This window comes from Panthera tigris, chromosome A2 (assembly GCF_018350195.1).
Source record: "Panthera tigris isolate Pti1 chromosome A2, P.tigris_Pti1_mat1.1, whole genome shotgun sequence".
NCBI classification, from domain to species: Eukaryota; Metazoa; Chordata; class Mammalia; order Carnivora; family Felidae; genus Panthera; species Panthera tigris.
The window spans coordinates 61,944,249-62,015,942 of NC_056661.1; the positions used below are offsets into that span (position 1 = coordinate 61,944,249).

At 50.6% G+C, this 71,694-nt stretch overlaps 1 long non-coding RNA gene across 1 annotated transcript; it reads right to left on the minus strand.

Annotated features, from left to right (window-relative positions):
• Positions 1–24,305: 24,305 nt before the first annotated feature.
• Positions 24,306–40,891, minus strand: LOC122236417. Its single transcript, XR_006214470.1, has 4 exons — positions 40,871–40,891; positions 26,209–26,329; positions 25,647–25,777; positions 24,306–24,515 (listed from the first exon to the last, which is right to left on the minus strand). It is a non-coding gene; the product is annotated as an uncharacterized LOC122236417 (long non-coding RNA).
• Between the last annotated feature and the right edge of the window lie 30,803 nt (positions 40,892–71,694).

Sequence of the window (71,694 nt, forward strand, 5' to 3'; positions counted from 1 at the left end):
AGCTCCAAATGCACACGTGCACCCATACGAAGCCAAGAGGAAGTCGAGGGTGTCTCGCCTCTCGGAGAAGCCAGCTCGTGGACAATCGCCACTCCGCACCTGCGACGTGGCAGCTGAGGCAGGTGGGAAGCATACCTGGGTGTACAATCCAGCAGAAGAATGTTGGAGGATGACTGGGAGTATCTCTTCACCGGGGACTTACTGGCCCCAGCCATAAGCATTACGGGGCCGATGCTTGGCAGGCAGCGTACTATTTGAGTGATTAATGAGCAGCCACGTCACAGAGCAAACTGATGCCAGCTGCCCCTGGTGTGGTGCTCCGAGGAGGACACAGCATCACCCCCAAGGCCTCACTGACAAAGTGCACGGGAAATCTGTGAGGAGGAAACCACAGGTGACCCAGGCTGATAGACATTCTGTGGAATAAAGGAACTGCCCTCTTCTCAAGAGAAACATCACCAGAGGTGAAGATAGGCTATAGCACATTCTAGAATAAAGGAGGCCGGGGACATAAGGACTTTGCTCTTGATTCAATCCTGGAACAGGGGAAGAGCTCTCAAGGCAATTATTGTGACAATCGTCAAAACTGTCATCAGAACCGGCAACTAACCATGGTATTCGTTGACATAAAATTTCCCGATCTCCAACTTGTGCCGTGGTTCTGTGTGTGCCAAATTCTCACCACTGTTACCACCCAGCAGCATTAATCTAGGCCACCCTCACAAAATTTGGACGAAAACAATACATACACGTACAAATGTACAAATGTGTGTGCATGGCGGGTGGGGGGGAGGGGCAGAGGGAGAGGATCCCCAGCAGGCTCCACGTTCAGTGCAGAACCCAACATGGGGCTCGATCGACGACCCTGGGATCATGACCTGGGCCGAAATTAAGAGTCAGACTCTTAACCTCTGAGCCACCCAGCCCCCCCACCCCCACCACCGCCATTCCTGTGGTTTTTGTGTAAGTTTGGAATTACATCAAAATGAAAAGTTACAAAACATTAATAGGTTGTTGTTACAGAATGAATTAGTAATTAAACAAATGTGGGAAATTATCAATGAAGACTTACCCATGTCCTTGGAACTATTTTTGTCAGTTTGCTACAAATCCGAATTATTTCAAAATGATAAAAAATATACTTCAAAAACACCCATATTCATTTATTCACAAAACAAAACAGTCTAGGCAAACTGCTCACTGTGGCAACTGTCTGTGACATCCTTCCTGGAGATGGTGTCAGAGCCGAGGCTCAGAGGTCAGGGAGAAGGCACCCAGGTGAGGAAGGGAAGGGGGGACACCAGAGGGCAACGAGATCACGAGACCCGCAGGCAGGTGTGTGTCCCTATGGCAGAGGGCAATGTGGGGCACAGTCTTCATGCTGCATGGATATCGAATCAACAGTTCTTAGAAAAAAAGTTGACTTTTGACTGCATACAAATTAGAACATGTTTTAAAATAAATTTAAGTAGAGGTCTCCTGGGTGGCTCAGTCAGTTAAGCATCTGACACTTGGTTTCTGCTCAGGTCACGATCTCATGGTCTGTGGGTTCGAGTCCTGCATCGGGCTCTGTGCTGACAGCTCAGGGCCTAGAACCTGCTTCGGATTCTGTGTCCCCCTCTCTCTCTGCCTTTCTCTCCATCCTCAAAATAAATAAATACACTTTACAACAAAAAATAAAATAAAAAATAAAATAAATTTAAGTAGCTTTGATAAAGTAAAAGTTTTGCAAAACATTTACCACAAATAGAATGTGTGATATCTTTATTACGTAAACTCGTGGAAGTTGATAAGAGAAACACCAGACCTCAATAGGTAAAAAGACTTTATGTAAAAAATAGAAGGAAAGTATATGTCATAAGGATATAAACAAAGTATGTTAAGTCTGATTACTTATTTTTGAGTAAACTTTTCTCTCTGTGAATATAAGAAGAAGGCCAAGTGTATAACTTACAAAATCTCTTTAAGCTTTCAATAATAAAGGAAGTAGGTATGTTTTCAATATATACACAGAGAAAAACAAAATAAATTGCAACGAGGCAGTTAAAAAAACAGAATCAACAAAAAAATATAAAAATCAATCACAGAGATAAATTGTTATTTTTATTATCAAGTATCTGCTTTTCTATATTTCCCTAATTTCAGTCAAGGTTGCATATTATATTTAAGTGAGAAAAAGCACTGATTAAGTTTAAGGACCTTCTCGTTCCAATCTCTTAACCAACATGGTGATTTACATGGTCGGAAATTTTGTTGCCTCCGCGAAATTTAGACTTTTAACAAAAGTCTCAGGAAAACAGTACGGCTTGAAAATAGCATTTTCGATTGAGGTATGATTGACTTACAACATGGTATTGGCTTCCCGTGTACAAGGGACGATTTGGTATTTACACGTACTGTGACAGAATCACCACGAGAGGCTAGTGAACATCGTCTCTCCACACTGTCACACGATCTTTTCTCTCGGGTTGCGGACTTTGAAGAGATACCCTCTTAGCCACTTCCGAATATGCGACACGGTGTGCTTACCTGTGGTCGCCATGCCAGACATCACATCCCTATAAAAATGGCATATTTGGGGGGCACCTGGCTGGCTCAGTCAGTTAGAGGTCAGACCCTCAATTTCGGCTCAGGTCATGATCTCACCGTTCGTGAGTTCAAGCCCTGCGTCGGGCTCTGTGCTAACAGCAAGGACCCTGCTTCGGATTCTCTCTCTCTTTCTCTCTCTTGGTCCCTCCCCTGCTCTCTCTCTCTCTCTCTCTTTCTCTCAAAATTAAAATCAAAATACAAAAATAGCCTATTTTAATAGGTGTGTTCTTGAGCACATGAGATATCAGTTAGAAGGTAGAATTTCTTTCCGGATAATGGCTACATAAAACATGTCGAGCTAACAGCCCGTGAGCTGGGTGAACCTCCAGGATCGTCCAGCCCTTACCTGGGTTTTATCCCTGAGAACAGACTCTTCCTGCAGAGGGTGTAATGACAGGGGCAGAACTCCCTGCTTCGTGCAGGTGGCCCTTGACCTCTGAGCGCGGTGGCAGTGGGGGAGGGGAGTGGCAGGGCTTGGCCCACTCCTGGCTCAGGGTTGTAAACCATGAGGAGTCAGAAAACTACTGTCGAGTTTGGGCAGTGTGTTCGCACATTGGAAGCTCTGTGCCCCCACCTGCCGCCGGCTTGGATTCAGAATCCCCACGGGGACCCGGGGGACCGGGGGTAGGACAGGCACGTCCACCCTTTACTTCCTGTCTGTGGCTATTTTGTTCGGGAGCAGAGGTGAGTCCCAGGTTGACAGTGGCCTGCAAAGCCATCGCTCCTGTACGTCTCTTTAGAGGAAACACGCATCAGCCCCGCTAGCCAGTGTCCCCAGGTGCCTCTCTTTAGCTTGATGTTTTTATACTTTGTTCTTGCTGGAAGCTTTTGTTGCTGACATCAACAACCAAAACAAGAGTGAGGCTTTTCCCGAGCTTTTGCTCTCCCAAGTTCATAACCAGCCCAGAAATTGACCTTGGCGGGAAATGGCGATTACTGATAGGGATGTCAGACTTACGGCAAATTTCAGAGAAATGGTACGTTTGGCCGTCACGGTACACAGACACGGGAGACCCTGCGAATACGCCGTGTATAGGAATCAAGCGCGTGATTGCCTGGACACCATGGTTCCTGCAAAACCAAAGCAAGTTTACGGTCCGGGGAAATGCTCTCGCTAGGAAGTCGATGTTATGAAACAGGTCGGAGATCCACGGTCACACACGATGCTGCCAGCTTGCTCTGTTTGCCTCAGTGTGTTCTTCCAGGGAGGTCAAAACAACCTAAGAATTTCAAGATTTCTAAACAACTGCAGAAAATAAAAACACCAGAGAGCCGGGGGGTGGGTCAAAGAAATTGCCAAGGAGATGGACACGGGAGGGGGGTCTCTTGACCTTGGAGAGGCCCCTGCACCCCGGCCTTCCTCGTGCTGTCCTGGCTCACGACGGGACCCCCGACTGGTTTCACCGGGACCTCTTCAGACCCGCGGCAGGTGTCGCTAACACCATGACCACTTGGTGAGGGTGGAATTCATCCTCAAGACGGAGCTCTGCTCTTTCACGTCAAATGCGGGATGCCGCATAGAGATGTGCAGACTTTCTGTCAAGCCCTGCTTTGGGGGGGATGGGGGGGTGTCTGGACTTTCAGTCCAGCCACTGGCTGTTGATTCTTTTCTCTACCACCTCCTGGCTCTGTGAGCCTGGGCAGACAAGAACCAAGCTGTGTGGGCTCAATTTTCCCATCTGCAAAATGGGAGTGACTGCACAGTGAGTGTGTCCTGTGTTTACCGAGTGTCAGTCAGACTTTGAGGACTGCCGGGTGGGCACCCAGCACACCTTGGGAATGCGTCAGGCATGGCCTGTGCGTTGCTCTGCAAGGTCTCTTGATATTTAGCATCTCGATCCTGAAAACTTTGCCTGCCTATGAGAACTCCTGGGTCTTATTGGACAAAACGGATTTTTGCCAGTTGAGCGTTCTGGTTGCAAATAGAAAACTGCGTAAGGTCACATATGTATGCCCAGCACACATCCCACTGCAAAGTAGGTCGTCCCAGAAAATTAAACGGCATCATGCCCCGGGACACAGGAAGAGGTGCCTTTCAGCTTCATAGCAGAAGGAGCACTAAAATGTGAGTCAAGGGCACACCTGTCAGCTCCGGGGAAGCTGCTTCTCCCAGTCTTATGTCTGTAATTGATACAGTGGGGACGGTCCCCTAGAAAACAGGTCACCGGAGGGAGAGGGGCTCACACAGGGGGTCACTGAGTTATCTGGGCACTGCGATGGTTAATTTTATGTGTCAACTTGTGCGCCCACACATTTGGGGGTGTGTGTCTGTGAGGGTGTTTCTGGGTGAGGTGAACATTTGAATTAGTAGACTAAGTAAAGCAGATCTCTCTCCCCAGTGTGGTGGGCCTCGACCAAGCAGGTGAAGGCCTGAATGAAACAAAACTAAGATGCTTTCCTCTTTGTGATGGGAGTTGTCCGAATCCCGCGTCCACAGGGCACAGACCCTATGCTGGATGTCGGTCTGTCAGAACGTTTCGTGTTTACAGGCGTCTCATCTCAAGGGTCGGATGGAAAGCATCTGGTCCTGAGGATGTCTGGACCATTCAGGGTTGGCCCACGTGGGCCGCAGAAACAAATGTCCCCGTGGTGAAATGCATGCCTCTTCATCAAGATGCGAGTGTGCGTAGCGCAAGGTGATTCTGTCATACAATGTGTTCACCACGGCAGGTGCCCAGTGAGTCGGAAGTAGCCGGTGAGAGGTTACAATCAGTCAGGGCACAACAGTTCCCTGAGGCCACACATGCACGGAAACCTGCTGCACGGGCCTCTGCCACGTCTGACAACAATACAAAAGTGTATATGACGGCACCAACATCAGAGCGGTCGCACACCTGAGGCCCTTCTCAACAATTCAGCAGCGAAAACATTTTGATCACACCGTTGGGATGAAAGCCTGAACGGTCCTTTCCAGGCAACCCATCACCCTGTGAATGGAGGTGGCGGGTCTACCAGAAAAACGTGGGAAGCGGGTATTCCCGAGCCTGTCCGCGGGACATGACATACCGAGACTGTTGCATCAGCTTCTGGACTCCGTGATCATTTGTGGCAAAGAACATTGTCTTTGAACAATTTCTTCATTGGTGGGGATTTTATCCTTACTCTAATGAAACGTTTACTCTTGTCCTTTATGTTCATAATTTTACGGTATTTTTCTCCACCGGAGACCTCCCTTGAGACCCCACAGAGCCTGACCAGCCCCTGTTCTCGACCTGCCCGGTGGAAGGGAAAGGAAGATGCGTTGTGTTAATTTCTAGATGCAGCAAAATGGAGTAAAACTTGATCAGACATTTCTTGGCTGATGAAATCGTGGTCGATGACAAGCGGGTGTGAATGACGGCACAGATTTCCTTACGAAGCTGTGCTCAGCGCTTGTCTGTTTTTTCTAGGATGTGCGGTCTGTGGATGCTTGCTCACTGAAACACCGCGTGAGTGGGAAACTTTATCATCTGCCCTGATGGCTCATGTGCATCTTCACAGCACATGGAGGGCCCTGGCTCCACATGAACCAAAATCGAATTTGGACGGTTAGGTTTATCAGCATCACTTTATATGCCCCCCCCCCCCACTGGAACGGGGCTGTTTGAAGACAGTGTTGGGACAGAGATTTAAGATGAGAAAACAGTCTCCCCGTGAGAGTTGCAGGATGCCACCTCCAGAGAGGACCCCACAGATGGCCTGGCACGGCGGCCTCAGGGAACAGACCACGGACTGTGGGACTGGCACTGGGTGGGCGCAGGGTGGGTGTGGGGGGGCGCAAAGCGGGGACAGGGCAGGAGAATGGGGAGGGGCTTGGGCAGGCACAGGGTGGGCACTGGGTGGGAGAGGGGCGGGTGCAGAGTGGGCTGGGGGCAGACACATCCTTTTAAGGCAACACGGTCTGGTGCCGGGGCCAGAAAGCGTGTCCCTTGCAGTAGGAAGCATGGAGAAAACGGCACAAGCTGTCTCCATCTGGCCTGCCCTAAATGAAGAGCCCGTGGAGCGCCCACCAGAAAGCCCATCGGATGGGCAATTCGAAGCAAGTTCTCAGATCCCGTTGCGAAAACAAGTCCCTTTCCCAAGGAGACCTTTGTTCCTGCTCTGCTGGTGCTCCGTGTGGGGCAGTGGCTCCGCCAAGTTTGAGAAAGCCTTGGTGACCAGCCCCTTGGCTCCTTCTAGGCTCAGAAAATCTGAGCAGCCAAATTAAACCGTGACCCTGCCCGAAATCGCTTCAGCACCACCCTGTGTTCCCAGAGTGGGCCTCCACACCAGGACCGTCCTCTCCTTAGATACGTCCTTACTGAGTGCCTTCCGGAAGCTTCCGCATGCTGGTGTCCAGTAGGGGGTTGGCGTGCCTTCAAGAGCCCACCAACGTGAAGACCATAGGCTAAGCTGTGCCGCAGCCTGGCCAGCCGGGAAGACCCCTCGACGGACTGTCCCCTTCCTTTGCGTTGGCTCCATGACCACAAGTGACACAACTGGGCTCCCCCCACCCTGCCCAGGGCCGAAACTGGCTGGAGGGTGGAGACCTTGCCTGGTGAACAGGTGGGAGGAGAACAGGGCCGCCACTCATGGTGACGTCCAAAGAGCTTTGCCTCCAGCAGTGCAGAACTGAATGGGACAGGCCATTCCCCAGGCGCCTGCAAGGTGGCCAGGGAGCTGTCAGCCTGCAGCATCAGGGGGCCAGGAGCTTCAGGGTGATTCACCTTCATCGGAGAAGTCCCCTGGGCCCGACCTCCCACAGGCATCCGTGCCCAGCAGCCTTCAGTGAAAGGCCCTCCCCCCATCTATCCCTTTGGGGGCCTCTCCCACGACTCCTACACTGCACCCCACCTGCTGTGTGGGATCCAAACACTCACATCAGGAGAAAAGAGGGACAAGGACCACTGAAACCTCCCCGTTCTTCGTCCGACCATTCTCCCCACCCACAGCCACACCACCTCAGCCCGGGAGGCCATGCATCCTTGAACTTCAAAGTTTAGCCATTTCGCAAGCGGTTGGCTCCTGCCTGGGAAAATCCCCAAGCACCCCAGAGGGGAGAGGTAAATTGGAATTTGTTTTTCCACGGCTCGTGTGGTTTCCTCCGAGGCCGCCTCTGAATTACCACATGACGCGAAAGATACCCGATGGCTGATGCGTCGTGGGGAGTCTTGATTTCAGTCCCGCCCCTTCCCCTTAAGAAACCCAGACTGCTCCCCTCCACCTAAACCACAGATTCTGATTGCAACGCGCTGTGCAAAGGTACCGTGGTTGACAGGCTGTTGACGGGCACAGCGCTGGGCCAACGTGTCCGCCACTTCTCAGGCCGACGTTGCAGACCTGAGTCCGTGCCGCTGGGAGAAGCCCTTGTCCTTTCTTCTACAGGATAGGAGGCCCCAGCTGGTCCCTGAGGAGGAGTTGGATCACAGGTGTCCTTCGGAGACGGTGGGTTTGAAATGGGGCCAAAGGGGCAGAGCGCAGGGAGCAGGCACAGGGATGTGCTGCTGCAGGCAGCAGTGGTCAGTGGAGGGGCAGGGAGCTCTGTGGCCGGGTCCTCGCTGGCACACCCTGGATCAGCACCTCGGGGAATGAGGCAGGAGGGAGGGGGTGTGCAGCAACCACTCCCGGTGACCCAGTGTGTCCACGCAGGATGCCTCTCGGGGAAAGCACTGCAGCCGTGCATCCAGAGACGCGCGAGGGCATGGCCCATGTCAGCAGAGCGGGAGCCACCCCATGTCTGTGGGTGGCGGGGACCGAAGGACATTCATGCGCACCTGTAACTGGAGAGTCTAGAATCGGAAATGCGTGAAACAGGGACAATAAACAGCTGGCACTTACGTCACTGTGGTGGGGGCTCAGACAGCCCGCAATGTGCTCCCTGGGACCGTCCCTCAGCTGGGCTCCCTGGGACCATCCCTGTGCCAGGCTCCCCGGGAGCGTCCCTGAGTCAGGCTCCCTGGGGACCGTCCCTGAGCCAGGCTCCCTGGGACCGTCCCCCCAGAAGCACCCCACCACCTGCCCTGCCAGTGACTTGGTTTGGGCTCAGAAACACGCACGTCTGCACACGCCCAGCATGGCCAGCGGCAGGAGGTGGGCGCACAGGCCTCCGCAGCCCGGGCAGCGGAGGGCATCTTGGTGGCCGAGGAGCCTCCGTCCTCACAAGGGTCCGTGGGGAACTGGGGGCTCTGCTGGCGTCTGGGGCTTCACCCTTACCTTTCCTCATCCTGGAGCAGGAACACTTACTCCTGGGCCACGTAATGACCGGGGGCTTGTCCTCGTACGGGGAGCACGGGTGGACCGTCCCGTGGACACGGAGGCACCGAGCCTGGGCCCCTCTCCTTCCCCAGCTTATAAAACCTTCATTTATTCACAGACAGACTGTCTGATGTCCTTCCAGGTCTTAAATGGGTCCAGATTCCAGCGTCAGCCCCACACTGGCCGTGTGTGTCATCGGGATCACTTCCCCGTTCTTGTCCACTTACGGGAAGGGCCCTGCGCTACCAGGAGAGAAAGAAACTCAGGGACGCGCAGAGAACACTGGAAACACGAGGTACCAGAGGCCTGGATCTGAATGAGAACACGATCCCCACGATGACTCAGGGATTTTCCAGGCGAATGGGTGCCCGTCTTTCCTGCAAGCACGTTTCCCCGATGAGCCACCGTGCACTCACTTCCTCTTGGGCCTCGTGCGTCTGGAAGTCAGCGCTGACGGGCTCTCTGACGGTATCTGGCCCCTTCAGACGGTGCCCTGCGTGCTCTCAAATCCCGATGCCTGGATGCTCACCCCAGAGTTGCAGGGAAAGGTCAGGACCGGGCACAGGCAGGGTGGAGAGAGCCAGGACCCCACGTACAGGGCATATCTGCGCCCCAGCTGTGGCCACGCCCACGTGCAACTTGGCCCGAGTAAAGAATTCTGCAGCTCAAGGTGGTTTGGAAAACCAGCAACCTAACACACCCTCTCAGATGGAAACAGAAGGCGAGCGAGGAGAACAAATCCCCCAAGATGGACACCTAGGAACCTTATCAGGGGGACGTGGCAGGTGGCCATGGGCCCCAGGCCATGGGCTGAGGCTGTCTGACGGGGACCCCGCTGCCCCGGGCTCGCCTCTAGTCCCACAAATGCCAGGGACCACGTGTCCTTCCACAAGCGTGTCCAGGCCTGTCTCACCAGGAAGACAGGGAGGAGTCCCTTCCAACAGCGTGATCTTTGGTGACGGCATTTTCCACAACTGGAGAGCTCTGTCCCGGGGACATCTCCCTCATAGGTGCCCAGAGAAGCCAGCTCACATCTCCCTGCGCAATGACTGCTCCCGGACGCTCCTGGAACCAGCATCCAAACAGCCTGCGAGCACCGTCAGAAGATATGGAATATTCTCCCTGTGATACGGGTGCAGCCGCTTGCCCCCCCCCGCCCCCCATGACCCACGGGGCAGAGGCAAACTGTCCGGGCGCATGCAACATCACAGCTGAGGAGCCCCAAGCTTGGGGAACCCCGATCCTTCTGAGGGGCCTGACGCTAGCTGCCCTTTGCCCTGGGGGAGATGTTGTATCTGAGATGCGGGACAAGAAGCAGGCCTGCCATTGGCATCCAGGAGCCACTGTCTCTCCCCGTCAGGCTGTCCATGTGCCCCGCGCCCTTGAGAAGGCGTCTACATCAGAGCTCTGGGGCTCACGACGGGAGCAGCCCCCAACAACTGAATCAGCCTTCCTGGCGTGAGGCTAAAGCTTCAGCACGTGTCTCCTCCGCACCTAAACACGACCTGATGGTCTCAGGACGTCCAGCATCTTCGTTCAACGGTCCGCGTCCTGTGATGGGAATTGGGGCAGATGCCACTGCATGTTCCGGCCAACGCCTTGCTCAGTTCAAGTGTCGCAGACACGGCTGCTCGGCTCCCCCTCTTCTCGAAATAGTCAAGCTCAACGTGAACTCAGTCATGCCACTAACCACGCCCTCCGTGTGCAAAGATACCCTGGGATGCGCTCCCTGTGACTCCTGTGTCCCCAACACGGGTCAGCTGCCAGTCGCTGATGTTAATCAGCTGGATTTCCTGGAGAAGCCGGACTCGTCCGGCCACTCTGAGGTCCCGCAAAGGCCCTGTGGACACCACCTTCCTTCTGCTTGTCTCCGGGTCTGGGCAGAACATTCTGGGCTTTGTGCTTCCTACACCGTCCATGTCATTGGAAGGAGAGTGCTGCTGGGATGCCTTTGCGGCTGCAGTTTAAACACTGAACCAGAATGGGACCTTTGTGTTCTCTTTCACCTTCCTTCCTCCCTCCCTCCTTTTCTTCCTTCTTTCCTTCCCTCCTTCCCCTCCTTCCTCTCTCCCTCTCTCCTGCCTTCCTCCCTCCTTCCTTCCTTCCTTCCTTCTCTCCTTCTTTCCTCTTTCTCTCTTTCCCTTTCTTTCTTTCTTTCTTTCTCTCCTTCCTTCCTTCCTTCCTTCTCTCCTTCTTTCCTCTTTCTCTCTTTCCTTTTCTTTCTTTCTTTCTTCTTCTTTCTTTCTTTCTTTCTTTCTTTCTTTCTTTCTCCTTCCTTCCTTTCTTCTCTCCTTCTTTCCTCTTTCTCTTTCTTTCTTTCTTTCTTTCTCTCTTCTTCCTTCCTTCCTTCCTTCCTTCCTTCTCTCCTTCTTTCCTCTTTCTCTCTTTCCTTTTCTTTCTTTCTTTCTCTCTCCTTCCTTCCTTCTCTCCTTCTTTCCTCTTTCTCTTTCTTTCTTTCTTTCTTTCTTTCTCCTTCCTTCCTTCTCTCCTTCTTTCCTCTTTCTCTTTCTTTCTTTCTTTCTTTCTTTCTTTCTTTCTCCTTCCTTCCTTCCTTCCTTCCTTCTCTCCTTCTTTCCTCTTTCTCTCTTTCCTTTTCTTTCTTTCTTTCTTTCTTTCTTTCTTTCTTTCTCTCTTCTTCCTTCCTTCCTTCCTTCCTTCCTTCCTTCCTTCTCTCCTTCTTTCCTCTTTCTCTCTTTCCTTTTCTTTCTTTCTTTCTTTCTTTCTTTCTTTCTTTCTCCTTCCTTCCTTCCTTCTCTCCTTCTTTCCTCTTTCTCTCTTTCCTTTTCTTTCTTTCTTTCTTTCTTTCTTTCTCTCTCCTTCCTTCCTTCCTTCCTTCCTTCCTTCCTTCTCTCCTTCTTTCCTCTTTCTCTCTTTCCTTTTCTTTCTTTCTTTCTTTCTTTCTTTCTCTCTTTCTCCTTCCTTCCTTCCTTCTCTTCTTCTTTCTTCTTTCTCTCTCTTTCCTTTTCTTTCTTTCTTTCTTTCTTTCTCTCTCCTTCCTTCCTTTTATCCTTCTTTCTTATTTCTTTCTTTCTTTCTTTCTTTCTTTCTCCTTCCTTCATTCCTTTCTCTTCCTCTTCCTCTTTGTAATTTTTGGAAGGGTACTCTGACTGATAGAATAGGGGGACACACATGTGTGAAAGCTGTTGGCCAAGCTGGGAGATGGTCAAATATATCCATTGTGGTTAACTTTTTTTGCCTTATTATAGGAAATAAACAAAACATCATAATAAATTTTGTGCTTTTCTTTTTTTTAATTCAAAACTACATTTTTCTACTCTCCTTTTTGGAAGCTATCTGCAGTCTGCATGTTTGGGGAACGTGTGACTCCTGAGGCCAAGTTAAAAAAAAGGAAAGCATGAGGGAGAAGGTTCTACCCCGAGGGCTGATATGGGAACTTAGTAACTCAAACAGGGTGGTTCCCCCCGGGCCAGCCCTGGCCGGAGAGACAGTTCAGTCTGGGCAGACGGCAAGAACCCAGGTGGACCCTGCTGTCAGACCCGTCACTGTCCTCCAAGGCCATTGCGCTGTGGGCTCCAAGCTGGCTGAGCCCCGTGTCTACCCGAGCCGGCTGTGTACTCACATCCAGATGTGCTTTAAGGAAAGCCCGCCCCCTGACCCTGGTCATGACCTAAAGGTTCCCCACAGGCCTGACCTTCTGCACTTGAATCGGATTTGTAAAACTCCAGTCACTGCTGACGTTTTCCCTGGTCCGCTACAACTAACCATCGCAGGCCACTTTAACATGAGGAGTGAGGCTTCTGAGCCAACCTGCGGCGCTCAGCCCCGAAACCTGCAGCACGCGGCCCTGCGCCCAGCCTGGTAACCAGCAATTAGCGAAATGAACGCACATTAGTCATCATTCCTACCTCATTCTAAAATACACAGTGCCCCTCAGTAGGCTCATTTATCTCATTTAATCCTTTTATAAACAAGAGAAAGGATTCATTAGACGTTTAAGTGAATGCCTTTGGAAATCTTAATAGACTTTGTGCTCTATTTTTAAAAAATAAATCCGGGGGCGCCTGGGTGGCACAGTCGGTTAAGCGTCCGACTTCAGCCAGGTCACGATCTCGCGGTCTGTGAGTTCGAGCCCCGCGTCAGGCTCTGGGCTGATGGCTCGGAGCCTGGAGCCTGTTTCCGATTCTGTGTCTCCCTCTCTCTCTGCCCTTCCCCTGTTCATGCTCTGTCTCTCTCTGTCCCAAAAATAAATAAAAAACGTTGAAAAAAAATTAAAAAAAAAAAATAAATCCGTGTATTAAAAATAATCATTTATACTAAGAAAAGTAACTGTTCTTTAAGGGGGCAACATCCATTTATTTCCAAGAAAAGCGAGGCAAATAGAATCCCTCCCCCACATCCGGAGGTGAAGATGTCTCAATTTCAAGAGATAGACTCAAAGGCACTCAAATAAAACTGGAAAACCGGAGTCTCAGAGAACAAGACGGCACAGGGCCTCCCCTGATTCTCGACCCAGAACTCACAAGAAATGAGAGTGGCCCATGTTGTCTTGCTGTCCTTTTGTTCAGGCTGCCTGCGGCCTCAGACAGGTCCCATCGTCATGGTCATAAAGTGGCTGCCGGCAGCTGCAGGGACTACAGCATCCCGGGGGCACAGGGGAGGTGAACCTTTTCCTTCCAGAAATGCAGGAAGCCTCCATTTCCACTGTGCCCATCCCAGAACCCTCCTCGTGGCCAAAAGCATGGGGCAAACTGACTGACTTCAGCCAATTCAGGCTCCCTGTATAGCCTGGAATGAGGACCTTCTTAACCAAACCATAAATTCTAGAATAAGAAATTAATTGGTGGTTCCTCTAGAGGAAAACCCTGCCGACGTTACCAAAAAGGTGGGGAACAGCTGTTCATCCAAAAGCACAGCCAATAATGACCACAAACAGTGGCCCAGGGTCTACATTATGAAGCTAGTATTTGGAGCTGTTAAGTTCACCTGCCTTTAATCCCAGAGCTCCGGGGATTTGTATTTTTTTAAATGACAGATTCATTGCAGCTGTGTCTTCAGCTGATGGTGGTTAAAATGTTTTTTAATGTTTATTTATTTTTAAGAGAGAGAGAGAGAGTGTGAGCAGGGGAGGGGCAGAGAGAGGGAGAGGCACAGAATCCGAAGCAGGCTCCAGACTCAGAGCTGTCGGCACAGAGCCTGACTTGGGGCTTGAACCCACGAACCGTGAGATCACGACCTGAGCCGAAGTTGGATGCTTCGGACAGGCCCCAGGCCCTTCCACCAGTGGACGTAGCGGGGAGGCCTGATTATGATGCAGGAGAAAGGCTCCCAGCAGACAACCGATGCACTGACGCCTTGATCCTGGCCTCCCGGCCTCCAGATCATAGCAAATACATGTCGGCTGCTCAGAAGCCGCTCGGTCTTTGGCATTTCGTCAGAGCTGTCCCGACAGTCCGGGACGGCCTGCAAGCCCACGTTTGTCACTTCTCAACTCGAGGTCCACGGAGAAACGATTCAAAGGCCGCAACATTACTGATGAACACGACACGTAACCCCGGCAGGTGGCTGAAGAGCCTTAGCCCTGGGACGGCAGAGTCCAGGCCCCAGAAAGGCCCTGACCATGTTAAAGGGACGCCCGGTGATGTGTGAATTTCAGGTGAACAGCGAACAACTTTCAGTATACCTACACCATCGATGTGGCATGGGGTATACTCTGAATAAAAAAAATGCAACTTGGAAGGCAGTGTTGTATTCAACCTCGTGGATTCTGGCAGCCAGTGCATCCTGCAGGGGTCACTGCAAAGCTCTGCAAAAGGCATTTCCGCGGGCTCCTTGTTGCCCAAGAAAGACGTCACCGCCTGTCTGGGGTTTGAGACGCTCCCTCCTCCAGGACGCCCCCCGACTGCTGTCCCCCCGGGGGGGAGGGAGGTGCACATTCCCAGGGGGTCTCCCCCCTCTGGAGCCGCCACCCGCCTCACGTCTCTTCCCGAGGAGCGTAAAATCCAGATCGAGTGTCACATCTGGGGTCTCTTCTCCACCTCTCCCAGCACCCTTAATTATTTCATTACATGAACAGTCTCCTTGGATAAGGGCTAATCTATAAAGAGAACACATCTTCCTGCTGGGTGAGGACAGGTCTGGGTTCTAGAGGTGCTGGGAGAGCTGCTGGAGTGAAATCGGACCTGGCTGAGGGACGTCAGAGCCTGCGGAGTGATGTCAGAACTGGTCTAGTGATGTCAGGGCTGGTGGGGTGATGTCAGAGCCGATGGGGTGACGTCAGAGCTGGTGGGGTGACGTCAGAGTGGGCGGAGTGACGTCTGAGCCATCTCCACTGGAAGCGGTGGGACCCACGGGGACCCCACAGGTTGGGGCTCCTCCCGTCACCTCCCCCAGGCTACAATGACCTTACACACAGTGACCCCTGGGACCACCTCGCCATCCATCCCTGGGGGAGGACCCCCCACTGGTGCCTTCAAGCGGGAAACCCCGGGGGTGGGGGGGACGGGCCGACGGAGCAGTGCAGCCCCCAGCCTCTTTCTGGAGCGGGAAGGAGGGCGATGAGGCTCGGGGACAAGGCACGACAACGCGTCACCTCCAGTCACAGACGTGCAGTGGCTTGCAGGTGTTCGTGCCCCGGCGCTCACCTTGCCCCGCGGGTCTCAGACTCTTGGATCTGGACTTGCCAGCACAGCCCAGCAAGTGTTCCGCAAACGGGTGGGTGCCGGAAGGAATGCTCGACCCAATGCAGAAACACAAGCGTAAGAGAGGGCCCCGTTTTTCTTTTCTTTTTCTTTATTTGTTTAGTTTTCTGTTAAAAGTTTGCTTATTTATTTTGAGAGAGAAGGAGAAAGAACACAAGCGGGGGAGAAACAGAGAGAGAGAGAGAGAGAGAGAGAACCCCAAGCAGGTTCCTTGCCCGCAGCACAGAGCCCGACACGGGGCTCGAACTCACAAACTGTGAGATCGTGACCTGAGCCGAAATCAAGAGTCAGACGCTTAACCGGCTGAGCCGCCCGGCTGCCCCGAGAGGGTCTAATTTTCATCAGCAGTCCCACATGCTATCTTGCCACTTCATTAAAATCACTCCCCTAGGGGCTCCGTGGTTTCATCGGCAGATCTGCAGAAACATCACCTGCTGTTGGTGGACACGCGGGGTGCGGAGGCCGGCAGGGCCGTGGGCTGGCACAGCCGTTCACACCCGCGAGCTCTTCTTTTCAAAGACGTGCTAGTGATTATCGACTGCGGCGCATCTGATCCGCTGTCCTGTGCGTAACAGCGTTCTTTTCTGTGATGTCGCGGCCGTGTCGGCGTGAACAGGTGAATCTGTTAATTCGGGATCATTGCCTTAAGATTGTGATTTGTAGCCACCATGGCCCCTGTAAAAGCCACACCTCCGTGCTCCAAAGAGGAGACACAAAACAGATTTTCTCCAACTGTGACATTTTGCCGTTTGGGGAAACCAGGATGAACAGAGTTCTAATCCTTGTGAAAGCTTCTGTCTCTCCCTCTGCCTGGGGCTTCACGGCCAGAGGCACACTCGCCACCTCTCTTTCACCTTCCTGTCATCGTTGTCCCTGGTGGGGACAGGGAGGACAGCGCCTGCCACGTATTTTTCTCCCAGTCCGTGGCACACACCGCTGCGTGCCTGGAAGGAAACAGAAGTCACAAGGGAGGAGAAATGGATGTTAGCGCCAGTGACCCCACAGCGTAGAGGCTTTAGTTTCCTATTGGCTCCGTTTCTGTCTCTTGAGAATAATCTGATTGCAACCATACGGATTCTCAAGAGGGTCACAAATGCATACATTGCAGCTTTATGCTTTCTGGCCCACTGGATAGAAAAGGATGAACCGTGTGCCTAGTGGGTGTGGGCACTCACAATAACTGTCGTGTCATAGACGGGACTTGTCACAGAATCAGATTCCCCCAACCACGAACTAGGCGCCGGGAACGAATGCCGGGTGACGGCACAGGTGGACGGGAGCTCCGAGGACCTGTGCCTCCATTGCCGTGGCAATGAAGCTGGCACAAAAAATGACTTTTACGGAGTCCTGAGATCTCGTGGAAAGCGCACAGAGACCCAGGGGGGGATCCGTGAGGGAGGAGGCTCCAAAGGCTGTTGGAACGGCCCCTGCTGTGCTTGCCCACCCAGCTCCCCCAGGCTCCCCGGGCTCTCGGGCTGGAGCGACTTCCCAGATGGCACGTAATGAAAGCCTGCTCAACATGCAGTGCCGTGGGCATCTGGGGCCGAGAGCGGTGGATGGGGCAAACGGAAGAAACCACCAGAAGCACAGGAAGCAGCAGGCTGATGGTTCTGGGAACTCTGAAGCATAACATGTGTGTGTGCCCAGGGCCACACCCACGCTCGTGACAAGACTGAGAGGACCCTGCCTTTATGCTCTCGGGACATGAAGCCACGGCAGGGTCACCCGCGGCTCGGCTCGGCTCTGCACCGACGGAGTGCCCCCATCTGCAAACACTGGGATGTTTTGTTTGTCTTTCACGCCCCAGGCATGTCAGTGACTCTCCACCAAGTCACTGCAGACCACGGAGGTAGCAGGACAGGGGCCTCCGTGAGGATGCACAACAGGAGTAGAACCTTCATTAAAAAATTGCTTGGAAAAGTCACCACACAAATGGATGCGGAAACCCTCCTCAGTCAGCACAGCAGAGCCGGGGGCCAGGGAGGACTAGTTCCCACAGTCACCACCCTCACCACACCCAAATGTCATCAAAACATTACAAGGCATAAAGGGAACTGGAAATGGCCCATGGCTAATGGACATGGCCCATTAGCAGGAAAAATAAGTGGCTGGGACTGTCCCTGGGAGGCCTAGACATTGGACTTACCAGCCAGAGACCTTTACACCACCCGTGTTAACACGCCCGGAGCGCTGGAGCGCCGCGGACGAAGAATGAGCAGCCAGGGACTGATGTGTGAATGGAGAACATCGATGAAGAGGTGTTATAACAAGGAACCAGCAGAGATTTTGGAGCTGAAAAGCACAGGAGCTGAAAATCCAAACCACTGGAAGGGTTGACAGCAGGCGTGAGAGAAGAGACAGCAGAAGAGAGAACCCGTGAAACCGCCCGATTAACCCAGAGTGAGGGGTGGCAGGAAAGCCCGCTGGCTCTTCTGGGCTCCGGCCGCCCTCTGTTACTTGTTGTTCAGGATGCTTTCCTCACCGCTTGAGACGATTAATTCGGCTTCACGATTCTGCTTCGATCCTCCCCGCAGAGTCTCGAGACAGAAGGACGAAGGCTTCCCCTCCCTTTGCTTCCTCCAAAGCCCTTCCCTATAATCTGTAAAGATTTTTCATCTTCACAAGGCTGAAGAGTAGAAGTCATCAAAACTGAAGCGGCATGACCAAGGTTAGACACATAACAAACTAAAAAAGTGGGTTGCTCTGATTTCCAGTGTGTGGACGCTTCCATGAGAAGCTCCAAGCCAAGTAGGTATTTGTTTGGATGCGTTTATTCCAGCTGTGAACTCAGAAGCAGAAGTCATTTAACATGGCCAAAGTTTTCTAGTTTTCTATGGATTGTTCTTTTTTTTTTAAGTTTATGTATTTATTTGTGTGGGGGAAGAGGCAGAGAGAAAAGGAGAGAGAGAATCCCAAGCAGGCTCTGCACTGTCAGCACAGACCCTGACGTGGGGCTTGAACTCACGAACCGTAAGGTCATGACCTGAGCCAAAATCAAGAGTCAGACCGACCGAGCCACAGGTGACCCTAAAATGTTATGGATTGTTCTGAATGAAGAATTTCCTCTTATGCATCATTGTAAAGTGATGGATGTAATTGAAGACTTTATATCATAATTTACATTTTAATGTTTCTGCTGCATTTGGATCCATATGATTAAGTTACCTTTCTTGGAAAAGTTTGGAATTCGACAAAATATAAAATATGAAAACCCAATCCTTTAGAGAAGGAAGTTTCATTCTCTTCTATGCTACCGGATGGATATGACGATTATTATAATTGCTTACGTTAACAATTTCATTAGTAAGAAGACCGATATTTTGAGCATTTAGCATGATCTAGGTACCAGTTCCAGGCAGACATGGTTTTCCATGGTTTTCTGTAATTCTAACCAAACATGTGAAGGAAAATGAATTCAACTGATACATAAGGAAATTGAATCTCGAAAACATAAGAAATTGGCTTGCGTATACGGTGCAGGAAATGACTCGGCCAAAATTTGAAAACAGTTTATCAGTGCCAGTGGCCACTCTTTCTGTTAGACTTGATAACTGCCACACTCAACCTATAGCCTGCAGCTCATAAGGCAGTGTTCTTCTGCCGGGTTGGAACCTTAGAGACGTCGCTCACATCGAAGCTACTGGATCTGTGCTCTGTGCCCATGAACGATCCAGGTGTCCTCTGGGTGACAACGAGCACAGGCTGGGTGCATGGCAATCACATGGGAAGGGGAGCCAGGGCATTACAGGACCAGCCCCCAGTTGTGCGATCTCCCGTCATGTCGCGTTCAGAACGTGGTGCATCACAGCCAAGCAAACCAAGCTATTTTCTGTCACCATAACAAGACCTCAAAGTATGAGTATGTGATGCAAGTGTTGAGAGGAAAGAGGCTAATATTTAGAGAGAAATTAATGCCCCTGATAACAGTTTGTGGGCATTTGTCAATATTAAAAAACTTAGCTTAGCATTAGGAATTTAGGTGTGATTTAACACCTGCTGACTTCCACACGGGCAACAGTGCAGACAGACAGCCACCAGCAAGGTGCAAAGGTGAGTGACACAAGGTGACACAGGGGTGAAGGGTAGGAAAGGGAGAGGACTTTCAGACACAAGCAGGAAATGGCATTTTCCCAAACGTCCCAAACTTTGGTGTGGTTTCCACCAAATTCCAGGCATCAACCACATCAACCATACTTCCATGGTGGCGATGTTGAGCGAAAGAAATATATTAAAGAATTTCCATAGCGGCTCTCCATAATTAAAATCAAATTATTTTATAAATTTCTCTTGATAGTTTGTCACCAAGATCGTGAGAACTAAACGTTCTCCCCCTAAGATCAGGAACAAGGCATGGCTGTCTCCAACATCATTCTGGAAATCCTACGTAGTGCCATAAGACAAGAATAGTTAATGAAAAGTACGGACACAATGGGCAGGAAGAAATAATCCTGTATCTGTGTACAGATGACATGATTGTTCATGTAGAAAATCCCAAAGAGACAACAGTAAGACATCCTCGTAACTGATAAATTATGGCACCAAGGTTGCAAGATACAAAGCTAATGTACAAAAGTCAATTGCTATCCAGTGCAGCAGAAATGATGATTGGAACTTAAAACCAAAAACACAGCATGATTTATATTAGCATCAAAGCATGGCATATTCAGGGATAAATCTATCCAAATATCTATAATATTCATATGCAGAAAATTGCAAAACTCAGATAAAAACAGTCAAAGAAGATTTAAATAAATGGAGAGAGATTTATTCACCACGTTCGCAGACAGGGAACTCAAATTATCAACATGTCATTTCTCTTCAACTTGATCTACAGATTCAAAGCAATTCCAATCAAAACCCAAAAATCTTCTCTCTCTCTTTTTTTTGATATCAACAAACAGATTCTAAAGTTTATACAGAAAGGAAAAATATTTGGAATAGTGGACCTTGTGCTAAATTACAGAGTTGGAAGCCTGACACTCCCCGACTTTGAAACTTCATATGAAACTATGTTAATAAAAGCAGTGTGGTATTGGTGAAAAACAGACAAACAGATCAACGGAACAGAATACAGGACCTCTAAACACACCCACAAGTACCCTCAGCTGATCTTTGACAAGAAAAAGCAGGCAATTCCGTGGAAAAAGAACAGCTTTTTCAACCAATGGTGCTGGAAAGAGTGGACATCCACATGCAAAAAATGAATTTGGAGGCAGACTTTACACTTTTCACAAAATTAACTCATAATGTATCACAGACCTATATGTAAAACTCAAAGTTATTCTAGAAGATAACAGAGGGAAAAAATCTAGGTGACTTTAGTTTGGGTGCTGACTTTTTAGATAGAACACCGAAATCATAATCCATGAAAAAATATCAATACAGCAGAGTTCACTAAATGTAAAAACCTCCACTCAGCGAAAGAGTCTATCGAGAGACCGAGAAGACAAACCCCAGACAGGGAGAAAATATTTGCGAAACATACATGTAATAATAGACTGTATTCAAAGTATACTGAGTTTCAAACTCGGCAGTAGGGGAACAGACAGCACAGAATGGGTGAGCGTACGAACAGACAAGACGCTTCACCAAAGAGGATATGTCGTGGCAATCAAACGTATGAAAAGACGTGCCACGTGGTATGTCGTCAGGAAAGCACAAACTGACGTGATAATGGGACCAGCACACATCTGTCAGAATGGCAGAAAGCCAGCCCCCAATGCTGGCGAGGATGCGGAGAAACGGGGGTGCCCGTCCACTGTTGGGGGTAAGGCAAGGGGGGCCGCCCCTTTGGGGAACAGGTGAGCCATTTCTTACAAAACTAAACATCATCTTAGCGTTCGATCCAGCTGGTGAGCTCCGTGATCTCCACCCCAACGAGTTGAAAACCTGCGTCCACACACAAACCTTCCTGCTTGATCCGTCATTCTTCCAGACGTGTCTGTGAGGAGGGTCCTGGATGAGAACGACACTTCAGTCAGCTGACTAAGAACGTTGCCTTCCCCAGTGTAGACCGGCCTCATCCAATCTGTTGAAGGACAAAGCAGAACAAAATGCCTGAGCCTCATGATCAAAAGGGAACGGGTCCTGACGGGCACATTAGCTGGGATATCGATCTCCCCGCCTTCACCTCCAGCTGAAACATCGCATCTTCTGGGGTCTGCAGTCAGCCAGCTTGCAGACTGGAGGCTACCCTCAGCTCTCCTGTTTCCGGGGCCGTTGGGCTTAGGTTGGAATGGCTCACTGGCTCCCCTGGGTGTCCAGCCTGCCGACTGAAGATCCTGGGGCTTCTCTGTCTCCAAACCGCACGAGCCAATCCCTTATGATCAATATATCAGCAGGGAGCTATCTAAATAAATGTATATTCTACATTAACGGTATTAGTATTAATTACATCAACATAACACTATATTACAAGAGTATCCTTGTTATAATCTATTAATAATATTATCAATAATTAATAATATATTAAATCAATGTGATTGATGGTGATCATTAGTGATATCATATATGTTAGTATGTACTAATCATATATGCAAATATACATATTTAAATAGAGAGAAAGAGACAAGAGAGAAAGGGTCTGTCTCTATATTCTCTTTCTCTGGAGACAGAACCCTGACTAAGCCACTAATGCAAAAGGTTGGTAAGAAGGAAACTATAGAGGGGAAGGAGGGGGCTTTGAGGAACTGTGAAATTTCTACTCAATTTTCCTGTAAACCTGGAGGCACTCTAAAATCTAAAGTCTATGGGGCGCCCGGGTGACTCCAGTCGTCTGGGTGTCCACCTCCTGATTTCGGCTCAGGTCATGATCTCACAGTTCGTGAGTTCGAGCCCTGCGTCCACTTCTGTGCTGACAGTGTGCAGCCTGCTTGGGATTCTCTCTCTCTCTGCCCCTCCCCCTCATGCTCTTTCTCTCTTTCCCTCTATCTCAAAATAAGTAATAAACTATAAAGGAAAAAAAGAAAATGGCAAGTGGGCAAGGTGTCTGTATCTGAGAATCTTTCACCAAAGCACATAAAAAAAAAATCTTCCTAAATTAGAACAGAAATTGATTGAGAGGTGAGATGAAAAGAAATAAAACCCCAGGTCCAAGAGGCAGAGAGGAAGAGACACGAAAGCTGGGAAGCAGGCCTGGACTCAGGCCCGTGGGCTCTGTCCTCAGGGGAAGCCTGAGTTCTAGGTGGATGTGCCCCCATCCATGAAAAGTGGGGCTGAGCATGCTGTCTGCAACCCAAGAAGCCACCAGAAGTCCTGGCTCTTCTGAAGTCTAGGGAAGTGAACCACGAGGAACCAGCCACAGGAGGTTGAGGTTTCCGACCTATAACCACCAACCAAACAGGGATCCAAAGCCACCCAATCACCCCTGCAAGGAACCAGCAGATCACCTCGGCAGGACTCTGAAAAGTCCCCGAAGAAGCAAGTGCAAGTCTGGTCCAGGACCACCCTGCACCAGCCAGGCTCAGCCTTCCCACAGCAAAGCGCACCTGCGGTCGTGGGTCCGCGGTCCCAAGTGTCGAGACCTGTGACCAACGGAGCATGGCAAAAAGGACTCAGGGCCACACAACACGTGGACCAGAGCTTCAAGAAAAGAACACTCAGGGCTCCTGGCTGGCTCAGTCGGTTAAGCGTCCAACTCTTGATCTCGGCTCAGGTCACAATCTCGCGGTTCGTGTGTTGGAGCCCCGTGTCGGGCTCTGTGCTGATAGTGTGGCTCCTACTTGGGATTCTCTCTCCCTCTCTGTCCCTTCCCTGTTCACGCTCTTGCTCTCTGTCTCTCTCAAAATAAATAAACTCAAAAATTAATAAATAGAAAGGAAATATAAACATAGGTGAAAGTGTGCGCGTCTATACGTGCGTGTGCACGTGTGTGTGACATGCGGGGACCGTGTGCACATGCCTACATTTGTGTGTGCGTGCACGCGGAACTTCAGGACACCAGAGCCACAGCAGACACTCCAAAGGTCAAGTAGAGGAGAGGCAGATCCCCCCCCCACCCAGAAGGAGTGTGAGCACAGCACAGCCCCCCTTGCAGCAAAGACAGGTTCAAGAAGGCCACAGACACTGGTGGCAGTGTGCCGACAGTCCACCGCTGGCCCTTTAAGTCGCCACGCAAGAATAAGTGTAAAATAAATACTGTTTGTTTTATTTTAAAGGGGACTGAGCAGGGTGAAGGTCAGGGTCAAGGTCATTGTCGAGAGGCTCCAAGGAGACCGGAGGAGATTGGTCTAGAGACGGGAACACAGACACAGAAGAAGCCGAGAGCTGGTGCATTTCTGAAGAGATGGCTGAGTCTAAAACAGCACCGGGGAAAAATGCGCCTTTACATGCTGGCTTGTCACCCAGAGAGGGTTTGTGCAGGGACAGGGCACTTCCCACCACAACGGGACAGCCCCCAGGGCTGTGCCTGGGCTCTGTCCTCCACGTCTGCTGCCCGCATGGCCCCTGGGTGCTCGCTTCCCCGCCCAGCCACTGAGGGCAGCCAGCGCTTCCCTTCTGCCCTCACGATTAAACGCAAATGTTCGAGCAGGCATTAACGCTCAAATATGCAACATGGCCATCGCTGCCTGCACGGTACGCACTATTTCAGGGCATTGCTTCGTGTGAAACACGTCTCCTGTTTGAGCGCGGGTTTGAGAAGTGCTTATTTTGGGCTCATCCAGGACCGGGGCCGGTTCCAGGGGATTTTGGAGACGTGGCTGGTGCTCAGCAGGCATCAGTGGCTAGGAAAGATGAAGATAGTGAAAGAAAGACAACTGCCAATGGTTTGTACACAGGTACCAATTCTGAGTGAATTAATAGTATTTAATTTTAAATTTCCTTTAAAAGCTTGGGGGGGGGGGAAGAAATGCTAGAGGACATACTAGCTATAAATAAACGTTCATTTGAACTCTGTTGTCACATCCATTTGGACTCACCTCGGGCAGCTTCTGATTCCATTGCAAAGCTACTTACACTGTGCCGGGCTTTTGGACAGAAGCTTCCTATAAGCAGCCTGCAGACGCGGATCCTTGGCTCTTCACTCGCATGGTGCACTGAAAATGGCTGCAGGAACTGAGAGCAGACACACAGAGGGACTAACGAAGCCTGAGCACAAGCCAGGGTTGGCCAGCAGGACCATCTCAGACCTTTGGTTCGATGGATGGGCACAGCCAATACGCCCAATACAAGGGCTTGCACTGTCTCTGAGATCCGGGCAGGAGCTGCAGTGCAGGGACAGGGAGGGCCGGGATCTTTAGACCCCGCTGTTGGACAGGTACGGTGTGTCCCAGACGGACCCGGCTTCTGCCTGAACTCTGACATCTTCTCTCAGGTGGGGCAGAGACCCAGGCATCAGCGCCCACATTGCCCGACGACTCCCCATCCCCGGGATGATGCCAGGGGCACAGCCGTTCATGAGCAGATTGCAAAGCCCGTGCTTTCCCAATGTCTAGGAACTTAACACACCCCTGCCCATCGCCCCGACAGGTGTCGTAATCTCCTTTTCTATATCGCTGACTAATTTTCTGTGATCTTCATGGTGCTGTGGTGTGAGCGTCCCACATACGTTACAAATGCGGGCCAGGCACTTGAACAAACACCATTTTGAATGAAGAAACACCGCGTTTCACACATAAGAGAGCATTTATTTCTTAACTCAGTCGGTCTTTAGGAAAGCAATCTCCTCAAAGGAAAGCCTTTTGCAGCAGGGGTGCGAAACCATCCTTGGCTCATTGGGATTTCGTGAGGTGTTAACTTATATGTCTATAAGTAAATTTATGGGGTGCCTGGCTGGCTCAGTTGGTTAAGCGTCATGATCTCATGGCTGGTGAATTGAAGCCCCGCGTCTGGTTCTGTGCTGACAGCTCGGAGCCTGGAGCCTGCTTCGGATTCTGTGTCTCCCTCTCTCTCTGCTCCTCCCCGACTCATGCTCTCTCTCTCTCTCAATAATAAACATTAAAAAATTTTATAAGCAAATGTATAATTGAGTTATTCTTCAACTGTGCTGGTGTTGATAATGTTGGCAGATACGGAGAGAAAGTTACATGCAGAGGTGAAGTGACAGGGGGTTGCTAATTAAACCCTCTCTAAGTAGAGACACATGAGGGGACGATCCATGAAGGAAGGAAGCAGAAAAGATGTCTTGGAGGGAAATTTGGAAACCGAAGAACATGGGGCAGAGTCTACGGTTAGCACAGGACTGACCTGATCACGAGCAGCAAATGACCTGGAAATACATCTGGCTCTTGGGGACAACTCGAGAAGGAGGAGGGCCAGGAGTAGAAGAGTGTCTCCACACCAGAAGGGGCACTAGGAGACATAGCCACCAAACCCACCTGAGGACAAAGGGAAAGGGATAAAAGCGCATTTCAAGGTCAGCAAGATTGGAGGTCATAAAACTAGACTAAGAGATTTGCAAGGGGATGTAGCAAGACATAAAGATATTTGGGGGAAAATACAAAATCATTTCTGGAAATATGAGGCATATAAGAATAAATGAACTTTTGGGGCACCTGGGGGGCTCAAGTCAGTTAAGCGTCCGACTTTGGCTCAGGTCATGATCTCACGGCTCACGGGTTCGAGCCCCGCATCAGGCTCTGTGCTGACAGCTTGGAGCCTGGCGCCTGCTTCGGATTCTGTGTCTCCCTCTCTCTCTGCCCCCTCCCCTGCTCGTGCTCTGTCTTTCTCTGCTTCAATAATAAATAAATGTTAAAAAAAAATTTAATAGAAAAAAAGACTAAATGAACTCAGATAACAAAGGACTCACGTGACAGCAGGAGGCAAGAAGGACGGTTCTGAAAGTCAGAAGGAAGGAAGGGCTGTGGATCATGGCTGAGTGAGGAGAATAAATCCTTTCCCCCAAAAAACAACCATAAATCTGGACAGGACTGAAAAACAAAACAAAACAAAACAAACAACACAAAACCTTCAGCATTTTGGAAATCAACCAAAGACATAAACACATTTTGAATTTATGGTAACCACAGAAATTCCTTCTGATAAAAAAATTTCAGAATTTCTGATGAGATTTCCCGGGTTCCAAAGCTGCTGAAGGACCACATAACTCAGGAAAGTGCCACCCGCATGCACACCTGGTTAGTCTCAAGGCTATGTCTCCGAACAGGCACAGGGAGGACCGGCACAGGGCGAGGTCACGGGCTGTGGGGTCCACTCCCCTGGGGTCCAGCATGGCACCGTCCCGGGACACCGCACCCACCAACCAGGAAGCTTCCAGGAGCCCAGTGTCCACAGTGTTACTGAGGCTCCGTCATGGAGACGTGATGGAGGAAGCCATTGGCCACGTGATTAAACTCTGTCTCTAGCCCTGGAGGTTGGACTGGCCCCAGATTCCAACCCACCAATCTAGGGGCGCAAAGAGCCGCTCACTTAGCATGACACAGATACCCCAGCTCCCAGGAAATCCCATGGGCTTTTGGGGCTCCGTGTCGGGAACCAGGGGCCGGGATCACTCTGTTTTGGCTCTCCTACAAATTCACGTGGTAACAATGTCACAAGGGAAGAGGGAGAGAATGAAACTGTATTAAAGCCTCTGTGTTTCACCTGAAGTAAGTTAGCACTATCTTGCAGTCGGCTGTGAGGAGTTAGGATTCGTATTGTGATCTCTAAGAAAATCATTCCGAAAACACAGTTTTAACACAAGAGGGGTTCAAATGGTATACTAAAAAATTGTGTAACTCAAAAGAGAGCAACAAAAAAAAGGGGGGGGGGAGCAGAGAAAGAAACAAGAGACAGACATATAGGAAGTAAACAGAAAAATGGGAAATGCACACGTAACCATATCAGCATTTACTTTGAATGTGAATGATTTGTACACTCTGGTGGAAAGGCCAAGATTTTCCATCTCGGGTGGGGAAAAATGAAAGATCTGACCTTGCTATTTCTTAAATTTTTTTTCATTTTGTTTATTTTAGAGAGAGAACAGGGGAGGGGCAGAGAGAGGGAGAGACAGAGACCCCCAAGCAGGCTCCACACTCAGTGCAGCACCTGACACAGGGTTCGATTCCAGGACCGTGGGATCATGGCCTGAGCCGAAATCAGGAATTGGATGCTCAACCGACCGAGCCACCCAGGCGGCCCCAACACGCGGGCTTTACATGCAGGGACACCAGTAACTTAAAAGCCAGAGTGGGGCCGCCCGGGGGGCTTGGTCAGTTGAGCGACCGACTTCGGCTCAGGTCATGATCTCGCGGTCCATGAGTTCGAGCCCCGCGTCAGGCTCTGTGCTGACGGCTCAGAGCCTGGAGCCTGCTTTGGATCCTGTGTCTCCTCCTCTCTCTCTGCCCCTCCTCTGCTTGTGCTCTGTCTCTCTCTCAAAAATAAATAAACATTAAAAAGTTAAAAAGAAAAAGCCAGAGGAAGGAAAAGGCACATTATGCATAGTAGACTGAATAACAGGCATCCGAAGATACCATTCTGATCCCTGGAACCTGTAGTTACTATTTCATCAGGAAAAGAGTCTTTGCAGATGCGATAAAGGACTTGACCACATCCCGCATCACCCCGGAGGGCCCTAAATCCAACCACACGTGTCCTTACGGGAGAGAGAGCCCGATTATCGCACAGAAGAGAGGAGGCCGTGAGGCCAGGAAGGCAGAGGCTGGAACCAAGGCCACAAGCAAAGAGATGTCACAGTGTCCCCTGGAGCCCCCGGGGGTGCAGTCTGAAGCACCTTGGTTTTGCCCCGGAGAGACCAGGCTCGAGCTTCTGGCCACCAGAGCCGAGAGAACAGAGCTACCAAACTGATCAGACATATTTCAGAGGCAGCACCTGCAGAGGGTTGTGGGGAGCACCTCCCAGCCTCTCTCCTCACGGCAACAGCACCCAGCTGGTAAAAGTTGGCTTTTTTGAACCCAACCTTTGAAAGCACTTGGGAGCTGTGCCAAAGGTGTGCAGTCAGAGGAGGAAGGTTTATCCGCGGGAAAAGCTACTACATCTTGGTAAGAGCAGTGAGGACCCGTGTGGCTCTCCAGCCGGGAGCCCTCCCAGCCGCTGCTCGGTGCGGTGAAGGTGTCACTCGGGGGACAGGCTCCTGGTCGTCCAGCTCGGCGTCGGGGAGGACGTGGCTCCTGGCACCCGGGGTCTGTGCTGCGCAAGCTTCCTCCCAGGCCGGTGTGGCCCAGGGGAGATTGGGGCTCCCTTTATCCTGCACCCCGATGTACAGGGTGAGGGTTCTTCCCGGGTGCAGCGCTCGGACGGCACTGGACCCAGACCTTGAGCTCTTCCTGCTCAGAGGGCGCGGCTCTGTGCCGGGAGGGGAAACCCGAAAGGATGGGGGAGAAGTGGGCCTCGTCCCTCAGGGGTGCCGGCAGCTCGGAGGGAAACTGTGGGTCTGCTAGAGATGTGACAAAGAGAGCCAGAAACAGAACGTCCCTCCGGGGATTGAACTCAGCCTCATAAACTGTGAGCATCCTGCCTGTGTAAAAAAAACAAAAACAAACAAACAAACAAACAAAAAAAAAACCCCAACTTCAATTGGATCAGGCTGTGAAGGGTAGTGTTACTAGGGGATGCTGTCAAACCCGCTGTAAGGATCAGCTAGCCATGAGGGGAGGCCCAGAGCTGCGCACCAGGCAGCGGGCCAGGGGATCCGTGGGGAGCCAGGGACCAGAGCCGAGCGCCCCTGGTGTCACAGCCCATGCCACCACCCCTGCAGCTCAGAGTGAACTCCCCCCTCCCTGCGCCCCGCCTCTCAGCATGGTGGGGACAGACGCCGGCCAAGTGAGCCCAGAAGAAACAACAACAGACCTCGGGATGGGGGTGCTTAGCTTCCAGGTAACTGCCCTGGATTCGCTAGTGTGTCCAGTTTTCCACAATAAATGACAAGACAAATGGCACGTTCTTCTTGCCTCTCATTCATCCCAGGTGTAGAATGGCAGGCCCTCGACCTGGAAATCCCAGCAGGCACAGACCTTAAAATGTTTTAATTTGCCAGAGGATGGGAGAAGAGGGGCCGCCGGGGGCCGAGTGCCTGTCCTGCCCCACATTCCTGTGTGGACAGTCTCAGGAGGTGGGTCTTTGCGGGGTAAGCAGGTCCACAAAGCGGAGGCCTCAGAAACAGGGTTCGAGCTCTTCTAAGGAAGATGGAAGACAGGACTCTGGGCATGTGGCTGTCTGCCTGCCTGGAAGAGAGCCCTGCAGGGGACACTGAGTCTGCCAGCACCCTGGTCTTGAGCTCGCAGCCACCAGAAGCACGAGAGACACGTGTCCGTGGTTCAGCTCACCCAGTGAGCTGAGCAGCTAGTGACACACACCCCCACAACCCCCCCCAGGAGGGAAAGACCAAGCTTCCACCTGGCTTGGACCATGCCAGCCCGCACCCCCATGATGCCCATGTCTCTGGTTGAGTGATGGGCTCATTTGTGTTGTATTATATTTTTCAGCTGCCATATACTTCATTCTCGTGCAGGTCATGAACGTTGCAAATATCGTAAAACAAGTCAAGGGAAAAAAATTCACTTGTACCTTACAGTATTCTCTCTTTCACAGTATAACTTCTTTGGACCAGCTCTTCACCCCTTAACTTTCAGGACTAGAAATAGAAAGAGGCCAATCAAATGTTCCCTCTCTCAAAAAGCCCACCTGTCTGCCGTGGACAGCCATGACTTAAGAAGTGCCTCTCGGAATAGAAGAGAGGCGTCGGGCACTTTGCTATTTCCAGCCCTGTCTCCGTGACGGGGGATGAAGCCACCCACTGCTCCCCGAGCCACTGGGGGAGGACAGCACACAGAAAGAAATATACGGCGAGCGGAGCATCCCGGTTACTGTTGGCAAATAGTCTCTCCCTGCTGTCTACACTGCCAAGGCCAATAGTAGTGTTCTTCTCCAGGGGCTGGGCTGCACAGCTGTGATCTCTGCCTCCTTCTTCTGGTTTCCCGCTTCCGCATCTTCATCGATGTGCGTGCCTGCATGCACCTCGAGGGGGGTTTGGCCGTCAGGGGATAACCCGAGTTGGCCCCTCTCCTCCAGGTTCCTGGGGGGTCGGCACCGGAAGGGGGGAAGGAAGTAAAGGCACCAATTGAGTGCACTGAGTTATCGAAAGGGTGCTTTTGGAAAGGGATCAGGACTCTGAAAGAAAACACAGCGTGTCCTAAGGGAGGATGGGGGCGTTTAAACAAAAGATATGACACAGAACCACGTTGTGAGCCAGATTTGGGAGAATAAGTAGATAACTAGGGAGAGATATGGGGAGAGGACATTCTGGGAGTAAATCGCGGAGCCTGTCAGGGAGCAAGGAGACAGGAGTGGACTCATTCCCTCAACTGGGTCCCATCAGTGTGTCCGTCAGGTGCCCATGGAGCCGGGAAGGGCGCCAGGTTCCAGACCCTCGGACGCTCCTACTCTGGATCCTGGGGGTCAAAGGAGTGGCATCTCAGAGTGGGGGACCCGTGGGCTGCCCCTCCATCCGTGCTGCCTTCTGCCTGCCCATCGTCCCCCATGGATTCTGAGACCGCCGTGATGGAAGGACATCGTGTTGCCCAGTGGCCTCATGGCTCGTTTGTTCTGCGGGTGCATGAGAACCTCGGTGACGTTCACCCCTGTTTCCTTCCTCGGGCTGTGCTGTGCCGATGCTGCTTCAGCAGAATGAAGTTTGAACAGGTCGCCCGGTACAACTGACGGCATTCAGCTCCGGGGATGGAAGCTGGCGGGCGCCTGGCCGCTGGCACTGTCTCTGCCCACAGCTGCCCACATGTGCGTGCACCTGCCCTCCCTCTCATCCTGAGTCGGTGGCTGGCAGGTGGCTCTCCTGTGAGAGGCGACAGGTGACATACACCAGCTTTTAGAGAAAGTGGCCTCTATCTGGAGATTTATCTCACAGGCTGCACTCCCCTGAGCTCACACCCTGCACGCTCGCTGCGTCTCATTTGACTTTGCTGCCTGGAAACGTCACCCTGGGTGGGTCCAGATGGAGCAGTGGGGCCCCCAGCGGCAGCCCACCAGCCCCAAGGACGGCTTTCTCCATCCCCGCGTCTCGTTTCCTCTCAATCTCCAATCGCAGGCTGAAGACAAGGCTGTCCGCTGCTGTAAACGCTGCGGATACAGGTGTTTTCTCCTGAGGGAAGTTCACCCTCCCGGGAACTTGAACTCAACATCCTGAGCTCCTGTATTTCTCACGTGGGGGCTTGTCGGTCAGGACACTCAGAGCCTTGTAACGCTTACGTTTAGTTTCCAAGGCTTTCCTTGGCTGTGTCATGAGTCATGTGGGAGAAGGGACAGGGCCGTGAGAGCCCATGCTTGGGCGTGTCGAGTGCATGCGAGGCTTCAGCTGCTCCTACAGGTGGATGCCGCATCAGGGCCGCCCCCGTGCGTGGATGTGGACACCCAGGCTTAGGGATGCTCAGCGCTGCATCAGAAGCCACACGCTAGCAAGCGGAGAGCCTGGGTCTCAACCTACGTTCTCAGCCTCCGCCTCCCAGCCGTCTGCGCTGCGTTCAGCTTTTATTACGGACGCCTTCCAAACAGTAACATGTAAATGAAACTAATACATCGGATCCCACATTCCCATTCTTTCTGTTGGTTCTTGTCATAATCCTGCAGGAGGTGCAGTGGCCGTGTGGCGTTAGGGGGACGAAGGTGACCACAAGGGCCATGGACGCGTCCCCAGAGCAAAGCCTCAGTCCCGTGGGCGGGGACGGCCTGTGGTGGGGCCTGTGTCAGCATGAGCATGAGACCCGCTGGCCAGCAGCACCAGGAAAGCTCTTTTCCCCTCGAAGCCTAAGATCATTTATAAGCACATTCAAATTTGATCCGACTCTCCCCTAACTCCAGAATAACAAAGCCTTCCTGTCCGAGCGCCCATAGATTTTTCCGTGAGTCCTTTCAAAACTAAGATCCGCATGAGTCTGTGTTTCTGAGAGAGCGTGGCGGAGGCTGGGGCTGCGGGGGTTCCAGGGGCCGACCCCCACCCCCCCCACCCATGGACTGCACTCAGAGAGAGAGGAAGACGGTCTCCACTGACGTACAAACGGCCTCTGGAAGTAAAGCCTCCATCGCAAGGAAGGAAGGACGTTGTGCAATCTGCAGAGCATGGCGAGGACCGCGGATTTGGAATTGAGCGACTCAGCGGAAACAGGAAACCAGATCGTGTGTCTAAAAGGAAACGTCTGTTTGGGAAAATTGCAAGGTTGGGTCCCATCAAGCCCGGGATCGCCCTAAAACCCTTCTTACGCATCCATGACTCAGCATTCCTGCAGCTGCAGCGGGACATCAGAGAGAACACAGTCCCCTCCTGTCACTTTCAGGCAGCTCTTGTTTTCCAGCTGACGGCAGGCGTGACAGCCACGTTCAAACTCCGTGGGATTAGACAAGAAACGCTGGGCCCCGGCCAGATTTGCAATTTGCCGCCAAGTGCCGGGTCTGTTTAGAGAGCACTTGAGTCTGATTAAACTCTGGGAACTTTATCTTGTTTACTGACCCCTCATGCCAGCAGGCTGCAACACGCAATTTCCAGACACCGGGAAAGAGCCACACACAAGTCTGGGGAGAGCAGGGTCTGGGGTCCGTGTGCGGGGGTGTTTGCCGGGCAGATGTGTGCCGTGCGTCCTGTAGCCCATCGTCTCTCATGAGTGTGAGCAGGCCTGGCACAGGAAAACAGGTGGCCACGTCCGTGCAGTCTGGTTTGGAGCCTCACGCCGGAGTGAGGCCGGCAGGGAGACTGCACGTCTCTGCTTAGGGTCTTTCTCAGCGGCAAAACCCCTGTGTCCAGGGAATCAAGTCTCCGAGCTGGAAAGAACTGCCCTCGTGGAAAATCTTCCACTGTCTGCCCAAATGCTTGCATCGATTCTAGCAATTTCCTCGCTGATTAGGAGTAAGGAGCTCCCAGACCGCCTCTTAGGCACCCGTGAGACTCCGCTACCTACTGACTAAGAAGGGGGATTGGCTGTGGGGGGAGTGCCGCGGTGAGGACAGCCCTCCGGGCATCTGCAGGATCACTGCTGCCCCCCAGGGCTCTGTCCCGAGTCTTTCTGGCTGTCACCTGTGCATCGCCGCATCTTCCCAGCAGCCAGGGCAGTGCCTGCCTCGGTTTTCACAGCAGAGGTGATTTGCTGGAGCCTCAGAGATGCTACATGAACTTGCCTCAAGCCAGGCAGGCCGTTAGTGGGGGAGCTGGGTTATCAAGGGAGGCCCTTCCTCTCTGAAGTCGGGGGGACTTATTCCCAGGAAGCCGGGTCACCAGAACGCACACAAAGACCTTCCCGTCAGGATGGACACAACCTTCTCCAAGGGACTGCTGTGCACAAGCATGGGTGCCCCGAGAGTTACATTTTCCTTGCAAAACCTGGGGTTCGGTGATGGTGTCAGCCCAAGGGCCCATGTGCGGATCCCCATGGCCCTCCTGCGCCCATGCTGTCATGAAGCACCTGGTTCTGAGTATCTTAAACACCTACAGGGAGGACGCTGTGGTGAGTGATTTACTAGAAAAATCCATGACTTCAGTGGCCTCTGTCTTCAGATGTGAATTGCAGTCACGAGACAGCCTCTCTGAACCGGGTATACCTTATTGATTCACCTGCACCCACGTAACATTTCTGGCAGGTGTGATTTCAAAATCACCCAATCCTGACCCAAAAAAAAAGAGAGAGAAGGAGGGAAAGAGGGAGAGAAGGAGAGAGAGAGAGAAAGAGAGAGAGACTGAGGATAGCACCACTTTCTTCCCAAATTCCTGCTTTGCATTAAGTGAGATTGTGAGCCCATGTGCATTTCTGAGCAGGGATCCACTAACACGTAAATTCCCCCCCCCCCAATTTGTAGCTGTTCCTTCCACTGTGTGACCCCTAGGCTGCCAACCTAACCCCAGACGTTCCCTGGGCTCACAGACAGGTGCCTCCTACCCTGTGCTCTGCAAGATGCCAGCCGATGTGGCACCAACAAGTGTCCCAGGGTCTTGGGACCAACGCACCCCATGGGGGCTCACGCACGTGCGGCGCAGCACATCCAAGAGGGGGTGAACTGTGTCCAGCCCCAGCCGCCGCTACTCTCCCACCCTACTGAGAACACGCATGGAGAGTCCCAGGAAGGCGGGCCAGGGGGAGCAGGGGGACGGGGGAGTTGGCGTCCAGCACAGCACATGGGGCGCCACACATCACGGGAAGGAAGAGTGAGAGCAGCATCCACCTGGACCGGGTTCCGGTATGTTCAGACACACATGGTTTGAGCTGCGTCCACTGTCTGTTCATCAGCAAATGATTTGGGACAAGCCTCCGCCTGGGGATGATGCACAGGCTCGCCTGGTGGCCGTGGCTTCTTGACTGCGAGGTCAGTGCTGCCTCTTGGCCAAGAGGGAGAATCGGAGGGAACCTGACACCCAACACCGAGCTAAGGAATTTCTTCTTGAAAAGACGGCTGCTTTGCATTTAGTTTCTCGTTTCTCATCGCCAACCTTAGTCACTTCGAGCCCGAGGCGAAGGCAGGCCAGTCCGGGCTGAGGTAGACCAGGCCTCCTGGGCCCCACGCAAGGCTCAGGGTGGTGGCTGCCGTCCCCCCACGCGGCTGTCTGCCTGGATGTCCAGAGGCTGCATTTCCTCCACCCCAAGGCCCATCTGCCCTAAGTTTTCAGAGTTTCCCGCCCGACCAGTTCTTTGGGGTTCCTAGCCTTCCATCCAGGTGGTGCGGACTTGAACTCTCTCCATGGCACCTCCAGGGTGACTGTACCTGGACGGAGGCCAGGAGTCCTTCCTGAGTAAGAGTTTTATTGCTGCAGTGGTCACTGGCCCACAGACAAGAGGAAACAGGAAGGAAGCAGGCGGCTTGAGAACTAGGTCTGGGTCTCTGGCCCCCCCCCCCCCCCCCCCCCCGCCCAGGCCGTGAGTTCTTGCCCAAGGCCGGGTCCCTGTCTGGGTCACACCCGGGAGCCTCTCTCACCGCTGGGTTTTCTCCATAATTCCTGCAGGTGGGGCTGAAAACCATCTCCTGTCCTCACCCCAAATGATGTCTCTCTACAACGCCTTTCTCAACCCCACGGCAGGAGGCAGAGGGCTGAGAATGGAACGTTCGTGCCTATCCCCCATCTCCTGTGCGGTTAGTTACATGGAAGCCAGCACAACACCAGGATCTCAAGGTGTCCCGACTCCCTTCTCGGCAAAGGCACAGCTGGAGGCAGAGGGGTCTTCGAGACTTTGTCCTCACCTGGGTCAGTGTGAGTCCCCCTGAAGCTTGGCCCACACCTGGGCAGGTGCGTCCAGCAGATGCTTTCCTTCAATGGGCCTTTCTGTCCAATGGGTAGTGACACCAGACAGCACCGTTACTCGGAATGACGGCTTCAGAATAGGTTTCATCCAGAGATGCCACGGTGGGGGGGCCCTGGCCCAGCCCCAGCACTTGGGGGCTTCTCGTTAGATTTGGTTAAAGAAAGACCTTACATAATTTAAATCAAAAGCCATCAACCAAACACTTGGAAACTATGGACTTAAATAATTTTGAAAGGGCCTTTTAGCACTGCTACCTAACTTTGCCAAGTCTTTGTCTCGTGAGTACTCAGCTTCTTGTGGAAATAACCACGGATGAGCTAAGCAGGTCACTGGGTGTCTGTCCCTTCCTCCCTCCCTCCTTCCTCTTTCTTGCCTTTTTGCCCTCCTTCTGGTCTTTCTTTGAATTTGGAGGATTCCAAGTGCTTTTCAGAAATCAAAACTCTGATTCCATAAATTTACTAAATACTTTCTTTCAGAAGTGATTTACTCCACCATGGACTCAAGGATAATGCACATACATACATAAAGATCGGAATCTCCAGTGAGATCAATACTGAAGTAGAATTTTCTGATTCTCCCCTGATGGTGGAAACACAACGGAGAATGGGTTGTCCACAGACATATGTGTTGGGCACGCGGACCATCAGACACAGGAGGAGCGTATCCACGGAGCAGTGGTTATAGGGAAAGGAGTCACCTCTGGAGTGTTACTAGATGGACTGGATGGACGTCCTGACATAGAGGGCAAGCCAGCCTCCCTGGGTTTTATCTGCCTCAACTACTTACTCCCCATGCTTTGGCCTCGTTCTCTTGAACACGAGAACAATAACGGCATCTGCAAGATTATAGCCAGACACTCAGTTACCGCCTCTCTGAAATGTTCTTTACAGAACGACACATGCAGCGCTCACAGAGCAGACGGTTGTTTGGGAGCAAATAATTCACCACTCTGAACCTCGGTCTCATCTTTGTCAGACATGATGGTCGGACATCAACTGTCTCATGTCATGTTTTGACCTCAGGGCGGCGACCTCGGGTGGTGTTGGGCAGTGAGGTGTGCTGGGGAAGGCATCCAGCTAACTGCCCATCAAATCCCAGGATGTGAGGGCCCATCTGGACCCTGCGGGGTCATGCAGCCCATGAACTTTGCCTAACTGTGATCTCCGAGGGAGCTGGCTTTCCTCGGTCGGCACGCAGGCTCGTGTGACAACTGACAGGCATCCGTGTTCATGGTTTGAGTAGTTTCATGATGATGAAGGTTGGATTTTGTGAATCTACAGATTTTTCTGTGGTGTTCTGACCACCATCTTAGCTGTTCTCCACGGAAGTACGTGCTCCCAAACATGGGAAACAGGCCGTTGTGCGCTGACTCGATCCCCTGTTCCTCTGTGTCCCTCCCACGGCAAACTGAACTCATTACTCCCACCCTGCTCCATGCATATGCCTCTGTGTGAACATGGCAATTGCTTTTAGGAAACTTTGTTTGCGATGAGGTTTTAGGATGCTGTCCATGAGAATATGATATTGATCCTTTTTTTCTGTTTTGTGCCTTTTTTAGATCACTGTAACTGGAATAAAACATCTGAACGGAGACATGTTTACTAGGATCTGTGTTAAACAAAGAACAAATAAATCATCTGGAAGGGAGTACATTACTTGAACCTAATCTGTGCCTTTTTCTAATCTTCTGAAAATGTTTCTGTAACTGTTCTCTTTGTGTTGGTCATAGTTCTTGCTCCTGGTTTGGGCCAGGACGTGAGGCAGACATATGCCAGCAGAGCAAAGAGAGTGATTTTCCTGATGTCTGCATTCAAATGGAAAGAAACCACCACAGTAGAAGGACATTGGCCCTCTGCTCTCTGTCCCCAGATGCAATCCCAAACCCCAGAAGTGAAAGATTGAAGTAACCCTCTTGACTGTTCATGATCCTATCTTTATTTCTTTAACACGAATAACTTGTAGATATCCCCAAAGATATACGTGCAGTCTGGTTAAAACAAAAGAGAGGAAAACCTTGGAGGGGGAGACAGATACACATGTCGGTTCTCTGGGGGCGTTGCCATGATAATCCAATAGCAAGCTGACCACTTTTGGGTACCTTCACAGCCAAGGTGAAAGGAAAAACATTGCCGCTCAAATACTTGTCATTATCTTATTAAGAAGAAAAATGAAGTCACGTCTGTGATCGATAGACTATTCCCGGCACTAACTTCCAACGGCATACACAAGCTCTCAGAAAGGCTTCCCAAGATGCACATCCACAAGCCCTAAGCGTGCCATATGCTTGCAAAACTAAAAAGATCCAGCTATCCCTGCATTTGGTGATCGAATTTACTAGAAAGAGATGTGTGCTCCAGCCAACCCCTTGTTAGGTCAGTTTTATTGCCACTTGGTACTACTAAAATCTTCCTCCACTGGTACCTGGGTGGCTCAGTCGGTTAAGCGTCCGACTCTTGATTTCAGCTCGGGTCTCGTGGTCTTGCAGTTAAGGAGCTCAAGCCCCACGTAGGGCTCTGTGCTGATGGGGTGGATCCTGCTCAGGATTCTCTCTCTCACTCTCTCTCTCTCCCCGCCCCCCCTCTCCAAATAAATAAACTTTGAAAAAATAAAATAAAATAAAATAAAATAAAATAAAATAAAATAAAATAAAACAAAACATCCCTCCCCACTCCTGGGACCAATGTGCAAAGAGTTAGGCATGGACTGAGCCCAACAGATGTGACAGAAGTTCCTGGGAGCTTGGATCATTTTGCCCAACTGTTTGTATGAATGTCTGTAATAATTTGGGATGAATCAGGGAGAGGAGCCAGGGAAATCAGCATTCGAGGGATGACGGGCTGGGAAACGCAGGCAGGTGCGACACAGGCAGAGGGAAACACACACAGGTGTTCCTCTGGGTGGGGGCTGGGGAATCTGTGTTCCCCTCTTTGTACCGAGTTAGGTAAAACACACAAAACTAACGGATTAGTCAGAGCGTAGAAGGGATGTATGGTCAGAAGCAAAGCCCACTGTCACCATTAGTAAGTTTGTAGATCACAGACATTGGTGATGCATCAGCTAACGGGTAAGTCATGCACATTTTCACATACATTCGTACCTCAGGCATCTTTCCACCAGAGGATAAACAGATCCTCCTTCTATACTTAATATCTGCCTCGTGTTTGAATGTACGGGTGCCCCTTGGGAAGTCACTGGCTCTCTGTCAGTGGACTTGCAGATTGTTTACAACGTTGACTATTATGAGAAACAATCTGGAGTCAATATCCACGTACACTTGGGCACATGTGTCCCGAGGTTACATTTTTAAAGTTGGATCAAACAGCGTTGATTTTTTAAATTCCGGTACAGATGGCTGAATCGTCCTCCAACAGACTGAATTCACGTTTCCACGAACGCTATGGGGCCAGGATGTTCCCCACTCACTCAAACAAATCCCGAAAACAAACAAACAAAACGCCAGCCAAGTTTTTCTTTGTTCTTACGTTAAAAAAATAATGTTTATGCATAAATCTTAAAATAGCTGATGCTTAGTTTTGTTTGAGGGGTCACCAGGATATTCACCCTTCTTTTTCTTTCAAATGGCAAGTGATTTCCCCTAGGACTGATTATTACATCTCCCTTTTCTGCAGTCTGGAAATGTACAAATTCAAAGCCAGGGAACAATTCCCAAGCGCCTTCTGAATGGACAAAACCGTGCCAGCCACCCACCATGTGAGATGGATGGTGCCTTGAGCTTTGGAAAGCCATGCCGAGCGGGGGTGGGAAACACAGACTGACCTCACGGGGGTGGAGTGTGTGCAGCCCGGAGCTCACAGCACATCACTGCACAAAATCCCAGTGGCTTTCTTGGGGGAAAATTGCAAACGGGGCAGGAAGTGACAAGGAGACGTTCCAAGGGGCCGATGCGGCCATCCACATGGGAGCTGCGTCCCTGATGGATTTGGGGAACGGAATGACCTCAGTACCACCAAAGTCCGGGTGCCTGCTGGAGTTCCTGTCCTTCACCTGGAAGGGGGGGCCTGAGATCCGGACCCCAACAGCTTTCCCACAGGCTCAAACGACGGTCTTCCCATGGCCTGAAAGGCAGGGGACCTCGGGCAAGAAGCCAACAGGTGCCAGGACAAGCTGGTGTGGGGAGAGAGGCCAGAACAACTGGAACAGCTGCGTGAGAGCTCCGTCATGTGGGGAGCTCTGGGGAAGAGGGCAACGAGGGGGGCTTGGGTGCGAGCGGATGCCAAACTGGGGTGTAGCGCTGTGGGGGGGGGGATCTCGGGGAATACTCTGCGCTGATTACCAGGACCGTGTGTTGACCCGGAACGCCTCCCCTGTCTCTCCGGGACCACGTCCCGGACCCTGCTCTGTAGGACGTGATTGCCGCAATACGTTCCTGGGCCCTGCTGAGGTTGCGGAAACTCACTGCATGCGACGGCCTTCCCCAGGGGGGACATACCTCAGGCTGGAGAGCGTGATTTGCTCCTTACGCACAATAAGGACCCGGCCCAGGGCCTGACGCAGTCGAGGGGCCCCACAGACTTTTACTGAACAAGTCAATAACTAACGTGGGCGACTGTGAACGTCCAGGAGGTTGAGAGGCTGGGTAACAAGCGGTCAAATGTCCCAAGTCATTGTGGGCAAGCGCTGGTACGAAGCCCGGGGTGAGTGTGCCACACACGGGCACCAGCATGGACGATTCCAGATTGCTTTGTTATCTGAGACTCAGCTGCCCGACAATCGGAAATGGATCCCAGGGGGCTTACCCAGCCACAGGACCCACTAGTTTCTGAGAGCAGGAGAGGAACACATCGCTTTGCCCCCCTCGCTGCTGGGCTCACGTTTTCCCAGGACAACTGGGCCTTGTGGGTCCTGGTGGATGCAGTCACGGAATGACATGACGAGTCCCACCGGCTCCCGGCAGGTTGTAATCCGCAAGGTGAGCTCCTGCCCTCTGTGTGCCTCAGCGAACAAAAATCAGAAGAACAGGGGCGCCTGGGGGGCTCAGCCGGTTGAGCGTCCAATATCGGCTCAGGTCGTGATCTCCTGGCTCGTGAGTTCAAGCCCCGCGTCAGGCTCTACGCTGACGGTGCGGAGCCTGCTTGGGATTCTCTCTCCCTCTCTCTCTGCCCCTCCCCCACATGCAGTCTCTCTCTCTCTCTCTCTCTCTCTCTGAAAATAAATAAATAAACATTAAACAAAACAAAAATAAATTAAAATGAAATTACATACGAAAGGGAGACCAGACTGGAGCATATCCCGGAGCAGACAAAACCACGGAAGCCACATCAGCAAAACTAAACTCCATGATTTCACGAGCAAGTCCGGAACCTAACTTCTGTTATTTCTTGTAAACGCCTCTGACGATTATGAAACGAATTTAAGTCACCTTCCTAAAAATGGTGTAAGGTAGTCACTTTCAGCCAATCCCCTGCTGGCTGGAGACACCCAGCGTGATGACCAACCCCTGCCGAGGGCGAACCTCCTCCTGGCCTCACGTCGTGGGCCACCCTGTGCGGCCACCGTCCCCGGGCCTCCCAGAAGTTACGTGTGAAACTTCCCTCCCGTTTGGTGAGCTGTTCTCATGTGCACACTAAACCCTTGCTAAATACTGGGTATTGATTCTGCCATTTCTGGATTTTTGGCATCACTGTAATGATTTTGGTATATAACTTTGAGTCGGGATTTTTTTCTTTATTAAAATGGTGCTTTTATTCTAAACCATAGCACAAATGATGTTCTGTGCCACTAAACACAGCTGGGCAAATGTTTTCAACCTGCCACCTGGCAACCTCCCTTACAGGGTCTCCAGTCTCCTCCTTCCCCTCCCCCACCTGTCCCCCCTCCTCCCCCTCCTCCCTCTTTCCTCTCCTCCCCCTCCTCCCTCTTCCCCCTCCTCCTCCCCCACCTCCTTCCTTCCCCTCCCCCCTCCTCCCCTCCTCCCTGTTCCCCCCACCTCCCCCTCACCTCTTCCCCCCTCCTCCCCCACCTCCTCCCCCTCCTCCCCCACCTCCCCCCACTCCCACCCCCACCTTCTCTCCCTCCTCCTCCCCCTTCCCCCCGACTTCCCCTCCACCTCCACCCCCACCTTCTCTCCCTCTTCCTTGCCCCCCTCCCCTCCGTCCTCCCCCCTCCTCTCCCTCCTTCTCTCCCTCCTCCTCCCCCACCTCCTCCCCCTTCTCCCTCCCCCCTCCTCCCCCTCCTCCTCCTCCTCCTCGAGGGGCGATGTGTCGTTCTTGGTCACTCACCCGCATAAGGGGAGCTAGGGCCATAGGTGATGAATGGCTCACACGTGTTCCCTCTGCTGTGCTGCCACGGGCTGTGCTCCGGGGACCACCCCACCCGTGGGCCGAGGGACTGGCACACGTGTTCGGGAGCAGGATGAGCACCGGCGCTCATGGTAAACAGCACACCCAGTGCGGGTGTTGGGACACCTCCCCCAGGCAGGCCTCCGGGTTGGACACTGCACACACCCTCAGCTGCTGGCTCACTGCTAACCCCACGGTAGGGTTGGCCCTCAGCAAACTCCTCGAAGTCTCTGCGAAGTTTGTATCGTTTCCCTTCCTGCCGGTTAGTAGCGTGAACCACAAGTCTCTGCTCCAGTGAAAACAGTGCGGATCGGCCACCCACGGGACACAGACTCCAGCCTGTCAGGGAGGACATCAACAGGGGCACACTCACTTTATTTACCTTCGTGCCGCGTTTATTCCTGGGGACTTGACGTTTTCCCTTTTCCTTCTTTGCTTTCTCTCTGTTTTCTTTCGTTGTTCTTTTGGGCCCTTACTGTCACTTATTTCCTGTCCTTCGATGGTGTGCCCGTTTATAACTGTTCGGTTGCCTCTGAGAGCGTTTCTCTCTCACTAGTGTGGAAGAGCGGCTTCTTTAAGAACACAAGTACTTTTACAGCATTCGTATTTTAGTGTTTTTTTTAATTTTACCATTTCTTATTTCACCTTATTATAACGTGTGTAATCTTTCACAGACAGGTCTCTTTCGTGTTTATTTTTTTTAAGTTTATTTATTTTGAGAGAGAGAACAAGTGCGGGAGGGACAAAGAGAGAGAGAGAGAGAGAGAGAGAGAGAGAGAGAGAGAGAGAGAGAAAATTCCGAGCAGGCTCCACATGGTCAGCCCAGAGCCCCATGTGGGGCTCAAACCCACAAATCGTGAGATCATGACCTGAGTCAAAGTCAAGAGTCAGAGGCTTAACCCACTGAGCCACCCAGGTGCCCCTCAGGAAGGTCTTCTCCCGCTGTAAAAACGGTTCTATGTTTTTTAAAAAAATGTTTCTGTTTGAATATTTTCCTGCTAAACTGTAATTATAAATGAATGCATTGTTTAGTTATGAATAAGGCAATGATCTTGCTAGTTTTCTATCCTTTCCCTTGATATTTGTAATAATGCCTTAATCTTCTAGTAATGTTGTTAAACAAACACTAGTCTGTTTCCTCAAAATCACTTCTTTTTCCCATTTGTCTGTCTCTTTGCTGTGCCGTGTCTGGGCCAACCTTCTACTTACTCTACTCTTATGATGCATCTCATTATCGAAAAGGGTAAGTGAGCTCACTATTGATTTTTTAAAAATATTTTCAGGGATGCTTTTGTATTATTGTCTCCCAGACGAATTTTATCACCATGTTACATAATTGCACATCGATTAGAATTCCACTGTGACTACATATGGACAATTTGGGGAGTATTAAAGTATTTCCAGTGAAAAAATATATACAGTTCAGCATCACTTATCCCTATGGCCTTTTCTTTTTGGGCCATTTTCCTACACTTGTATCCTAATTGAGCCAATTTGGGTCCATATTATAATTGTGCTCATGTATTCCACTGTGTACCGGCATCTTGGGTGTAAATTTTATAGCAATCTCCTAAACACCTGTAAATCTGTCCCCTCCCACCATAAGAACTAAGAGCATCTCAGCCCCCGAAACAACAACCCTCTTGAATTTGGGGGCATCTCTAGTCTTCTCTTCCAGTTGTGATAGGTTTCAAACAATGACGTCATATTGTATGTTAGACACAATGACTTTCTTTTTCATGTTTAATGTTTCAATTCCAAGCTGCATGAGTGCTGAGGACAGCATTTAATATTTCCATCGCATATAATATTTTGCTGAATGAAAGACCTCCTTTCAATTTAGTGATTTCCCATTGATGGATATTTGAATTGTTTCCATTACTTTGGTCATGAAGAACTTATGCTTTGAATCACATGATACCTGGCATGGACTTAAAAGACCAGTAAAATAAAAATAAAAATAAAAATAAAAATAAAAATAAAAAAGGAGGGAAATGAATTCGATGAAACACAGGTGGCCAGATGCGGACCATTGAAGCCAGCCGAAAAGCGTGTGGATGGTGTTATGTTAGTCTGCGTATTTCTGGGTTATTTTAAAACTTTAAAATTTACAATTGGAAAAAAAATAGGATTGAAACTACTACCACGAATTTGTTTGCAAGACACTGGGAGACCTGAACTTCATTCCTCCACCATCCTGATTCAAGAACAGAGTCACTGAGCCGTAAGCATCTGGAAGGACACTAGCATGAGAACCCAGGCATCCAAGAGGGGCACGTAAGAGGCAGATCCGCCACCAAAGACAGAGCGGCTTCGCTCATCCTGCTTTCCAAAGGCACAGAAATGTCCCAGGTCCTGGCGCACCCAGCACCTAATACTAGTGAACTATTTTTCTTAATTTGAACTTATTTTCGTATGTTTCTGTACCGTTTCTGTTTCATATGGAAAAATCTTTCGCAAATTTTGAAAACAAGGTTATTTCTGTGTTCTTCCTTTCTTGCTGATTGAAAGTTCTTGTTTCTGGTTTTGTTGTTGGATGTATTTTGCATGCAAAATTTCGGGGTGTTTTCTCTTATTCTCTTTTTACTTGCTTCGCAGTGCTTTTGGCTGCATAAGTGTTCTTCATTTGAATGTGGTTGAATCAATCTTTTATTTTCTTCTCAGAAATTTTTGTTATTTTATAAATCCTTCCTTGATTTATGGCCCGTGAAGACATTCTCCCATATATCCTTCTAAATGTGTCAGAGTTTTGCACTTTATGTTAAATCATTAGTCCGATTAAATTTGTATGTAAAAAATCGTAGATTTTATTTGGGCAGGCGTCCACTTCTGTTTTGTTCCATGTGAACATGTGAATGACATGCTCCGAACGCTTTTCCTTTCCCCTCTTGCCCTGCTTTCCTCCTTCTCATGCCCTGCAAAGTGGAAATGGTGGCGTGAGTGTCCATGCCAGCCGATCCGGTGGGCTAGGGGGTCCCTTCAGGAACTCCCTCGGGAGGACAGAAGGAGCCTGTGCTGCTAATGGGCGTCAAGCTTCTGGCTGAACCATCAACAGACTGATGTTGGTGGAGAGGAAAATTAAAACTGATTTAATTCATCAGCTTCTGATGAATGTATATTACTGTTTTAACGATTAAATCTAAACCTTAAAATATGGGGCGCCTGGGTGGCTCAGTTGGTTGAGCGTCTGACCTTGGCTCAGGTCATGATCTCACGGTCTGTGAGTTCGAGCCCCACGTCGGGCTCTGTGCTGACAGCTTGGAGCCTGGAGCCTGCTTCACATTCTGTGTCTCCCTCTCTCTCTGCCCCTCCCCTGCTCATGCTCTCTCTGTCTCTCAATAATAAATAAACATTAATATTTTTAAACAAAATATGGGCGCTTACGGGATAAGCTTCCCTCCAGACCCTGTGCTAGGCTGCATCTCACCAGGTTTGGTATGTCGTGGGTCCATTTTTCATTCATCTCAAATTATTTTGTAGTTTCCAATTGCAATTTCTTCCTCAACACATTGGCCACTTAGGAGTGTATTGTCTGATTTCTACCTATTTGAGAATTCCTCCAAATCTATGTTGTAGAAATCTTTCATTCCATTCTGATTGGAGAAAAACTTTGTATGATTTTAATGCTGTTAAATTTCTCAGGGCTTGTCATACGGCCTAACATAAGGTCTCTGCCGGACAAGGCTCCACGTGCATTTGAGACGACGTGTAACCTGCTGCTTTCGAGGTAACGGTCCGCACATATTTTAGCAGCCCTAGTGTTAGAGCAAAAGCAAAATAGAAAAGTAAAACCTATGAAAATAAGCCAGGAGCTACAAAAAATCAGAGAATGGAGAAAAAGACGTTGGAGAAGAGACTGGACAGAAAGCTCTGGTCAGCCTCACTGCGTCTGCAGGCTTCACTGGGTGCCTACGCTCGAGAGCACATGGGGACGGCCAGCATAACAGCACGGGGCTGTGCCAATGAAGGGAAGCACAGCCCGAGGCCCCTCAACTCTATTATTGCCTCCTAAGGAATGTTTGTAGCTGTGTTTTCCTAATAGCTCCCCCCAAAACTGTAACAGCACAGATACGCTGTCTGCCTCTTTTCATGCCATGTGTAGGTAAGCGATTCATACATAAATATGGAAGAGTTCTTAGCACCTAAGTACCAATTTTTCCCCATTGAGGGCAGGATAGCACCCATCGGGCATGCCTGTCTGTAACCCAGTTGTTCCGGAAGGCTGGCAGAGCCTCTTTTTTTTTATTTTTTTACATGTTTTTATTATTTTTGAGACAGAGAGAGACAGAGCATGAGTGGGGGTGGGGAGGGGGGCAGAGAGAGAGGGAGACACAGAATCGGAAGCAGGCTCCAGGCTCTGAGTTATCAGCACAGAGCCCGACGCGGGGCTTAAACTCACGGAGTGTGAGATCATGACCTGAGCCGAAGTCGGATGCTTAACCGACTGAGCCACCCAGGGGCCCATCCTCTTGGAGAGGAGACAGGGGCAGCGAGAGCAGGAGCCTCCTGATTAGGAGGGCTTCACTGGCTCTGTTCCAGAAGAGACGGTGAACGTGGGGGTGAGAACAATGGGATAACAGTGGATGGGACCCAAATGTCAGAAATGAGTTTCCGAATGACAGTGGTGTCAGAAATACCATCAGTAACATAAGGAATAGTTAATTTATAAAAGCATTTCATGGAATAAAAGTATTGCCACTTTAGGGGGCACCTGTGGCTCAGTCAGTTAAGGGTCCGACTTCGGCTCAGGTCATGATCTCACAGTTTGTGAGTTCGAGCCCCTCGTCAGACTCTGTGCTGACAGCTCGGAGCCCGGAGCCTGCTTCGGATTCTGTGCCTCCCTCTCTCTCTGCCCCTCCCCCACTCACCTCTGTCTCTCTCTCTCTCAAAAATAAACATTACAACAATTTTTAAAAAAACATTGCCACTTTAAATATAAATATTTTTTCTCAGAATCAAACCAGTCACAGAAATTTCAGAGGTGAAAAACGAAACAACAGATAACAGGCCATTTGGGCCAAGGAGCCATAAAACGTTTCTACCCCAAGAGACCGGATGCCTGGTTATGGCATTAATCACCAGAGCAGAAAAGTAGGTGCTGGGCTGATGATGTCAGACCCCACCACGGTGCAGGAATGCATGGCTGAATCAAACATTTCAGCCTCCTAGAATGCAAGAATCTCTTCATTATAGGGTTAAATAAAAAACAGGGTCATGCCAGTTGGGAGTTTCAGGGATCCATCCCCAAAATAGCCTGAGAATGGGATGGCTGCCTGGAGTAAGCCGTACCCAATCACCACCGCAGTAAATGTCAAGCTATCACACGTTTTGCAGTAACAAACTCGGAGCACATCGGTTGTGGCTCTTTCTACCAAACTGAACAACACAGATGTAGATCCTTGGAGTGTGGAAATACATTTAAGAACAATTAGAGGGGCACCTGGGGGCTCTGTCCGTTCAGCATCCGACTCTTGGTTTGGGCTTAGGCCATGATCTCACGTTTTTGTGAGTTCGAGCCCCGTGTCGGGCTCTGTGCTGACAGCGTGGAGCCTGGAGCCTGCTTTGGATTCTGTGTCTCCCCCTCTCTCTCTGCCCCTCCTCCACTCATGCTCTCTCTCTCTCAAAAATAAATAAATAAACTTCTAAAAAAAGAACAATTCCAGAGAAAGCTGGTGACCAAGAGTTCCCTGGGAGATTGGACAGCACGCACCTTTGGGAAACACTGACACCTAAAGAGACACCAGGGGACACGTAGCCAGCCAGTGGGAAGGAGGGGAATAGCAGCCTTTGGTCCCCACGGTTGATACTCAGCCGGGACCCGCTGTCCACCAGCGTCACGGACATGCCAGGGCACCAGGACTGTCCAGGGAAGGACTGAGATGGGGATGGTGAGGAAGCTTCACTGCCTTGCTGATCAGAGCACGACAGCTTGGATAGTTGTGTTGTCGGGGGGGACATCTGACAGGAAGGAGGATGGTCTGGAAGCTGGCAGGAAACCAGCGTGGAGCTGGGAGCATGAGATCCTCGGTGCCCATAGCCGTGGCCTCAGACCTAGCAAGAAGGGACATGGTGCGAATAAATAAATAGGCATTCCAGCTGCTTTCACGCCCTTGGGGAGGGATAAGATCACCCTGAGGGAGGAAACTGCTCTCTACTTAGAAAAAATGTTTAGCTAGTAGAAGAGAAGAGGCCCTTAGCTGGTCTAAACAGAAGTGAGGGCACTCCGGATGTTGAAAAACGGGGCAACTGCTTCGGACACAGAGACTGAGAGCCAGAACACAGAAACTGATTTAGGAGTGCCTTGTGGTGAGATTCTAGAGAGAGGAGCTTTTCAATTATTATTTCAATTGCAGTTAGTTAACATACACTGTAAAAATATCAGTTCCAGGTGCACAGTACGGTGACTCAGCACGTGCATCCGTCACCAGGTGCTCATCACGACAGGTGCGTCCTTTGTCCCCGTCACCTGTTCCCCTTCCCCCCCCCCCCTCCGATCTGGTGACCGTTGGTGTGTTCTCTGTAGTTAAGAGTCTGTGTTTTCGGTTTGCTTTCCTTGTTTTATTTTTGTTTATTTGTTTCTTAAAATTCCACATATGGCTGAAATCAACTCAAAATGGATTAAAGATCTCAATGTGAGGCCTGAAACCATAAAAATCCTAGAGCACAGGCAGTAATTTCTCTGACACCGGCCACGGCAATATTTGTCTAGATGTGTCTCCAGAGGCAAGGAAACAAAAGCAAAAATAAACTTTTGGGACCGCATCAAAATAAGAAGCTTCAGCATGGCAACAGAAACAATCCACAAATCTAAAAGGCAGCCTAAGGAATGGGAGAAGATAGTTGCAAATGACATATTCGATAACGGGTGAGTATCCAAAATACATAGAGAACTGTTACAGTCAATGCCCCCAAACCAAATAATCCAATCACAAAACAGGCAGAAGACACGAGCAGACATTTCTGCACAGATGACATCCAGACGCCAGCAGACACATAAAAAAATGATGCCCAACATCACTCATCCTCAGGGGAATGCAAATCAAAACCACCATGAGATACCACCTCGCACCTGTCGAAATGGTTAAAATTAACAACACAAGAAACAACAGGTTCGGAGAAAAAGGAACCCTGGTGCTCGGTTGGTGGGAATGCAGACTGGTGCAGCCGCTCTGGAAAACAGTGTGGAGAGTCCTCGAAAATTTAAAAATAGAACTACCCCACGATGCCGTCATTGTACTACAGAGTATTTACCGGAAGAACGCAAAAACGCTAATTTGGAGAAATACACACACCGCAGGTTCACGGCATCATTATTTACAGTAGCTGAGATACGGAAGCAGCCCGAGTGTCCATCGGCGGATGAATGGATAAAGAAGATGTGCGTGCGTGCACAATGGAATAGAACTCAGCCATCACAAAGAATGAGATTTGCCATTACCACAACATGGATGGAGCTAGAGGATCCAACACTAAGTGAAACAAACCAGTCAGAGATGAGATTTAAGAATGCTACAGAATGAGCAGAGAGGAAGGGTGGGAAGACGCCTCACCATCAGTAACGGGTAGAGAGTGAGCAGACAGGGGGACAGACCAACACTTGAAATGGGCCCCCTGCAGAGAGCAGGACTGAGAAATGGAGCCATTGTGATGTCTGACCTCAAGCTTGTAATAGTTAATTCATTAATATTTTAACGTTATTTTTACTTATTTATTTTTTAAGTTATTTCTTTTGAGAGAGAGAGACAGAGAGACCACAAGTGGGGCAGGGGCAGAGAGAGGGAGAGAGAGAATCCCAAGCAGGCTCCACATTGACACTCCACAGAACCCGACGTGCAGCTTGAACCCACGGACCCTGAGATCGTGACCTGAGCCGAAGTCAAGAGTCAGACGCTTAATGGACTGAGCCATCCAGGTACCCTTTGAATGATAATGAATTAAATTTAATGTAATGTTTAAGTGATGTCCATGCTAGTCCTCCGTTTTTATACCGGACAGCTTTGATTTAGTAAAAGCTCATGGAGCGCCAACAGACTGAGGTCATGTCCTCACTCGGAGGCAACCAGAGACTGCCGGGATAGCCCGGCAGGGCCGGGTCACCAGGTTCCGGTTCGGCCCTGCCTGGGGAGCTGGAGGGCACAGGACCTCCAGGAGACCACAAACCCCTGGCCTGGCCAGGACCCCGGGGAGCAGTGTGGTAGGCTCAGGACATCCCCCAGACAAGAGGTGCCATCTGGCCCCCGGTGACAAGGTGAACCCGGCAGGTGGGGATTTGGGAAAACCTTGCTTGTGTCTGTTTCCACAGTCACATCACACTTTGATTGTTTTGCCTTATAAATCCGTATGCATTTCAGCTTCGTCGTATTTCAGTGAGGTACAGATCGTGCCACGAAAATAGAGCCCTAGTTTCAGTTTTTAAGGCACAGGCTCTCTAACTCCTACCAAAGGAAACGAGCTAAAAACAAAACAACAACAAAAAGGCAATTAATCACTGTGGCCCAAGTGCTTGGCTTCAGCATGAAGAGATGGAGGAAATCGGGCCGGCTTGATGGGAACGGCAGTGTTTTGCAAGATGAGCGGCTGGGGAATTGCGCGGCAGCCCGGCAGCCCGGTGGGTCTGTGCGCTCAGAAGGCTGGTGGGGCGTCCAACACCGCTTTTCCATCCTACGATCTCCCAGCATGCACCTGAACATTCCCTCCCTCGGCACAACACAGATCACGGAGAAAATAGCGTGTCGATGACCATTTCCAACGCCGTCTCATCATCCTCGGTGACGCGTGTGGAAGCAGGAAGAACTTTCCGTGGAGAAGATAAGATTCAGTGTTGGAAGTTATTAGCAGAGACTTCCTGCACTTTCCTCAGGACACCGGGCTCCCTGGGATGTCTGTTCCTCGTTTGTAAATGAGAGAATGCGTCCTATTATCTCCGGAGGGCTTTTTTCCTCCAACACAACCAGGACAACGATACACAACCCTGCCCTGGTTCAGCTCTAGGATCTTTGGGTCATGCCGTCGAAGGAGAGAAGAGAATGCAAAACCGCCTTGGCTCTATGAGGGAAGGTTTTATTACCTAGCCACCAAAAATGTCATTGTAGGGTGACGTTACTGCAACTTAGCAGGAGTCCCCTGGAAACAGACCCCTGACAGTGAAACAGTTCCAGCGTGTTTTGTAGTCTGGACATATGTCAAAAAATAAAAACAAAAGCTTGATGCTTTTATTTTTGTTTTACTTTGTTTTCTTTTTTTCTTTCTCTCCCTGCAAACAATGATTATGGGAATACAGCCTGGTCAGGAGGAAGATCCAAATAGTTTTCTTAAAATAGTTTAAAGGCTCTTGTATCAAAGAGAGCTAGGCTGAAGTTGGGTAGCCCCTGACGGAAAACCCAGAACCTACTAGAAGGACTTACAGGATTTTATGGGAGGACAATATAAGTTACGGAGTCTCCCACGATAGAGAGCTCGGCATTGGAGGCAGCGACCCTCAGGACGCTGGGATTCAGGCTAAGGCTTGAGAACCAGTTTCCAGGAAAGATTCGAACCATTGGTGGTGCCGAGATGAAGGAAAGAGGAGCCATACTTTTGAGGGACTCCCCGCAGAGCTGGAGACAAAGCCATATTCACAAAACACTGGACCCCACGGCAGTAGGGTCTGGAATGCTCTCATCAGCCCTCCGTGACCCTCTGCACCAGTGGCAAGAGCCTCTGCGCCTCCCTAGGTCTTCTGGGCTTATCTTCTTTGCTACCCATTCTCCACTCTAAATCAGCAGCGTAACCGTGTGTCTGGCCACCAGACAGCGTGTTCTTGGCAGACCAGACTTTTGCATTGTCTACAACACAAGAACAGCATGAAATACCATTAAAAACACACTCAACGAAGAGTTTCCATGAATTGAATGAGAGCACTGGGTGCTCTGTACACTGGGTGTACAGAGGAGGCCATTTCTGGGGTGGGTCTTTGAAGGAGTCTGTTTCTCCAGTGAGCAATGGATCTCCCACGAGAAGCGGAGGTGGGGGAAATGTGTGTGCACCTGACATGACGCCCACATGTGAGCTAGGGCTCATGACAGGGAGCGCCAAGGGGTAGAGTGACAAGGAAGGTCAGAAACAGCTGTTACATGCAGAACGTCCTGCTAGGTCTTTTCAACGTCAGGATCTAGATAGTGGCTGCACATTAGAACCGAGCGGTCATAGTTTAATTCACATTTTTATAGAGACAATGATAGATTCACAGGCAGTTTGAAGAAATAATACAGAGATATCCCTCATAGTATATTCTGCCACTTCCCCCCAGTGGTACACTGTTTTTTCCTGCTGTAATTGTTGGTGCTACTCTAACAGGACCACTTCATCTTTTTTTTTTAAGGTTTATTTATTTTTGAGACAGAGAGAGACAGAGCATGAATGGGGGAGGGTCAGAGAGAGAGGGAGACACAGAATCCGAAACAGGCTCCAGGCTCCGAGCTTTCAGCACAGAGCCTGACGTGGGGCTCAAACCCACGGACAATAAGATCCTGACCTGAGCCAAAGTCGGATGCTCAACTGATTGAGCCACCCAGGAGCCCCTATTATATACCATATTTTTAAAAATTATTTGAGGTGCACCTGGGTGGCTCAGTCGGTTGAGCGTCCGACTTCGGCTCAGGTCATGATCTCATGGTACGTGGATTCGAGCCCCACGTCGGGCTCTGTGCTGACAGCTCAGAGCCTGGAGCCTGCTTCCGATTCTGTGTCTCCCTGTCTCTCTGCCCCTCCCTCGCTTGCACTCGGTCTCTCTCTCTCTCTCTCTCAAAAATAAATAAACATTAAAGAAAAAAATTTAAAAAAAAGATAGTTTATCTCAGTCTATAAAGGCCCTTACTGGGATTTTTGTGAATAGATGAATACCATTGTCTATCAGCCATTTGGGGGGAAATTTACACCTTTACCATGTTGAGTCTTCTGGTCAGCAAGTACGTTGTATATCTCCATTTATTTGGATGTTCTCCGATTTCTTTCCTCTCTGTTTCGTAGTTCTGAGCATAAAAGTCAGCATGTTTTGTTAGATTTACATCTAAGTGTTCCTTTCTTTTTCTTTCATGATTATAAATGTGATTGTATTTTTTTTATCATGGCACCAAGTGTTCATTGCTAGTATATAGAAATGCAAAGGGTTTTCTTATGTTTATCTGGTATCCTGCAACTTTGCTGAATTCACTCCTTAGTTCTAGGAGTATTTTTATAGAGTTTTTGGGACTTTCTACTTAGACAGTTATGCCATCTGCAAATAAAGATATGTTTTTCTTGCCTTATTGCAGTGACGAGAATTTCCAGTACGATAGTGAGTAAAGGTGAAGAGAATAAACATCCTTGTTTCGTTTCCAGGCTTAGGGAGAAACCCTCAGCATTTCATATAAAGTGTGGTGTTCACTGCATCGTTTTGTAAGCACTCTTTACCAAGTCGAGGTAATCCCGCCCCCCTTAGACCTGACTTGCTGACGGTTTTCACCACGAACGGATTTTAAATTTTGTCAAATACTCTCTCTGCACCAACTGATAGGATCATGTGATTTTTTTCTTTTGTTGACCTATCAGGTTACAATAACTGTTTCTTTCTTTAAAAAAAAAAAAGTTTATTTAGTGGGGCGCCTGGGTGGCTCAGTCGGTTGAGCGTCGACTTCAGCTCAGGTCATGATCTCACAGCTCGTGAGTTCAAGCCCCGCGTCAGGCTCTGTGCTCACAGCTGGGAGCCTGGAGCCTGCTTCGAATTCTGCGTCTCCTTTTCTCTGCCCCTCCCTGCTCATGTTCTCTTTCTCTCTCTCTCAAAAATAAAATGAACATTAAAAAAAAGTTTACTTATTTATTTTGAAACAGAGAGAGAGAGACAGGGAGAGAGAATCCCAAGCAGGCTCTGTGCTGGCAGCACAGAGCCGGATACCGGGCTCCAACTCACAAACTGCGAGATCATGACCTGAGCTGACATCAAAAGTAGGATACTTAACCGAGTGAGCCCCGCAGGTGCCCCTACCATAAGGGTTTCTAATATTGAACCAACTTTATAGGCTTGGGATAAATTCCACTTAGTCATGGTTGTGTAATTCTTTTTATACATTGTTGCATTTGATTTGCTAATGTTTTGATTTTTTTTATCTGTGTTTTTGAGAGACTTCGGTCTGTACTTTTACATTTTTGTGACGTCCTTATCTTGTGTTGGGATTAGGAGTGTTGGCCTCAGAAGGAGACGGTGTTTTGTCTAGTCTTACTTTCTGGAAGCAGTCGTGCAGGATTCCTGTCGTGTCTTCCTCGAATCTTGGGGAGGATTCACGAGTGAAATCTTTTGAGACTAGTGCCTTTTGAAAGTCTATCATTTATTGATTTAATTAATTTAATAGATGTAGGCACACCCAGTTGATCTATTTCTTCCTGTGGGAGTCTTGATAGTTTGTGTCTTCAATGGTACTCGAAGTGAGGTGCCCTTCACAGCATTCTCCATGATGTGATTGCCCTCTTTCATTCTTGATTTTTCTAAGTTGTGTCTTTTCTTTTTCCTTTGTCAGTGTGCTAGAGACTTATCCATTTTGTTGATCTTATTAAAGAACCAGCTCTTCGCTTCTTTGATTATTCTCTATCGTGCTTCTGTCTTAAAATGTATTAGTCTCTGCTCTGATTTTTATTACTTCCTTCCTTCTGGTTTCTTTTTGGTTTCTCTTGTTCTTCTTTTTCTGGTTTCTTGAGGCAAGAACTTCGGTCCTTAATTTGAGACTGTGCTCATATCGTATGTAAGCATCTGATGCTATAAATCAATCTGTCAACACGGTGCTGTCTCCCACAAACTTTGATATGTGTGGTTTCATTTTCATTCACTCATTTCAATTTACTCGTTTCAACTTGAATATTTTTAAATTATTCTTCATCCTTCCATGCTGCATAGATTGTTTAAAAGTGTGTTGTTTAATTTCCACATGTTTAGAGATTTTCCTGTTTGTGTGTGTGTGTGTGTGTGTGTGTGTGTGTGTGTGTGTGTGTTTAGATTTATTTTATTTTATTTTATTTTGCTATTGATTTCTAGTTTGGTCAGAAAATACATTATGCAGGATTTCAATAATTTTGAGTGTATGGAGATTTGTTTTGTGGCTCAAGATATCGCCTATCTTGGCCCCTGGTAGGAAGGGGGTGTCTGTCACTGCTGTTGAGGGGCACATTGTGTAGGTCAATCAGGTCCTGTTGGTTGATTATGTGCTCAGCTCCCCAGCCCTCTTGCTGGTCCTTTTATTTGACTCCCCAGCTGTGGATTCTCTATTTCTTCTGTTGCTTCCGTCAGGTTTGTCCCTGTGTGTGAGGCTCTGGGGGCTGGCGTGCCCACATCTGGATCACTGTGTGTCCCAGGTAGACTAACGCCATCAGCATACGTGACGTCTGTTTTGTGACAGTCACTGTCTGTTCTGTCAGGTCTAAACATAGGCCCCGCCCCTTCTCTGTTACGATTCATGCTTGCAGGGTCTATGGTCTTCCTTGAGTTTCTTTCCAGCAACCTCTGTTGCTGAATTAGAAGTCTGTGAATTTAAGGAGCCTGTAGGTGAGTTGTTCTTTTGTGGGTTTTTTTTTTTTTTTCTGGCATTGATTTAATCTACTCTGCCCTTCAGTTCATGTATTTAGACCACTTATGGTTTCTCTTTCCTTGGCTTCTGGCAAGTACTTTTAGGATTCCATCTTGATTTATTCATAATGGTTTTGAGTGTATCTGCATAGTGGTCGTGGTGCTGGCCCTGGGAATGGTAAGAGAGGCATGCATCTTATGATATTCTGATCACAGTATTTTACCACTTCAAGGAAAGTGAAGGCAACCCACTTCTAGGTCCCTTTACCTTCTTTACTTAAAATAGCATTGCCGGGGCACCTGGGGGGCTCAGTCGGTTGAACGTCTGACTTCAGCTCAGGTCATGATCTTGCAGTTTGTGGGATCGAGACCTATATCGGGCTTTGCACTGACCATGCATACCCTGCTTGGGAGTCTCTCTGTCTCTCTCTCTCTCTCAAAATAAATAAAAAAATAAATAGATACACTTAAAGAAAAACAACTCAGATCATTCCAACCCCTGACTTGTGGTGGCAATGTCATTACTGAAACCTATAATCTCAGAACCTTTACTGAGGGTCATTCAGGGTAGTTTTAGTTCTGAAAATAGCACTTAGGGTCAGTCTCTAGGGGTCTGTTTGGCTGAGAGATATGAAGAAATTAGAAGGGTATACATTAAAAAAAGTATCTTCTTAAGATTCAAAGTCATAGAGATGGTGACCTGATAGGTAAAATGTGCAATGGACAGGGGAAACTATATTATATCCGGGAGCTGTTTTATAATCACCAACCCGAGGGGGAAAGAAGAACAGACAGCAGACAGCAGAGGGAGGTTGGCAGGCAGAAGCAGAATGAAAAGGACGTATTGGTCACGAGAGGATGTCCTGCTGGGTCACCAAATACAGGGGAGCATCCGCGGCCTACGTGATGAAGAAGATCCAACAGGTAACAAGAAAATAAAAGAGGACATAGGGTTTAACAGCCTGATGGGAGGGCGTGAAAACAGGCATCAGGATCAGCAGGAAGCAATTCTGCAGGAAATACGAAATCGCGTGGAGCCCACAGAACTCAGGGGTGTTGTGCCTTTTATTCTGAGCAGAAGCAGCAAGGCTGGTCTAAACATCAGGCAGAACCGACCATCAGCTTTGGGAAGTGCGAGCAGTGGGGGGGGGGGGGCGGGGGGGGCAGTCCCATGTGGGGGGATCAACAGCACAAGGAGGGAGCAGAGTGTGCCCTACGCTGTCCTCATGGGGTGGAAGAGGGGTCATCCCAGCCCTGCACCTGCCGGCCGTGTGCACCTGCCCAATGTTGTCCTCGTGGGGGGGGGGCGGTTCCCAGCCCTGCACCTGCCGGCCGTGTGCCCCTGGCACCCTCTGCACTCACCCAGTTTCCCTGCCTGATGTTTCTTCAGCAGCAAGGTCAATCACATACTGAAAGTTAGACCCAGGTCAGTATGAAGGCAACGCAGGCCTCATGTGTCCAAAATGAACAAGTTTTTAGAAAACTCTGCACTTTGATCATTTGTTTTTGTTTTTGTTTTTGTTTTTGAGTTCCCTACACACCATCCGTTTGGTGTGATTTTTGCAGGAAGAGGATGATAAACCCCAGCAGTGCCGATGTCGCGGGCACTTTGCAGACGAGCCGTAGTCCCGTCAGACCCTGGGCAGAATCACCACAGGCCGGTCTCCTGCTTAGAGCGGCTGCTCCCCCCACACGCGCGTGTTGAGGGCTGTCCCGCCTCGGGTGAGTGCAGAGCAGCCCTCACCGCATCTCCGTCCGGCTCAGACCCAGATGCATTCTGGCACCCTCTCTGCATGGCCAACTCCACGCTTCAGGCTCCAACACTGAAGCATCTTCTCCAAATTTATTCCTCTCTGTTCTGTGTTTTCCGAGATGTGTTTTGGTGACTTTCAGGCATCTTTTAATCGCTGGGCCGGAGTGTTTACCTGACATCATCTTGCCTGGGACCCGTCTTTCCTGTGCAGGCGGCCAGTCCAGGGCTGAGCCCCCAGGCCAAGACCCAGGCCAAGTCCCAGGCCGAGCAGTAGCGGTCTGCTCTAAATTGTCCAGGGGCCAGTGCCAGACAGCGGGAGGCCACCCCTACAGCCCAAAGCCCAGTGGAATTATTCAAACTAGCCAATGCCAAATCCTTTCCTCTGCCTGCCTTGATTTTCCTCGGAACCACCTTGAAAACTCTGGTCTGCGCTCTCCCCTGGCCCCCTCTAGCTCCTGACCGAGCCAGGTGCTTCTCTGTGCCCCCGAGCACCTGCAGGACGCCCACCCCACAGGTAGGAAAGAGATACTCTGCCCTTGGTTCCCCTCAGCACGAGGTTCAGGATGGGGCATATCTGAACTTGAAATGCAATCCAGCCGTGCAGCTGGCCCGCATGAGCTAGCTGACGTTCAGCCAGCAGACTCTCTAGGAGGAGGTAAGAGCCCTTGCCCAGGAGGGAGGTGATGGAAATGGATGCATCATGCAAACAGAAACAGACCCTGCTGTCGAACACAGAGGGTGTCTGTCCCGTGGCCGGGAGGTGGCAGGAGACAACACTCGTCTTGTTTACCGGCAAGGCCAGGCACCACTTCTGCCAAGAGGCCCAGGGCAAGTCTTACGTAGCTTCCCAGATAAGAGGGTGCACGTCGGAGCCACCCAGACGCTCCCCGTCAGCAGGATGTTGGGGAGATCGGGAACTGATTCTGGTTTCAGGGGATTGTCCACTGGGGGTCTCACAACCCGGGGACTGTTTTGCAGCAGAGTTTAATGCCCTTACGTCCGAGCTCATAAAAACAGCAGTGACATAGGACCCGGTTAGACCAGGCTCAGAGCACAGAGTGTACGTGGGGTTTGTCACCCCCGAGGGCTGCAGCCAATGCAGCCACCACCTGCTCCTGTGTCCCCACACCTCCCTCCAGACCCAGTGAAGGGACGGGCAGCGTCCTGGCGTGTGAATTCCTTGTTGAGTACACACCACGTGCAACACAGACCTGGTGCAATAATGTTTCTGTGTGCGATGTGCGATGTGTGTGCATGTTTGAGCATAATGTGTTTCTAAGTGTATGTAGTGTGATATGTGTACACATGTGTATGTGTGAGTGCATGTGTATGGATATTTGTGTGGTATGTGCATGTGTGTGTGTGAGGTGTATGTCCACATATGTGTGTACATGAGTGTGCATGTGTGATGGGTGCACAAGTGTGTGATGTCTGTATATGTGGGTGCACGGTGTGTGTGTATGATGTCTGCATACGTGTGCACAGTGTGTGTGTGTGTGATGTCTGTATATGTGTGTGCACAGTGTGTGTATGTGATCATGTACGTATACCCTGCGGCCGTCAGGAGAGCCCAGTGCCAGGTAAGGAGCTGGAGGTGATGAGGCTGGTCCCTGGGGAGCCAGGCCAGGCACCTGTGCACACCCGTGCAATCACTGTTCCTCAAAGCCATCCTGGCTCCCCCGGGGCCACCCTGGAAGGGGCTTTTCCCAGAAGATTGTCCCTTCAAGCGAGGGAACAGGAAGGCCGAGTGCCCACTCTGGTGAGTGAGGGAACTTGGCGTCCACTCGGGGACCGACCATAACCACGGGGGCTCCTGGACCCGCTTCCCGCGGGGGATGTTGGGTCCCATGCAGTCTCCCCGCTGCATTACATTGTTTTACTCTTCCTTGGTTGGTTCCAGGTCAAGGCAATTTAGTGTTAAGTACGCGGCTTTCTGAATTCCACCATCCCCCAAGCACGCACCATTTAAAAGCAATGGTTCCCGCAAGTCTCTGAACCACATTGTTAACTCTCAGACAAACCACGTGAAAAAGTCAACATTTCCAGGGAGGTGTCGCTGACACCAGCAGCCAGCACTCACCTTATCTTTTTCTTGTAAACACGGCTTGATTCCGCCTAAGTTCCTGAAACGGAGCTTTTGATGAGGACTGTTCACTGGGCAAAAGGTCTTTGCGCGGCTTCCATGGAAAAAGTGGATAGGACCGTACAGTTTATTGTGGTTTTAAGGGTGAAACGTCAGGTCTGCCCCTGTGGATCCTCATGGAAAATTGGTGCCTGTGTGCATTCTTGCTTATCGCACGAGGCTCTGATTTTTCACGCCTCATGCTGAGCCTGGGGACCTGGAAAACCAGTCCTCAAAGAACGGGTGCTTTCGAATTGACTGCATTGATTTTATACGATGCACGAATGAGAGGATCGAAGAATTAGAAGGAAATGCACGGGGCCCTACTCATGCCACGTTCTTGGCACTGGATGCCAAGGGACCGCTTTCCCGGCCTCACCCACCCACAGCTCCCCCTCCCCAGAGACCCCAGAGAGGGCCCTGCTCAGGGCCTTCCCGCTTGAGGGTCTCTTCTCCTAAACCACCTCAGCCTCAGAAAGCATGCTTCTCTCCCTCAGATGCCTGCTTCAAAGTCAACTTAGAAATAAGGATAGCTCTGGGGAGCCTGGGGGGCTCAGTCGGTTAAGCACCTGACTCTTGATTTCGGCTCAGGTCGTGATCTCACGGTTCATGGGATCCAGCCCTGAGCTGGGCTCCGTGTTGACAGCACGGGGTCTGCTTGGGATTCTCTCCCTCTCTCTGTCCCTCCTTCTCTTGCACTCTATCTCTCAAAAATAAATACAATAAACTTAGAAAAAAGAAAGAAAGAAGGACGGCTTTGACCTCACCACATAAAACAGCCACCCCACCCCAGACCCTGCCCTCTCCAGCCACTTAAACCTGCTTTTCTTTCCTCCTTCCCAGAGGCTTTACCTTCATCTGAAGAAAAAATATGTACATCCATTTCAAGATTGTATTTTCTGCCTCTCATTGTTCACTGCTGTATGTCTGCAAAGGAGAACAGTTCTCTCACCCTGTACACATTCCAGGAGCGTCTTCTGAATGACCAGACGAATGTCCCCAGCCTTCTGGGCCCTGAGAGCCACAGCAAGTCCGGTCTAGATTGTGGCTTTAAGGAAATTCCAGTGCATGATAAGAGGTTAAAAGTAACGTTAAGGGCTGCCGTTAACCACAAGAAGGCATCTCCTGTCTTTGAAGGCAGCGATGGATGGCCGTGTTTTCTCTCCCCAATTACTAAATGTGTGTGTGTCAGAGAAACAATTAAGGACAACCCAGCAGACTCATCATTTGGGAAAAAGATACCCTAAACGGACTCTTGACGACCATCCGAATGGAAATCAGTAGGTTTTTTCTTTTTCTTCGTTTTAGTGTTTATTTATTTTTGAGAGAGAGAGTGTGAGTCGGGGAGGGGCAGACAGAGAGGGAGACACAGAATCCGAAGCAGGCTCCAGGCTCTGAGCTATCAGCACAGAGCCTGACGCAGGGCTTGAACTCACAGACCGTGAGATCATGGCCTGAGCTGAAGTCAGACGCTTAACTGGCTGAGCCAACCAGGTGCCCTGGAAGTCAGTGGTTTTTAAACAAGTTTTCACTGCATTAAGTTACTATATGGCATTTTGCTGCAGCGACTTTGTGGTGTAAGGAAGCTGTGAAGGTAGGAGCCATCGCCCCCCCCAACAACCACTGAGAAAGGGCCCCCTCTTTAATCAGGTTGCAGAAGGTTTCGTCCAGATCATATCGCACGTCTGTTTCCAAGCCAACTATACGTTACATGATCTTCAAAGTCTCTGCCGTTTCTGCAGAGCCGGGAAAGCCATCAGGTGTGGTCTCAGCTCTTTCTGCATCGCTGGAAACCCGGGGTTTTTTCTGTTTTCTTCCCAAGGGGCGTCCGAGTATCACCGCCGGCACCTGCATGTCCCACACGTATCAGCAGGCGGACGTGGGAACGCGCACACACAGAAACACGCAGGCGGGCAAGATCGCAGGTGCACGAGCTGAAACAAAACGCTCTCAAAGCTGCGCTCGCAAGCTTACTGTTTGCAAAGTGCTCTGATGTGTTCCATCCAGAACTCGTATTGTATTCCTTTTTCTCCTAAATGTTGCGATGGCCCAGTTCTTTTCATGACTCGGCACGGGTCAGCAAGGGCAAATGACAAACGCGGATCTGCGGCGGGGAAGCCACCACAGATCCGAGAAGTTACACTTCTCGACGTAACAGTCTCGACTCCCTCACACGTTGACCGGAAAAGGTCTGTCTTCCCTCTACAGAAACCTCCCCACCCCCTGGGCCTCAGCGTCCAGCCCAGGGCACATGGGCACGAGGGCTGCTGGCTCCCTGTCGTCCCGCGGGATGGAAGGGGGTCTGGCTTGCGTCCCCGTGTGGATTATCTCCAGGACCCCGTAGCACTGGTTGGACACCACAACCAGGCACCCTGCACTTTTCAGTCTGTGACGTCCATGCCTGATGCAATATCCAGCCAAGAATTAGGAACCCATCGACAGGCGCTGGCTTTATTATTGCGAAGGTTGCAACCATCAGAAGGTGGGGCAAGAAATTCGGAGAACGACCCTGTGCTCCATGGTTACGTCATCATTCGAACCTATGCTGGCCCCAGTCAAGGGCGTGGCCGGCGATCCGGTAACTGTGGCTCGAGCCGCTTCCATACGAGCAAGCAGCAAGCGGGAAAACACTTCCAAGGAGCTGCTGTTCTGTGTTCTCTTGAGAGATGTTTTCTTACAGGGAAGGAGCAAAGTCTCAGCCTGTCATCACAGGGTCCTGAAGAATCGGGGACCCTGCTCACTCTGAAGATTCCACGAAGGACCCACGCTTCCCTAAAGGGCCCACGTTTATCCCTCTGTGTGCACTGATGGGTCCACGTCACAGGTACATTCTCCAGCCGTGCGTTTCCACCAGCTCTTGCTTACCCTTCGAGGTCCAGAACAGGTACCAGTTCCTTTTTACGTGGGCTTCCTGAATGAGGGGCTCTCTATGCCATGGCCGAGGAGACACCTGAACATCCCAGTGCCACTCCCCGGGCATCATGGTGAAGACAGACACAAGTGTACAGGTGCAGGGACAGGCAGGGACCAGCCGCAGTCCACGGAGACGGTGAGGACCCAGCTGCAAAGGTTACCGGCAGGAGGAACAGGAGACGAGACGAAGAGGGGACCCATCGCTTCCTGCAAACGGGAGGCACTGAGGCGCGTGTTCCCTTTGGCGGCCGGGGAGGCGGAGTGGCCGACCGAGCCTGGGCAAGCCGAGAAGCAGCGAGGGTGTGGATTGTACCTCAGCGTCACAGTGATGGCGGTGGGCCGCGTGCCATGGTTTTTACTCTAGGAAACAACCTGGCAGGGTTTACCGTATGGAAGGGTTTCATTTTAAGGGAAGACACATAGAACTTTTCACCTGATGTCTTCCTATTCCCTTCATCTTTGAGCAGAATGTGAAAGAAATTGCAGTCACGGGTTGGCCACGGTTCACTTTCACCGGAAAGGTTACCAGTTGGCTGATAATTTTTTTCAGTTAGATGACTGAAGCGACCCCCCCAGGGCCCCCAAGAATGCGCTGGGCTTGGAGTTCGCCTCCGTGATACGCGTGCAACGTGAGGGCTGGAGCCACGAACCCCACGTGGCACCCTCTCCGTGTGAACCCGACTGGAGGTGCCCGCGGGTGTCTTCGGTGGCACAACCTCATTATTCCATAAGACTCTCAGGAAGATTCATGTTGTGAATAACTTGATTGTCCCTTCCAGGAGCTTTCAGAAAGATCTGTCTTCAACAAGAGTATCTGCTGAAAGTTTCCATCTGAGACTCTTGGACCCCGTCCTGCAAACTCCCCTTCCTGCTGCGCTCACCCACCCTGAACTTTCGTCCATGCACTTTGGCCACTTCTGATCAAACCCCAGCATGAAAGACCCGTCTTGGCCTAGACTACAAGTCTGGATAAATATCCTGACTTTGCCCTTCTTCTCCAAGGTAACTTCAAGACTCAGCTGAGGTGGGTTTCCATGATAAAAAATAAACAAACTCGGCTTCATCTCTCCCACGGCCGTGGTGGTGCTGTTTTGGAGAGCCAGGCCTCAGCAGGTGCCGACCTTGCAGGCTGTTTGGCCCTGGGTGGGGAGATGCGAGCAACAGAACAGGGGCCACGGCCAGCGGGGAGATGCGAGCAACAGAACAGGGGCCACGGCCAGCGCCATCTGAGTCAGCCTGGGGGCTGGCCATGGGGATCATGAGACAGCGGGCGTTTGTGCCATCAAGGAGCACAGAGCTTTCCTGGGGAAAGCGCTCTGGGAGCCATACTCACCGTGTCGTGCAAGTTACCCAGGATAGCGGAGGGTGACCTTTGGGGTAGACTGCCTCGTTTTCGCCAAAGAGGGGACTGAGGAGGAAGGGGTAGGTCTGCAGAGTGAAGGCGGGACCTGCGTCTTGCAGAGGAGACGTGTGGCTCATTTGTGGGGTGGTGCCAGCCCCCAAGCAGGACTTCTGTCCAGGGGAGCCCCTGGAAGAGGCTCTCTGGTCCCTGCGGGGCCCCAGGGCTGCCCTTTCTCAGGGGGGTTCCTCCCGTCATGTCCCGTTGTCCCCAACAATCAGGATTGCCCAGAGAAGGGGTGTAATGAGCTGAACCGACAGAGCGAAGGAGGAAGGCGCAAAACCAGACTTGGCACCCAGTCGACCACTGTGGCGGGGGGGCAGGAAGGGCTAAGGCCTAGGCCGCTGTCCTGTCTGCGTGTTTCCTGGGCAGGCCGGCGTCTACAGGGGCCAGGAGCCTGCAGACGCCCTGAGGTACTGTTGTCACACAGGGAAGCATGAGGCTCCTGGGGGACCTGGGAGACGTGGCCCAGCGTCCAGGGCTTCTGGAAGGAATCAGAGGCCAGTATGTGGAGCCCTCAGGACAAAGAAGAAGCAGATCCCTTGTTCCCGCCAGAGACCCAACAGACAGCTTGCTCATTCATTTGTTCGACGACAGTTCTGTTTTTTTATTTAAGTTCAAGTCACTTAACATACAGCGTAGTCTTGGCTTCAGGAGGAAAACCCAGTGATTCATGTCTTCACATGACACCCGGTGCTCACCCCGACAGATGCCCTGCTTAAGGCCCATCCCCCTGTTAACCACCCCTCTCCCCCCTCCAGCAGCCCTCAGTGTGTTCTCCATATGTAAGCATCTCTTATGGTCTGTCTCCCCCTCTGTTGTTATCTTAATTTTCCTTCCCTTCCCCTGTGCTCATCTGTCGTTTCTTAAATTCCACATATGAGTGAAATCATATGGTAACTGTCTTTCTCTGCCTGACTTATTTCAGTTAGCATAATACCCTCCAGTTCCATCCACGTTGCTGCCAATGGCAGGATTTCATTCTTTCTCATCTCCGAGTAGTATTCCATTGTATATAAACCCCACCTTCTCTACTCATCTGCCAGTCGATGGACTTTTGGGCTCTTCCCATACTTTGGCTACTGTTGATAGAGCTGCTGTAAACGTTGGGGTGCATGTGCCCCTTGGAATCAGCACTCCTGTGTCCTTTGGGTAAATTCCCAGGAAGGCAAGTGCCTGGTCGTAGGGTAGTTCTGTTTTACCTTTGTGAGGCACCGAAAGGAATCGACAGCATGTTCTAAGTACATGACGGTAACTCCTCCGCTGACCTTTGCATTCATTACCAGGATCCTTCACTGCACCAGGCAGGGCCGTGCCCTCCGGGATCTTGGGGGCTGCTCGGAGCTGTGTGACCGGATGCAGGCAAATGTGTGACCCCTCGTCCCCCTTGGTCTCTGCTTTAGCTCCTTCTCGTTCTACGCACTTCAAGTCGTAGGTGTAATGAGTGGTATTCTGCACATTGGAAAACCACGCCCCAGAAACGTCACGTGCGTCACGATGTCCCTCAGCGGTCAGGGGCATGGCAGACTTCTGGGTCCTCCCAGGGGGTCAGCTCTGTCCTTTGGAGGGAAGTCTCCCTCACAAAGGTGGAGGCACAAGGACTCATCATGCTGCTGATTTTAGAATTACGGGTCCTGGGGCGCCCAGGGGCTCAGTCGGTTATGCATCTGAGTTCGGCTCAGGTCATGATGTCCCAGTTTGCGAGTTCGAGCCCCACGTCAGGCTGTCCCCTGTCAGCCTGCCTCGGATCCTCTGTCCCCCTCTCTGTCCCTGCCCCTCCCCCATGCTCTCTGTCTCTACACAAATAAATCAATAAATAAACATTTTTGAAAAAGAATTACGGGTCCCAAAGTCAGTGTGGGTCCCCCTCCCGGTCACCCAGGGGAGGGGGGTCCACGCGAGGTCAGGAGCAGCGCTTGCCACGGTGAGTCCTGTGGCATGAGGAAGCAGGAGGCCTGGTGACAACAGAAATGACAGGGGTCAGGGGCTCCTTGCCGTGCTGTGAGGGATAACAGGGTTGCTCGTGGCTAATGCAATAAATTCCAAGGGGCCTCCGGGCGCACCTGCAGGGCATCTTAACCTAGCGTCACTCAGTCTCTTTGCAAATGTCATGCTCTGAAAACTCACTTGGTCCAAGGCTGCTCATCCCCTATTCTTGTAAGAGATAACAGCATTGGTGACACTGCAAATGGCATTTATTTGGGACAGAAAGATGTGCCTGAGGACCTCATGAATGCCCCGGGTGCTGCTGTCCCTGGATTCAGAATGGAGGAACTCAGGATATCATATGTTTGTAAAACATGCTGAAATGTCCTAATAATTTCCAGGTTCTTCCAGCTGGAGGCCTGGCTCCAGGAATAAGTCAGGATCCGGTTCTGCATCCTACCTATACGTAGAAGTAGGTTCGGGAAGCTGGTGAGACTCACGGTCAGGCAAGCAGGCTGGACAGACCCACAAGGCTTCTGTCCGACTCTGCAAACACCCCGGGAGCCACACGTGATTCGTGGTCTGACTGAACTGTGGGGGCGTCTGCGGGAGGGAGGCTGACCAAGTAATGACCACAGGAGGAAATGCATTCTGTCTATACTTGGGGTCTTTTTTTTTCCTTTTTATCTACAATCCCATCAAGCCCGACAGTATTTGGACAGGATGAAATCATTGTTTCTTTTCTGCAGATCCATACCGGCAATGTTGGAATGAGGAAAGATCCGGTATTTCACCCTCCTTGGCTGGAGAGCTATGTGGGTTACAACAGCCCTTTCACGTACGTTTTAAACTGTCGACTCAGAGTAATCCTGCAGGCCCAGCGCTCCCAGCCCAGCTCGACAGAGGAGGAACCTGAGCCTCCCATTGGCTCCCGCGCTGGAGGCAGGAAACCGTATTTTTGTGCGGAGGAGGGTGGCAGATGTTGGTATAGTTTCCAAAACTGTTTCCAAGTTAGAAGTTTCCGGGAACAAGACCAAATAAGCACCTCTTCTTATATAGCTGGATGTAAGATTCTGAAATCAGACAGTCTGGGTTCAAACCCTGGTTCACTGCGTGACTCATGTGGGTTTTTTTTTTCTTTCTTTCTTTCTTTTACTTTATTATTTTCCCACGGTAATCTTGCAAATCATGTTTTTATTCAATTATGGTTAACACCCAGTGGTATATTAATTCTATGAATTTCAGGTGTGCAGTATAGTGATTCAATAATTGTACACGTGGCTCAGTGCTCACGAAGGTAAGTACACTCTTAATCCCGTCACCTGTTCCCCACCCCCTACCCCCCCCACCTCCCCTCTGGTGACCACCAGTCACAGAAGCAGCCCACGTGCCCATCAAAAGATGAGCAGATAAAGACGATGTGGGGCACACACACACACACACACACACACTATGGAATATTATTCAGCCACAAAAAGGATTAATACCTTACCATTTGTAAAGATATGGATGGAGCTAGAGAGTATTAGGCTAAGTGAAATAAGTTAGTCAGAGGAAGACAAATACCATATGATTTCACTCATATGTGGAATTTAAGAAACAAAACAGGGAACACCTGGGTGGCTCTGTCGGTTGAGTGTCTGACTTCGGCTCAGGTCATGATCTCATGGTTCATGGGTTCAAGCCCCGCGTCGGGCTCTGTGCTGACAGCTCGGAGCCATGAACATGCTTCAGATTCTGTGTCTCCCTCTCTCTCTTTCTCTGTCTCTCTTTCTCTCAAAAATGAATAAAAATAGTAAAAAAAAAAAAACTTTTAAAAAAGAAATAAAACAAATGAGCAAATAAAAAAAAAACAAAATTTTTTTTGGTGTTTTCCCTATGCCCCAGTTTCTTCATCTGGGGAATGGGTGTTATTATAACACCAATTGCACAATATGTTGAAAGATCTAAGAATACAAGGCAGTACCAGGATAGGAAGGTCGGTGTAAGTATAAAGCACAGGTCATAAAAAAAAAAGATACTTTGAGAGATTCTATCTGGCGTTTGACACTCTTTCAATGTGAAGTACACCATCACTGAGATGATTTCCTTTTCCTCTTTATCAAGGGTGCCGTCAGAGACGTTCCCAAGGCGATGAGAACCGTCCAAGGGAGGATGAAAAGCCAGGGTCCACAGTGAGCCCCAGGGTGAGCAGAACAGGTGGAGACGGGAGGGCTGACCGGGTGCCGGGGTCCAGGTGAGTGTGTATGCTGTGGACGAGCAGGGGTTCACGGGCACGCTCCCAAGGTTGGCCGCCGCTCCATGTCTATGGTGAGAAGGAGTGTGGGAGCCGGGCAATGGGGCAAGGAAGGGAGGGCAGGGACTGAATGGGAAACAAAGACCAGGAGGGGCACTCCAGTGTGTGGAGAGACCTGGGAAGATGGAAGAAAGAGGGGGGACCCCCAGAGAGGCATGCCAGGCAGAGCCGGGCTGGGTGGTCCCCAGAGGGACTCACCCGTGGAGCATGACAGCCAGGGAGGAGCACTGCGATGCTCCTCTCTTCTTTCTCCTGCCCCCCTGGGCTAGTCAGGGCAGATCTTAATGACTAGGTAACAGGGAGGGGCCAAATCCCTTCCTCTTCCGATGCTTGGTCTTCCTCCACTCCTTTTTAGGGGCCAGTTTTACACCTGGATACTAGTCTATGCCAGGTGAGAACTTGGAGTCCTTCACATCAGGTCCTCATTCTGGCTCCAAAAATGCTAGTTTTGAGACAACATACCTCAGTTTTATCGCCAATAAGATGAAACTATCATCCCTTTCCCCTTCTTGGTCATTGGGGAGGATAAATTAACTACGCTTGTGGAACACAGAGCTCAGAACATGGCTTTCGTCGCGTTTCACAAATGACAGACCCTACGCCTTAATGCAGCTTGAGCCATAATGAGGCACAGTGCCGACCAGTAAATAGAGTTTATGAGCATCTCTTGTAGAAACGCAGGAACAAAAGAAAAATGGACAAATACGATGAGTAAGGAGGTAGACCTATTTGGTCTTTAAATAGAGACTCAGCCCAAGGCTGAGGCTGTTGGGGAAGGATAGGGCCGGGAAGGAAACACTGAGAACCTGTTTCTGCCAGGGGCTGTGGGATGCCAGAGGAGAGGACAGGTGTGTTAGTCCGCTGTGGGCACCAGGCATGTAGCCGGGTTGGGGGCTTACGCACCAGGAGTCTGCTGGAGGTTGGATGAAGCCCAGATCAAGGTGCCCACCACTCTGGTTCCTGGCATGCCTTCCTGCCCAACAGCGTCCTCCCAGGGGGGGCAGAGAGCCAGAGAGCGAGACGGCTTTCCATTATCTCTTCTTACGAAGACACCGGTCCTGGTAGATGGAGGCCCCCCTCATGACCTCACTCAGGCTTACTCACCTCCTAGTAATCCCCTCTCCAAGTACGATCTCACGGCGGTTACGGCTTCAACATACTCACGGGTGGGGGGCCGATTCGGTCCACAGCCACGAGGCTGGCCACACACTCTGGTAAAACAGCCCTGTAACGCCACCCGTCCTCCGCAAACCACAATTCTCAGAAGCGCCTGGTCTATGCCAGGACTTGGGACGGAAATAGCTCAAAGGAGAAGGATCAGGCTTGAGAAGGCTTTATCTAGTTACACAGCGTTACACTACAAATTTGTCTAAAAGGATTCAAAATTCCCAGCCCGAGCCTCCGGGAAACTGGTCTCCCAGACTCCCCTCGGGGACCACACCGACCCTCCCCGCCCCCAGGACAAGTGTTTGCAGCCAGAGCCCTCCAACCCGGCCCCCCCGCCTCGTACGGAATCTCTCTTTTTCAGAAAATGTAATATTTTGATGTAATCATCAAAGGTTAATGGAAAAAAATAGTATTATTTCATAGCCTAGGGAAAAGGAAAGGACATCTGGAATTAATTCTGAAGGTGACAGATGGGGAGCTCACGGACAGCGCGGAAAACGGGATGAAGCCCCAGGCGGTTTCCGACGTCGCCTGGGTTCTCTACCCCGTGAGGTGCAAGGACGTGGCGTCCAGCGACCACTGATGCTTCTGGTTTGTAGTGACTTTTTTCCTGGTTGGAAGAAGTGGCTGGAGAGCAAAAAAGAGAACCCGGCAGAAACAGGTTTTCAGCATTTCCCTCCTGGCTCTATCCTTCCCCAACAGCCTCAGTCTTGTGCTGAGTCTCTATTTAAAGACCGAATAGATCGACTTCCTCATCAGGCACAGAAGCAGGCCTGGTAGGGTGAGGGGAGGAACTCACACCGTGGTCCTGAGCCCAGGTCACCGGACAAAGAACGGGTCTCCCGGCAAATTCAGGGCTCGGGTTTTAGTAGAAGCGAGTGCCCGACGTGGCGTGGGTGCTCCTACACACAGATGATGTGCCGTGTGTCTGAAATTCGCCTGACTTGGCATCCTGTGTGTGTGTTTGGACATCTGGCCCACGTCATTCACTTCCCTTCAACAGGGGGGATGAAAACATGGACCCGAATGGCCGTGTGAGGTTAGTGATGACAGAGATACGCACCGAGCACCGGAGGTATAGCCCCGAACAGTAACTACCGTGTTTTGTTCTAACGGCATCAAGAAGGACGGTCACGTGCTATACCCATGGATCTTTCCACGGCCTTGAGTGCTATATTTGGATACATTTCTGTTACAGTACCAAGAAAAACCATGGACAATTTTAATAAGAAAACTTACCGAAAAGCACTTGAGTATTAATAGGTAAAAATATGTGCTAAAATCTGTACATGTTTCCTAGGTTTAATACATGTTGTATATATGTGCCCTGTTATACCAACACACCTGTGCTGCTCACCCATCACCACAGCGGCCACCACCCTGGGCGTGCCCATGAAAATCCACGTGTGTGGATACGCATGTCCTGTGTCCCTTACGTAAGGACGTGAGGATTTGGAGAGTGGACACGGGGCATCCCAAGGGGCGCCACATCCATGGTGCGGACATGGCTTTCCCTCAGAATACCTTTCCTCCGTGGCCCTGTTTTAATGGCATACAATGTGAACAGCTCAAAAGCTCTTAATTTAGGACAGTTAGCCTCCATGACAATGTCCCCTGACCCCAGGCTCCTGGGATGACAGGAAGGGAGAGGTCCGGCCCTGGGTCTATTTTAGTTTGTGACCCTCGGGCGAGTCAGACATCTGGGACCAGACGGTTTGGCAACTGTGTTAGAACTGCCTTCCGGAGGCCCGGATTAGCCAAGAGAGCATGGCGGGTTGGGCACCCGCTCTGTATGTGATCCTGATTTCCCGGGACAGAGGAGGGAGGGAGAGAAAGAACATCAAGTAGCATCTTCCATCATGTGAAGAAACACCCGCCACAGCATCCAGCCCACAGCTGAGCTGAGCTCCTATCCCCGTGGGAGCCCCACCAGTACTTGCTGGAAAGAAGGAAGGCAGGCAGGTGCGTGTTAAGGTCCAGGTCTTGAGACGCATATGATTCGAACTCTTGAGCCACGACTCTTCCCGCCTAACAACAAACAGGGGGCATCCAGGGGTGCCCGGGGGCTCAGTCAGTTGAGCATCCGACTTTTGATCTCAGCTCAGATCATGATTCCAGGTCGTGGAATCAAGCCTCACATCAGTATCTGTTCTGAGCGTGGAGCCTGCTTGGGATTCTCTCTCCCTCCCTCCCTCCCTCCCTCTCTCCCTCTCTCTCTCTGCCCCCTCCCCTGCTTGCATGCTCTCTGTCTCTCAAAAATTAAAAAATAAGAGTAAATAAAAAACTGAGGGCGTCCAGAGAGGGAGAGCGATTTAGCTACGGGCGTGTGGCCCGGTGGGGGTGGGGCTGAGCTCCAGAGGTGGATCTCCTGATCCCCAGACCTGGGTCCTCCCAACATGTGCCGCTTGTCCACAGACCCCCCTGCAGAGGGACCCCTTACTGTGCGGGAGGGAAAGTTCCTGGGAAAGTTCCATCAGCAGAGTCCTCTGCTACAGCCTTCAACCAGGGAGTGTTTGAAGGGGCTTCTTGTCACTTTGAAAAAGACCTAACGGAACGTTTCTCTTCCTCATGCTGGCCTCTGTCGGCATCCAACTATTATATG